This window comes from Mytilus trossulus, chromosome 1 (genome assembly GCF_036588685.1).
Source record: "Mytilus trossulus isolate FHL-02 chromosome 1, PNRI_Mtr1.1.1.hap1, whole genome shotgun sequence".
In the NCBI taxonomy this organism is placed as follows: Eukaryota; Metazoa; Mollusca; class Bivalvia; order Mytilida; family Mytilidae; genus Mytilus; species Mytilus trossulus.
Window position 1 is genome coordinate 79,164,322 of NC_086373.1, and position 60,948 is coordinate 79,225,269.

The 60,948-nt window shown below is 31.7% G+C and overlaps 4 protein-coding genes across 5 annotated transcripts; 3 read left to right on the forward strand and 1 right to left on the reverse strand.

Annotated features, from left to right (window-relative positions):
• Window positions 1-21,768: 21,768 nt before the first annotated feature.
• On the reverse strand, window positions 21,769-26,768 carry LOC134710249 (perlucin-like). Its single transcript, XM_063570528.1, has 3 exons — window positions 26,596-26,768; window positions 23,970-24,057; window positions 21,769-22,307 (listed from the first exon to the last, which is right to left on the reverse strand). Exons 2-3 carry the CDS (start codon window positions 24,019-24,021, stop codon window positions 22,060-22,062), a joined length of 300 nt encoding a protein of 99 aa, XP_063426598.1. The 5' UTR covers window positions 24,022-24,057; window positions 26,596-26,768; the 3' UTR covers window positions 21,769-22,059.
• Window positions 26,769-36,255: 9,487 nt separating this feature from the next.
• Window positions 36,256-41,018, forward strand: LOC134710259 (uncharacterized). The gene is made up of 4 exons (XM_063570541.1): window positions 36,256-36,393; window positions 37,135-37,243; window positions 39,487-39,641; window positions 40,527-41,018. Exons 1-4 carry the CDS (start codon window positions 36,354-36,356, stop codon window positions 40,985-40,987), a joined length of 765 nt encoding a protein of 254 aa, XP_063426611.1. The 5' UTR covers window positions 36,256-36,353; the 3' UTR covers window positions 40,988-41,018.
• Window positions 41,019-49,538: 8,520 nt separating this feature from the next.
• On the forward strand, window positions 49,539-53,885 carry LOC134710267 (uncharacterized). Of its 2 annotated transcripts, none has more exons than XM_063570554.1 (4): window positions 49,539-49,648; window positions 50,584-50,692; window positions 51,730-51,863; window positions 52,940-53,885. In XM_063570554.1, the coding sequence occupies exons 1-4, from the start codon at window positions 49,609-49,611 to the stop codon at window positions 53,428-53,430; spliced, it is 774 nt and encodes a 257-aa protein (XP_063426624.1). In that variant the 5' UTR covers window positions 49,539-49,608; the 3' UTR covers window positions 53,431-53,885. The 2 variants fall into 2 exon arrangements, with proteins under 2 accessions (XP_063426624.1, XP_063426632.1); XM_063570562.1 differs by having other exon boundaries at window positions 50,584-50,629.
• Window positions 53,886-54,019: 134 nt separating this feature from the next.
• Window positions 54,020-57,704, forward strand: LOC134710277 (uncharacterized). The gene is made up of 4 exons (XM_063570573.1): window positions 54,020-54,248; window positions 54,683-54,791; window positions 56,646-56,788; window positions 57,151-57,704. The coding sequence occupies exons 1-4, from the start codon at window positions 54,209-54,211 to the stop codon at window positions 57,669-57,671; spliced, it is 813 nt and encodes a 270-aa protein (XP_063426643.1). The 5' UTR covers window positions 54,020-54,208; the 3' UTR covers window positions 57,672-57,704.
• The last annotated feature ends 3,244 nt before the right edge of the window (window positions 57,705-60,948 follow it).

Sequence of the window (60,948 nt, forward strand, 5' to 3'; positions counted from 1 at the left end):
AGACTTCTATTTTCATAGGTTTAAAAAGGAAACAGAATGAAGAGTCATGCTATTCTGATACTGATATGAAATAATATGTGAGATACTGCAATTTGTTTTTAAAATACTGTTATTGAAATTATTGAATAAGCAGGGTGGCTAATATGATCATTGCTGCTTAAATACATACTGGTTTAATAATAAAAAAAATTAAAAAAACGATTTTTATATTTTGAGTTTTTCAAAAGGATATCATTATTCTACATGACCATTTGCCACCAATCAACATTTATTCATACATCATATCATACTTCAAAAAATGATGTACAAATTGCACAAAGTCTTTTAGTTTTTACATTAGTTAGCAACAAGGGTATTACATATTTCACGGAAGCCAGAAACTTATTCACAGCTTTTATGTGAGATATCTGAAAAACCAAATGATTCTGTAAACAAAAGTTGTCTTTATTCAAGAGTAAAAAGAACATATAACACAGCAAAGCGTCTGAAACATGCCCGAAACATGGCTAAATATATGCAATTTTTGTATACAGATTTCTTGTTTTAAAAAAAGGCCGTCAAATATATTACACATATGAGTGAAATAGAAAAAAAAATTGAAGAAAGCAGAAATGAATGCAACTTATCTTTCTGAAAGAAATAACGCACTGAAAAATCAGAATATTGATTTACAAAAAAGAGTAACATATTTGATTAAAAAATCAAAGAGACAGGAAATTGGAAATTTGAAAATTAAACTGAAGTTGAAAAATAAGAATAAAAGTAAAATGGAGGAAAAGAGCACACAATGCAACACCATCAAGAATGAATTAAACAATTTAAGGTCTGAGCTAGATTTGCCTATTGATGACAATAATTATTGTATGAATTCTGTTAAACATGTTTTGGAATGTCGTAGCAATAAAAAATGAAAGACCCTATACAGACAAACTAAGAGAGGTGTACTATTTCCTTTGTAGCAAAGGTGTTGGTATAAACAATATAAATTCAGTCATAAGATCAGTTCTGTCACTTGTTGATATTGAGATATCTGACCTGCCAAGTAAGTCAACTGTAGGTAATATGTCTTCTGAAGTTGGCCTGGTTGCACAGCAACATTTGAATGAAGCATTGACATTTTCTGACGATTTTACTATGCAGCGTGACGCCACTACAAAAAGAGGACACCATTATTACACAAGCCAATTAACAACAGCTGAAAATACATTTACAGTAGGTGTTGCTGAGGTCATAGATGGGAAAGCCACCACATATGTATCATGTGTCAATGAGACGTTGTCTAGCATATATGATCCAGGATCAGTTCTCAATAAAATTTCAAGTTTTATGACAGATAGGAGTGCTACCGAACAAAAAGTTAACAACTGGTACTAATATTCAATCTTCCACTGAAAATCTAATTAGACCAATATCTAAACTCATATGTAAAGATGGCACAGGCGACCCCTTATATGTTCCGACCTAACTCAGAGAAAAGGGCATAATAAACATACCAATTGTTAGTTTCCGTGGTAACCGGTTTAACACACTTTTCTTTAATGCTGCTTTTTTTGCAGAGCCATTTGATGGATTATTTTAAAACCTCTAAATGTACATTGAATTTTACCGAAAATTTTATATTTAATATATAACAAGATGAAAATATTTTGGCCATCTGTAGAGCATTTGGAATTATTTGTAAAGTTATTACTCAACAATATTGGAAAGAAGCAGTGAATGAAAACAGAAATGCTCTACAGATGGAACCAATTTACCTACTTTTAATATAACTTTTAGAAACAGCTTCCGAAAATCCGACATTTCTTCGTCAAAATTCTTTACAACTTCTTTCTGGACCAACATTATCTCTGGAACCTGTAACTGCAATTTTATTTAAATCTTCATCCTCTCTTGATGCAGCCACTGAGTCTTTTTTGAAACGTTTTTGTATAAAATTAATGGAAAAATCTTAAACTTTATTTAAAGATTTCCGTCCATCTGGCAAATTATTTTTAACCTTCAGATAATTTAATGGAATCAACCAAGTCATGTCCGTCGAACAATATTTCAGTAGAGAGAGTGTTTGGTCAACTTGATGCGGAACTGAAACGTGCTCCACACTGTAGCTTACGAACTGTTGAATCAAAATTGTTGTATAAAATCAATAAAACAGCTGAATAGTTAAACGACAAAAATGAGTCGGAAAAAGGTGAAATCATAAATGAAGCAGTACGAAACATTTCAAAATTTATAATCTTTTCGTAATTGAAACAGAAAAAACTACATAAAAATAAACTAAAAATTTAGAAGAAAGACAAAAGACTGAAGCAAAGAGAGAGGAAAAAAGAAGGCTAACAAAATGTAAAATGCTTAAAGATTTGAAAACTATTGGAATTTGGAAAAATAAAAAGTTAATTGAAGAAAATATTTGCAAAATTAGAACTAAAGAGGATAAATTTTGCAGCTTTGAAGTCACAAATAAATATGGTAAAAGAATACGTCAATCTTGATCACAAAAACAAACATTTAATACTATTCAGTAGGAAAGGAAAACAGCACATGAAAAAGTTAATTGACAATCTACTAAGCCTGATCAATTTAATAAATGGTATGAATGAAAATGGAACAAATAATGAAACAGAACATCTTATAAATACCATTCGAAATAATCTATCTGGAATCATTGTGAAATATGTTTCGCATACTTGGAGTGACCAAACATGGAAGGATAATGTTATATCATTCAACGATAGCGAATTTGAGGTAATCAACCATCTATTTTTAAATTTTGACACTGTGATCTTAATTTCACCGTTTTTGTTAGTTCAGTACACATGGGGTAAAATAAGTGTTTCTCTTAATCTCACAATGTTTCTGAAATGGTATTTACTATACTATTTCCATATATACCAACTTGGTGTTTATTTGTTTTCCACTATGCTAATCATCTTCCCTTTTAATTTTGCATGTAAAACAAGCATGAAATCTTAAATAGAATAACCACCTACTTTTTTGGCCAAATACCCCTCAGTTACAGCAGAATAATAATTTTTGATTTTGTTTATACAGGGATTGTAAACAAAATGAATGCATATTAATTACGTGCGAGTCTCCCTAAGAATTAAGCAGTTGTGAAAACATGAAAAACATGATACCACCCAAGTTTACAAGTTTTACCATTTATAAATTTCAAAATAAATAATGATGCAGGAATATAACTTGCATTTCTTTTTTCCTGTTCTGGTATATGTAATTAAAATTATAAATTGGTTGAAAAGCACTAGAAATTATTATTTACGGGGAACCAACTCTGTAATTTGCTATTATTCTAAAAAAAAAAGATATATAAGGGATTTCAAGAATTATCAGACACACACTCAAATTAAAGACCTACCAGTTCTAACTGGGAATGAGGATGATATTGACAAAAGTATGGGGAGGTCATTTTTTTCTTTCAAATTATTTTGAATTGGTTGATTCCTACCCGAGACTGATTCTTACCAAGACTGGTACTAATATTCAAATTAGTTACTTTGTATATGTTTAGGTATATCTGTATTGATAATGTGTGACCTCTTTTAATTATCACATTGTAACATGTTTGTTTTTAGAAGAAAATAAATGCATTTAAAATAATTTTTATAATATTAGAATATAGAGAAGAGTTAAACATAAAAAATACAACTTTTATTTTCTTCTGAAAATACCAATATTTTACAGTTTTTATGATTTGGTGCTTCAAATGTATTGACGAAAATTAGACATACATATGCTTTTATAATCTGCTTTAATTGCTAGTCACATTCATCCTGTGATAACATTTTTATGTAAGCCGTGCAAGAATAAAAGTTGTTTACAATTTTACTATCATTTATCTGCTTAGCTTTTACTTCCTTGCAATATATTAACAGACAAGACACACTTCAGCTAGTTGCACATACTTTTTTAAATTCATTTAGCAAAATTCAGATGAAATCACTTATTTCTATTCAAATGAAAAGCATAATTACATGCATTATACCATTGTTTTATTTCAAATAACCTACTAGGACAGTATTCTGCCAGAAAACACTGGAAAAGTCTACTATTTGAAACTTGAGGAAATATTAGAAGATGTAGATGACGATACATTCAGTTTTATTGGTAAGGTTTCTTGTTATCACTTCTGTAAGTCAATGTTGATTTTAAGAGAAAATTTCATATATTTGATCTGGAACTTTCTATTCTATTAGTGTAGAAAGTCCCTGGTTTGATTAAAAGTTATTCTAAATCAAAAGCAGTATTTACATCCCTCAGATTTTGATCTCTTCTTTTTTTAATAGATTTGTAACATGAAAATGAACTAAATGTGATTTTATTTATTTCAGATAATAATCAGTCCTAAAATTTCTATTTTTTATTATTTTGAAACAGACTATAACGGTGTTTGGTAAGTAATACCGTTTGAGTTACCTCCCTTTATTTACAAAATTTATATAAAGATAAGATAAGATTTATTTTATTAAAGTGTCACCATCCATTACAATATCAATATATATATATACATAAAATCATAAGAACCCAACATTTATGTAAAAGGATGCCATCCGAAAACGACTTATGAGACACTTTCATTAAAACAAACATCTAATACATACATAAAAGGACAGCTTTGATACATTTAAAATGTGTTTCGTAAATTAAAAAAAATAAATAACAAAACATGTATAGTTTCTAGATGACATGTTTTCGTCGATAAAACATATGATAAAAGGGAACTAGCTAAAAGAGGAACCAAGTTTTTCAACATCACATAAATTCTCAAAATAAACATTTAAAAGACAGGCTTTGGCATATAATTCATGTCTGATATCAGAGTAAAAACAACAATTAAAACGAAAGTGTTTTTCATCTTCAATTTGGCTACTATCACAAAAAATACATAAACGGTCTTGTAGAGGTTCTGGTGGTCTAGCATATCGACCGGTTTTAACTTTAAGCTCTGAATAGTGACAAAATACGTCGGTGGCATCTATTATTAACTACCTTTACATAAGGCTCCGTACCAATACAAGTTTTAAACAATCTATAAAATCTTAATTTATTACCATTGACATTATTTTTATCATTCCATACTTCATGGTGCCAATATTCTTTTTCAAAAGTTTGTATATAGTCCCATACATTACTAATATTAATTTCATCTTCTACATTTATAATCAAACTATATTTACGAGCTAACTGTAAAACTCTATAATCCCATGACGATTTTCTTCTAATCGCCCAGGTATGAACCTTTTTACATATATTACTAGTATTGTCAAATCAACGGTTTTACTTTAAGAGTCACTTTTAATCACCAAATAGTATACACCAATGAAAACCAGTGTTATATTTGAGAAATATAAGCACTTAGCCAATTAAAAACCTAGTTTTAATAATCATTTGGGTAACTTAAAATTTCAACTTGAACACATATAGTATACCGCTGTTCGAAATTCATAAATCGATACAGAAAAAAACACACATCCGGGTAACAAACTAAATCTGAGGGAAACGTATCAAATATACGAGAACTACCACACAACAGAAACACACAACATTAAAATGTAACACTCATGTGATTACAACTGATGGTATGTTGAACTGAAATACTAAATGCAGATTAACGACATTGAAGGAAAAAACAACACATGTGCTTTATTAATTTTCATTAAAGATCGTGTTTTGTGGTGTCATGTATTCATCTCCCTCAGAAATGGAATGGAAGTCTAATATGTCTTCAAAAAGTCTTTTACAACTTTACATTTACATCCAGTATACAAGAATTAAATCAGCCTGTAGATAAACTAGTATCTGTTTGACAAATATTCAGACATAAACAATGACTAGAACACACCCGCGAAATCGCGGGCATTCAGAGCGTAGTTTAAAGTATGTAAAGTGTTGCTGGAAGAATTTTGTTAAATATTGAATGACTGGAGAATTTAGGCAAAAGTATCATAAGTCATAGGTTATTGGGGACAGGAAAATGCTTTTGGTTTTATCCCTCCTCCTTTATTTCCAATATTCCCATTTTTTGGTTTTCTATCAATTTCAATATGAACATACATTTAGTATGTTATGAACATTCAAGTAAGGAGCCTGTAATTCAGTTGTTGTTTGTTTATGTGTTACATATTTGTTTTTCGTTCATTTTTTGTACATAAATAAGGCCGTTAGTTTTCTGGTTTGAATTGTTTTACATTGTCAGTTCGGGGTCTTTTTAAGCTGAATATGTGGTATGGGCTTTGCTCGTCGTTGAAGGTCGTACGGTAACCTATAGTTGTTTATATCTGTGTCATATTGGTCTCTTGTGGAGAGCTGTCTCAACATGGCAATCATACCACATCTTCTTTTTTTGTTTTTTTTTTTAATGAATTTTGTAAAAGATTCAATGACTGGAGAATTTTAAAAAAGGTATCAAAAGTTCACATGAATATTTTAAGCGCTTATCTGTATATTATGAACATTCATTACTATATAAATATAGTGTATTTACTTTCAATTCGAAGTTTACTAATCGATCCATAATGGTCATTGATATAGAATACAGACCCTCTCTATTTAATAAACTCTGTGACTACCGTGGATAATAAACTTGAAAATGATAGCAGATAGAATTCTGAAAATACACTTTATTCTTTGTATATATATGTTCAAAGTATACAGAAAACGCAAACCGGAAGTCTAATCTGACTTAAAATTTCGTCCAATGACGGAACAATATCCGGATGCCTTTTTTCTCGTTTTTTTCAAAAATAACTCAATCTGAATAATCATATGAATGGATGACAAATGGCACTATGCACTGTACCTATAGTACACAGAGGCGTGTTGATTAATTTATTGTGGAAAGAAGAGAAGCGACACCTAAAATGAGGTCTTCTCGTTTAATAGTATAGATATACATCAAATTAAAATGGTCAAACTGGAGAAGAAGAAAAAAACTGCATTTTTATAATATTTTCTATAATTTCGTTCAAGTCTAGCATTGAAAAATGTTGAATGTTCCTTGAGAATGTTTTAGTTTTTAAAATTTATTGTATGTGCTACTTTTTAAATGTTTTTTTTTTTGGTTATTAATTACAGGTCATGTTCTTCAAGGAAAGATCTTTGTGAAACTGCAGCTAAATTGCCAATCACCCATTGAATTTTCATACTACTCTTCTGGTATTAACGGCAAACTTGATCTCTGCTGCTATTGTAGGCTGAAGGTGTACAGCAGGATAAAGAGTTAAAAAAAAAACAATTCAGAGTTGTCCTACCAGAGTGTCAAACTTGTCTTGATAATCACAAACCCATACTGAAGAGAAATCAAATCAAGAAATGAACTGTTTCTGACAGTATATGGACAAAATCTTGATTTTTGTTCTAGTCTCTGACAGTGTTTATATATGTTCATGTGCATAAGTCTACACATTATAAATAAAGTTCAGTTTATTGTTGAATGATTTAATTCAGTATAGTAGACTAATACATGTATATACAGGTCTTAAATTCCTGGCTTTTGATTGTCTCTATAAAGGTATGATGGTGAAAAAAGATATACTCAGTGTTTCAATATCTTCATGCAAATTCTGAAGAAGAAAAAAAATGCCTACCTACTTGCCCACACCCAGTCATCATGGGTCGGGTTTGGGCAAACTGAATTTTTTTTAAATGTGGCCCCATTGATATCATCAAGAATCTCATTTGCTATGTCTATATCACCTATTTGGATCACTTGTCAGCTTCAGATACGGGAAAATAATAAAAAAATGAATAACAGATCAATTTGCGTAATTATTCACCAAAGAGAATGTAGTTTTCTAGTTTGCTTTTGCGGTGACTAAATGTTTTGCTGCACAGTTTATGCACCTCTTTGTCCTTATTCACGCTCTATGCTAGTTGGCACTGTAACACGTAAGCATGGTGAACGGTTATTACACATGTTCGTGTGGACCATTAATCAGGCAATTCAAGTTTTATGTAACATGGGGGTTCTAGCTAGAACTGTGGCATTATTTGTTATAGGTGTTTATGAAACAACATTGCTGTATTATAAATTAATTAACAAATGCAATTTCAACTTTATAGACTTGTCAAATCAATAATGACAAATAATGACAATATATGCAAATGCATAAAAATCATTATTTTTTTACAGATTATAGTGGGTGTTTAAATTGAGCCGAGATAAATTATTTTGAAGCTCTAAAGTACAGCTATTTGATAGACGTAAGTTTTAAACCAAATATTTAAAATTTCATATACAACTGATTTTTTTTTAATATATTGATTTTAAAGATAATAACTTGAGGTTTGTTGTGAAAGAAGAAAAATATCCCAAATATAGACCTAGATAGTTTGTGAAAATATTAGAACAAAACTGTTTTATTGCACATTACAGAAATGGCAACTGGTGATAGTTTGACCCTGGGTTTGCAGACATTTTACAGTTTTGATAATTGTCGTTATGCCATTATGTAAAGATACATTACTTGAAATTATTGTGAAATAATGTCAGACAGCACTATTTCCGATACTCTAGCAGATAATGTTCCCTATTTAGGTGAAGCATGCACCTGCCGTGTATGACGAAACGAAAAATAGTTATTCGAAAAGCAGATAAAAATAACACGACAGTGATCTGGGATAAAACGGAACATATATGCTACTCACTACATGGACATTGTTACAGCAAGTTCATGTGCAAATGATTTGACGGATTCTGTTATTATGAATAAAGGTAACAGTAGTATACCGCTGTTCAAAACTCGTAAATCAATGGAGAAAAAACAAAGCTGGGGTAATAAACTAAAACTGAGGGAAAATCATTAAATATAAGAGAACATCGACACAACATTAAAATGTAACACACAGAAACGGACTAAGCATAAGACAAATCCGATGAGAATAACAAATATAATTTCAAAACCAAACATGAGTTGTCGCATTGGCACTCACACCACATCTTCCTATATCTATATATGAATTTTGGATAGAAAAGTACCGTGACACGTCTAATAGTAATGTGAATTCACACTCAAATATAAGAGAAAACAAACGACTCAACGGAAACATAACGTTAAAATGTTACACACGAAACTAACTGATTTAACAATGGCCATTTTTCTGACTTGGTACAAGATATTTTTAAACATAAAAATGGTGCGTTGAACCTGGTTTTATGGCATGCCAAACCCCGCATATTAGTGGCAATGTTAAGCATCTATACTATTAAACGAGAAGACCTCATTTTGGGTGTCGCTTCTCTTCTTTCCACAATTAATTGATCAACACGCCTCTGTGTCTTATAGGTACAGTGCTCAGTGCCATTTTTCATCCATTCAGATGTTTATTCAGATTGAGTTATTTTTGGAGAAAAACGAGAAAAAAGGCATCCGGATATTGTTCCGTCATTGGACGAAATTTTAAGTCGGATTAGATTTCCGGTTTGCGTTTTCTGTATACTATACATATACAAAGAATACAGTGTATTTTCAGAATTCTTTCTGCTATCATTTTCAAGTTTACTATCCAAGGCAGTACCAGAGTTTATTAAATAGAGAGGGTCTGTATACTATATCAATGACCACTACGGATCGATTAATACTTAGAATTGAGAACCAATTGAAAGTAAATACACTCTATTTATATAGTAATAAATGTTCATAATATACAGATAAGCGCTAAAAATATTCATGTGAACTTTTGATACATTTTGTGAAATTCTCCAGTCATCAAATCTTTTACAAAATTCATTGATTACAAAAAAAAGAAGATGTGGTATGATTGCCATGTTGAGACAACTCTCCACAAGAGACCAATATGACACAGATATTAACAATTTTATAGGTTATCGTACGACCTTCAACAACGAGCAAAGCCAATACTGAATAGTCAGCTTTAAAAGGCCCCGAACTGACAATGTAAAACAATTCAAACCAGAAAACTAGCGGCCTTATTAATGTTATTTATGTACAAAAAAATGAACAAAAAACAAATATGTAACACATAAACAAAAAACAACCACTGAATTACATACAGGCTCCTTACTTGAATGTTCATAACATACTAAATGTACGTTCATATTGAAATTGATAGAAAACCCAAAAATGGGAATATTGGAAATAAAGGAGGAGGGATAAAAAAAAAAGCATTTTTCTGTCCCCAATAACCTATGACTTATGATACTTTTGCTGAAATCCTCCAGTCATTCAATATTTTACAAAATTCTTCCAACAACACTTTACATACTTTAAAGTATGCGTTGAATGCCCGCGATTTAGCGGGTGTGTTATAGTAACATTGAAATGACAACTTAATATTACAGGACTACAATACAAATTAATAGGAGAACGTATTAGACAAAGAAACACATGATTAATAGATAACAAAAGGAATCAGGTTTAATATTCAATACGCCAAAAACGCGCCTCGTCCACACAAGACCCACCAGTGACTCCCAGATATAAAAGGTCGAAACTGAAAAAAGTATTAAGTTGTACAGCACTGAAGATCAAATTTGAAAAAGGTTGTGTCAAATACGGCTGTTTTTCTGCTTGAGACAAGAACATCCTCATTATTTAGAACAATTTATGCTATTGCAAACAGTAAATTTTATTAAATGAATATAAAAGATATAGAAAGTGTGAATGACGTCACAACATCTTAACAAACATCTAACGTGCCTTTTGAAAATAAACCTGAAAATCTTGTTTGTTCTCGTTCAGATGAAATTGTATTACCCATGGAAAGTGAGATTTCTGTTGTTTCACATTCATTAAGTGATGATGAAACACAGATGCCCTCTTTCTCTAGGACAGATATGTACCTGCCGGAGAAGTCATTTCAATCTGTTGAGTTTAATGACTTTGACAGTCAGTTGCTATTTGAGCCTGAAGGAGCAGATGGTATTAGTTTTAGTGGTGCTGAAACAAAGTGTCCAAATAATTTAAGGTAGCACAATACAAAGATTTTTTACTTCCAATCATTAACCTTTGAAATGCTGTAACTTTCTTATGAATGCATAGAAAATAATAAAAAAAGTAGATATAGATAGATAAAAGATGAATCTTTTGAATGAATGCAATATTTTTACTGTGCAATGATTATGTAATCAATTATGTAATTAGCAGCAAAATCTGGGTAAGTTCACTCGAATGAATTTAGCTCTATCATATCTTTAACTATGCAGAAAATTTCAACGAAATCTTAATCAACACATCATGGGCTTCAAAAGGGTGTCCCAGATTGTCTCTATGGTGTTCCATTCTCTCATAAATCTCTAATTAGTGTAAACATCCTAACCACATAAAAGAAGATAATGTTTAATTAGGTTTAACATTTGTTCTATACATTCTATCTGAAATCTGAGACACCCTTTTGTAGATAATGGCCATAGGAACAACATATAATAAAATCAATCCTCTAGGGATACCTATGCAGAAGCTAATTTCATTTGAAAGTGAAAATTTGGTGAAAAATATTTTAGACACAGTTAACATTATAATTGGTTACATAATTGTTGCATAATTTGAAAGAGTAATCTGTTAGCTATCCAAAACTACCACTTTTATAAATTTGCAAGCATTATTTAGAAAGTTGCAGCATTTTAAAACTTGGGAGTTGGAGTTATAAAATCTTTGTTTTGTGCTACCTTAAGCCATGCACATGCATCAGCTTAATTAATTAACCACAGCAAAACTGAAATTAAAATACCATCTAAAGTGCAGGAGACATCTATTTTCATAGGTTTAAAAAGGAAAAAGAATGAAGAGTTAAGCGATTCTGATACTGACTCTACCCATTCTGAAAGACTTCTTAAATGTATGAAATATTATGCGAGATACTGCAATTGGTTTTTAAAATACGTTATTGAAGTTATTGAATAAGCAGGGTGGATAATATGATCATTGCTGCTTAAAAACATACTGGTTTAATTATTAAAAAAAATTAAATTGATTTTTATATTTTGAGTTTATCAAAAGGATATCATTATTCTTCATGACCATTTGCCACTCATCATCATTTATTCATATATCATTTCATATTGTTGCACTGAAATTAAAGAAGCTATTAGCAGTTGTATCTCACAGCATGTGAAAACTGCACAATTTATTCAAAATAAACATTGTAGAACCCCACATCTTCCTATATCTATTGTAGAAAGCTTTTTATAAAATGTTTTGCTTGTCACAATTATACTATTATATTTTCTACATACATGACATCATTTGGGGTGAACTTTGGACCGTGTTTATATATTTATTAAGTTTTTTTAGTAATACTACATAGACCATGTATTTAATTTGTATTTTTGCAATCTCGTAACTATATAATATATTGCATAACAAAACATTTAAAAAAAAGAAGAAAAACAATACTGCTCAGGGTTAAAGTAAAATAACTATTACATTTGTATTTAAGGTGAGAATACCTGAATTTTCAAGCTTATTAACTTTAAATACACTTGCAATTAGAAATGCACATTCACAACTTCAAAATGATGTTCAAATTGCACACATTTTATAGAGTAAGTCTTAGTTTTACATTATTTAGCAAAAAGGGTAATACATATTTGAAAAACCTTCAACTGTCAAAATGTCAAATTCTGAACAGACCAATATGAAACTATAACAGAAAATTGTAATTGAAGCGTTAAAAAATTTCATGGAAGCCAGAAACTTATTCGCAGTGAGATATCTGAAAAAAACAAATGATTATGTCAACAAAAGTTGTCTTTATTCAAGAGTTAAAAGAACATATAACACAGCAAAGTGTCTCTAACATGCCCGAAACTTTGCTAGATAGATCTATATGCAATTTTTGAACACAGATTTCTTGTTTTCAAAAATGGCCGTCAAATGTATTACACATATGAGTGAGAAATAGAAAAAAACTTGAAGTAAGCAGAAATGAATAAACTAATCTTTCAAAAAGAAATAATTCATTGAAAAATCAGAATATTGATTTACAAAAAAGAGTAACATATTTAATTAAAAACTCAAGGAAATTTGAAAATTAAACTGAAGTTGAAAAATAAGAATTAACGTAAAATGGAGGAAAAGAGCACACAATGCAACACCATCAAGAAAGAACTAGACAATTTATGGTCTGAGTTAGATTTGGCTATTGATGAGAATAATAATTGTATGAATTTTGGTAAAGATGTTTTGGAATGTCGTAGCAATAAAAAAGGAAGACCCTATACCGACAAACTAAGATAAGTGTACTATTTCCTTTGTAGCAAAGGTGTTGGTATAAACAATATAAATTCAGTCATAAGATCAGTTCTGTCACTTGTTTATATTGAGATATCTGACCTGCCAAGTAAGTTAACTGTAGGTAATAAGTCATCTAAAGTTGGCCTGGTTGCTGTGATTTGAATGGAACATTGACATCTTCTGACAATTTTACTATGCAGCGTGACGCCACTACAAAACGAGGGCACCATTATTACACAAGCCAATTAACAACAGCTGAAAATACATTTACAGTAGGTGTTGCTGTGGTCATAGATGGGAAAGCCACCACATATATATCATGTGTAAATGAGACGTTAGCTAGCATATATGATCCAGGATCAGTTCTCAATAACGTTTCAAGTTTTATTACAGATAGGAGTGCTACCGAACAAAAAGTTAAAATATTTTAAATGAATCAACTGATTATACAGCCGAATCTTTTAAATGTTCTTTACATCCTTTGTTACAGTTTTCTAATGTCTGTAAGAAAGAAATAATTGATATTGAAAAAGAGCTGAAAATAAAAGGGTTTGGCAATGAAAGACCAATTTTTTTCTTCCACTGAAAATCTAATTAGACCAATACCTAAACACATTTATAAAGATGACACAGGCGACCCCTTATATGTTCCGACCTATCTCAGAGAAAAGGACATAATAATCATTCCAATTGTTAGTTTCCGTGGTAACCGATTTAACACACTTTTCGTTAATGGTGCTGGAACTTTTTTTGGCAGAGACATTTGATGGATTATTTTAAAACCTCTAAATATACATTGAATTTTACCGAAAATTATATATTTAATACATTACAAGATGACAGTATTTTGGCCTTCTGTAGAGCATTTGGAATTTTTTGTAAAGTTATTACTCAACAATATTGGAAAGAAGCAGTGAATGAAAACAGAAATGCTCTACAGATGGAACAAATTTACCTACTTTTAATACAACTTTTAGAAACAGCTTCTGAAAATCCGACATTTCTTCGTAAAAATTCTTTACAACTTCTTCCTGGACCAACATTACCTCTGGATCCTGTAACTGAAATTTATTTAAACCTTCATTCTCTCTTGATGCAGCCACTGAGTCTTTTTTGAAACGTTTTTATATAACATAAATGGAAAAATCTAAAACTTTATTTAAAGATTTCCATCCATCTGGCAAATTATTTTTAACCTTCAGATAAATTAATGGAATAAACCAAGTCATGTCCGTCGAACAATTTTTCAGTAGAGAGAGTGTTTGGTTAACTAGATGCGGAACTGAAACGTGCTCCACACTGTAGCTTACGAACTGTTGAATCAAAAGTGTTGTAATAAATCAATAAAACAGCTGAATGGTTGAAGAAATGAGTCGGAAAAAGGTGAAATCATAAATGAAGCAGTACGAAACATTTCAAAATGTATCAACTTTTCGAAATTGAAACAGAAAAAAACTACAGAAAAATAAACTAAAACTTTAAAGAAGAAAGACAAAAGACTAAATCAAAATGAGAGGAAAAAAGATGGCAAACAAAATGTAAAATGCTTAAAGATTTGGAAACTATTGGAATTTGGAAAAATAAAAAGTTAATTGATGAAAATACTTGCAAGATTAGAACTAAAGAGGATAAACTTTCAGCTTTGAAGTCACAACTGAATATTGTAAAAGAACACGCCAATCTTGATCACAACAACAAACATTTAATACTATTCAGTAGGAAAGGAAAACAGCACATGAAAGAGTTAGTTGACAATCTATTAAGCCTGATCAATTTAATGAATAGTATAGATGAAAATGGAAAAAATAATGAAACAGAACATCTTATAAATACCATTCGAAATAATCTATCTGGAATCATTGTGAAATATGTTTCGCATACTTGGAGTGACCAAACATGGATGGATAAAGTTATATCATTCAAAGATAGCGAATTTGAGGTTATCAATCATCTATTCTAAAATTTTGACAGTTCACTGTAATCTTGATTTCACTATTTTTGTTGGTCCAGTACACATGGGGTGTAATAAGTGTTTCCCTTAATCTCACAATGTTTCTGAAATGGTATTCACCGTACTATTTCCATATATACCAACTTGGTGATCATTTTATTTTCCATCATGCTAATCATTTTCCCTTTTAATTTTTCATGTAAAAGAGAGGGATGAAAGATACCAAAGGGACAGTCATCTCATAACTCATAACTCATAAATCTAAAACAAACTGACAACGCCATGGCTAAAAATGAAAAAGACAAATAGAAAAACAATAGTACACATGAAACAACATAGAAAACTAAAGAATAAACAACACGAACCCCACCAAAAACTAGGGGTGATCTCAGATGCTCCGGAAGGGTAAGCAGATCCTGCTCCACATGTGGCACCCGTTGTAAAACCTGCATGAAATCTTAAATAGAACAACTACCCACTTTTTTTGGCCAAAATTTGGTGCTTGAAATGTATTGATGAGAATAAGACATACATATGCTTTTATAATCTGCTTTAATTGCTTGTCACATTCATGCTTTGATAGTATTTTTGAGTAAGCCGTGCAAGAATAAAAGTTTTTTACAATTTTACTATCATTTATCTGCTAAGCTTTAACTTCCTCGCAAAAGATAAACAGACAAGACACGCTTCAGCTATTTGCACATGCTTTTTTTAAATTCATTTTAGCAAAATGTAGATGAAATCACTTGTTTCTATTCAAATGAAAAGCATAATTACATGCATTATACCATTGTTTTATTTCAGATAACCTACTGGGACAGTATTCTGCCAGAAAATACTGGAAAAGTCTACTGTTTGAAACCTGCGGAAATATTAGAAGATGTAGATGACGGTACATTCAGTTTTATTGGTAAGGTTTCTTGTTATCACTTCTGTAAGTCAATGTTGATTTTAAGAGAAAATTTCCTATGTTTGATCAGGAAATGTCTATACTATCAGTATATAAAGTCTATGGTTTGATTAAAAGTCATTCTAAATCAAAATCCCTCCGATTTTGATCTCTTCTTTTTTTAATAGATTTGTAACATGAAAATGAACTAAATGTGATTTTATCTATTTGAGATGATAAACAGTCCTAAAATTTCAAGATTTTATTAATTTGAAACAGACTATAACAGTGTTTGGTAAGAAATACCGTTTGAGTTACCTCCCTTTATTTACAAAATTCATATAAATTAGCTAGCTGTAGTACTTTTCATTGCATAACAAAGTTGACCAACGGTTTTACTTTTTGAGTATTTTGTCTTTTTGTAAATCTTTTACATGTATAATGATTAGACATCTGTAAAAGTCTTATTAAATTTTTATTACTCTTTAACAGTTTATGACAATTTCAACTTGTTAATGATAAGTCTATGAAAAGTCAAAAGAGAATATTTTCCAGCCAAAATTTCATTGGCTAATATCTCGAAATCAAGCACGGTGACCTTTACATTTTTTTTGCTCTTTAAATTTCATTATTAATCCTCTATTAATATCAACTAGTGTTTTGAAAAGTTAATTACTTTGAAACTGAGAAGCCAACTCCTTAATCATTTGGGTACCTTAAAATTTGAACTGGAATACCTATAGTATACCGCTGTTCAAAATTCATAAATCGATAGAGAAAAAAAATAAATCTGGGTTACAAACTTAATCTAAAGGAAACGTATCAAATATACTAGAACTACCACACAACAGAAACACACAACACACAGAAACGAACTATAATATAACAATGGCAATTTTTCTGATTTGGTACAGGACATTTTAAGAAAAAATGATGGGTTGAACCTGGCTTCATGGCATGCCTAACCTCCCGCTGTAATGGCAATGTTAATTATAACATTAGAATTACAACATTACATGACAGGACTACAGTACAAATAAATGGGAGAAAATATAGGACAGACAAACAAACGAATAATAGCCAACAAAAGGTACCATGTTAAAAATTTAATACACCAGAAAACATGATAGTCATACAAGATTATTTTCATCTTTATATTGATTCAAACATACAAGATAGTTCTCAAACATAACATGATTAAATCAAAGCAGTGGAAGGAAGTGATTTTCTTCTGATGAAAACTATCAAATGTTATTTCTATAACATGAATTACATAACACCACTGAAAACAAAACTAGCTGGATGTGATAAAAAACACTCATTAATATCATGATTTTTAATTTTTCATTAAATTAATTTTCCCGACCAAAAATAAGTAGAAATAGTATCAGTGCGATCATAGAAATTTTTCAAATCTCCCGAGGTCAAGCTTACTTGTTGTGACGTATTGATTTTTATCCGTCTTTAATTCTTTGCGAAGTATTTAAACTCGAGCAACCTACATGCACTTATACAGATCTTAATCAATGTAGCATACATGATTATAAAAATGCAACATCTATAGTAGAATAATAAAAAATAGAAAAAATGTACCTATGATTTATGTAATATAGATAGTCGGGTAGATATTTATTTTATAAGAATTAAAGGAACAGTAATTAACCTAAAACCGTTCCTTTGTGGTACAACCAGTTTGCGGGTTATGAGATTGAAGTTATGCCATTTATTACAACTGTTTGTTTTTGTCAGATAGAAATGCTTGGATTTAATGTTGTGTTTGCCATTATGTAAACATTAGAAGACTAGTTTATCACCTGTTTAGTACGAAGGTCTGGAAAAATGAGTGCCACGAAATTGCGGAATATTTTTTTGGGGCTAATATTGATAAGTCTTTAGCGTTTTGTGCTGTGTTTTGCATAATGGTGTTTGTCAGTTTGTTTTCTTCTTGCAAGTTTGAATGTCCTTTTTGATATCTTTCGCCCCTCTTAATTTGGGGATACAATGATAAACTTTGCTGAACGCTTGAGCAAAGTGCCTAATGATTGAGGCTGTCTGTGTGTCACTATATGTTGATCCATGAAAATGGGTTTCAGAAGACCTGATTTCTGAAACCATGCTGAACCTTTATTACAAATCATGTTGTTCTAAGTGAGACATTATTTAAATGATAACGACATGTTCTATATACCAATTAAGGATATTGGCTTGTAATTAATTGGGTAAATTTTCCCGTCTTGAAATCAAGAGTAGTCTATTTGCAGTATCCCAATCGGACATGGTTATTGATTATACCAGGGCCTTCTACCATATGTTAAATTGAGATTTACACAAATACCCGCTTTATAGATGATTACATGTGGTTTTTGAAAGTGTGGCTAATAATTTTATCTTGAATATTATCGTATGTTTCGTTTGTAAAATCAGATTGAAAAAAGTAAAATCCAAAAAAAAATTGAACTCAAAAGAAACATCAAAACGAAAAGTCTAATCAAATGACAAAATAAAAAGCTCAAACACATCAAATGAATGGATAATTAACAACTGCCATATTCCTGACTTGGTACAGTTATTTTCTAATGTAGAAAATTGTGTGATACACGTGGCTTTCAAGCTAAACCTCTCGCTTGTATGACAGTCACACCAAATTCTATTATATTGACAACGATGTGTAAACTAAACAAACAGATATAATAGGTAAAAATGTCACAAATAGAGGCACAGCAGTCATAATTGTGTTATAATTTGAATCACTGTTAAAACAAACGAATATGTAACCAAAGAAGCCCCGAAATGCATATAGACTGAACTATTGGTTAAACATATTTGACCTTTTCTCTGTAATCTGTAAAAAGCTTATCTTTTTTTTTCAGAGAATTATTTGATTTAGTACTTTTGAAATACGCGAGAGATAAAAATATCTTTACTTAAAGTTGTCCTTATATGGATTAGGCCTCTTTTGTTCATATTGCCTTCCAAAAGTTTCTGGGAGTCGTTTTTTTCATCTTTGGTTTACAAATATTCGGTTTTGAGTTTTTCCGATGAAGGTTAATCTAGAAATGCGTTTCGAACACATGAAATTTATAAAGTGTTGCTTTTATTGTTTTCCTTCATAATTTTCAATGTTTCTTATTGACCTTTTTAATACCGGAAATTTGTTTTGCCCATACGCTTTCATGATTTGATTGAATTTAATCTTTAAGAGGCTTAAGCCTCGGTCACACCTTACCGTATAGCACAAACGGACGACTAACGGATGAAAATAAAAGTTGTCCGTTGACAAAAATGGTATCCGTTGGGAGTCCGTTGATGTATTGACCGAATAAAACGGAGGTGTAACGGATGCACAACGGACACACACCGGATATGCAACGTACGAGAAACGTACATGTACCGGACAGAACGGATGTCGAACGTACATCCAACGGACGAGTACCGCATACAACGGACACCTAACGGAAGCATACCGGATAAACCGGATGAACAAGATATACGGAAAAATCTAAGGCGACAATAATACGTGTAAATCGCATAAATATTTAAAATGTTTCTGTGTAACTGGTTTTAGTTTGTTCTTCAAAATCCGCCAAAGGGCAGTGTTTGGCCTGAATAAGAACTGCTTGATTGTGAAGAAGTGCCTATTCTCTAAGATTGATTATGAATAATAAGAATTCGTGAACATTAAGAAATCTGACATTAATAATTGGCATTTCTGACGCGAAAATTTCAATTGGCATTTTTTCCGTTTCAGATCAGTTCATCATCCGTTTTATCCGTTATAAGTCCGGTTGAAGTCCGTTGGTGAATTTATCTTCCATACCTCCAACGGATGTATAACGGACACGTAACGGATACAAAACGGAAACGAAACGGACGAGTACTGTACAAAACGGACGCCTAACATTTTATCCGTTGGACGTCCGTTCAAAGTTTTGAACATGCTTAAAATTTTCCACCGGACAGAACGGACAATTTTGTAAAATAACAGAGCCCGCACCACAATCAATAAAATGGTTAAATTATAACGACACCTGTATTTGTAGTCCTTGTAGCATAATTTTGTAAAATAACAGAGCCCGCGCCACAATCAATAAAATGGTTAAATTATAACGACACCTGTATTTGTTGTCCTTGTAGCATTTATCATAAAATAGTTCAAATTGTGTGGAATAACTATTTTTTATTATAGTTATATATAGCTGATGATTATTTAAATATATATGTATATATAAATATGTTTTATGCTATTAAACTAGTTCATATTTTCTAACTACATTAAAGTAGGAATTACACGTACTTCTTCATAAATATATTATTTATTCAACTCCGTATTTATTTTAACACATGCATATTTCACGGATTTTTCTTAGGCTTCCGATCATCAGCCGCCCAGCCAAAATTTTAAACATTATGATACTCTTGTTAGATGCTTAGTTTCAAGGACGGTATATACAGGTGCATTTATCTTTAGAAGATTTCAATATCTTTCCCATCTCAGAGAAAACAAAAGAGCATATTACATGTATTAAGATGTAATTACTTAAATATATTCATAGTTGAATTAGTTAGTTTTATGTAATGATAGGTGTTTATTCGCCTATAGTATGCATTTAGAACATAATTAGGTTTTAACTACATACAAAAGTTAGCTTCCATTAGGGATGGTGATAATAATTAATCCTGGTATTTTATATTATTATTTTTAAAGTTTTATTTATATGTGATGTTCTATCTATAGCAGACTATAATATGTTATATCAATTAAGGAATACTTGCATTGATTAAACTTCAATAAGTAGAAGTTAAGTTAATTGATTGACCTTGACCACCGCAGAGGTTATTATATCTGACATATTTTTGTTACGTTTGTAGGCAATGATAGGTGGCCGACTGAATAGTTTACATGCAGTAGGGTCATTAAGTATAATTGACCAATGTTTTCGTAATACTGCTGATAGCTTCCGAATCGAGGGATGGTACTTAGTGACCATAGTTAAAGGTGTCATACCACCAATTACTCCCTCAAATTTAGAACGTATGTGAAAGTAGGCCTACTCGGACAAAAAATAGTGCATTTGATGTCATTGTTCACCTAAACTAACCAATAAATTTTCAGAAATGAAACTTTTGTTGAAAGAGAAATATATCAAGACCATTTTGAGCCAAATTTTATCTGTCTAGGAGTTTGCATTTAAAATTGAGGATTAATACACTCCATGGTATACTAATTTAAGATTTTCAGAAAACCAGGGGTTATTTTTAGTGGTACCTCCTTTCGGAAGCTCTCTTCTTTCTTATATGATTTAGAATGTATACTGAAAATTGGCATGCAGAAAGGTGACACCTGTACAATTCAGGATATACCTAGTTTCTATGAAGTTAAACTTAAGGTAAAATATTTAGAAAGCTGTGAAAATTGCAAAATTTGGTTGAACAGATAGGGACTTTTAATTGGTGGTATGACACCTAAAGGGGTGCCCTTGTTATTATATTTCTTTTTATATTTCATTGCCTTTTCTCTTTTAGTATTTAAGGCTGAATTTATGGAATTGTGAATTTCGTTGGATGAGTAACCTCTCTCTAATAACTTAGATTCAAAATGTTTGATAACATTTTCAAGATTAGATTGATTGCTGTTTAAACGTAAATGTCTTAGGGTTTCCCCTTTTACAAAAACGTACGCTTAACGGACATGATACGGATATGGATGGACGTCTAACGGACATGAACGGATTGAAAAAAAGTTATCCGTTAGGCGTCAGTTCGAGCTATCCGGTAATGTGTGACCGAGGCTTTAAAAATCTTTTTTGTAATAGCAACAAGTAAGCATTCCGCCAAGACATTTTCCCTATTTGTTCCCCAAACCTATATTATATGAACAGACGTATGCTTTTTCAAGATTTGCTTATTAAAAATTTCAGGAAAAGTTGAATCACTGAAATAATACCTTCATTTAGCTTGTTACGTTAAAATCATGATATGATATAATATTTCTATATTTCTATATGACATCATCATGGGTCTTTTTCACAAATGAATTCCCTGGCATATGTACACGAAACATCATTCCACATATGACTTGCTTGTCCATAAAGAACCATACAATGGAGATCATCGGTATTATCTGGCTGATATATTGACATCCAGTCATGAAAGAAACCGCTGCCATGTAAATTGATAAGGTCACCGCTATGCTCCCATATAAAGGTGCCATCAGTTTGTAGATCAGAACCTCCGATAAAATAATCTTTAGAAGTTGCACCTAAAATTAAACATCATATTTATAATCTTACTGACTATATCGGTATTCGAACCAGATATTTTCATTATTATAATAATTAAGTGTAAAAAGGGACGGAAGATACCAAAGAGACAGTCAAACTCATAAATCTAAAACAAACTGACAACGCCATGGCTAACAAATGAAAAAGACAAACCGTTGGATTACAAATCCGGTTAATAGTCTAATTTTGTAGGTCACATTCATGAAAGGGAAGGGGATTATTCTGGATCACATTCGCAATTTATATTCACTGTATAGTCTATTGAATTGGATTTTTAGACATCCGTATTTTCCGGAATTAATCTGGACTTCTCCGTATTTTCACTAGTGCTTACTTTCTCTTCCTCACCGGTCTATTGCAAGTGGATGACAAATCACCGTCAAGTACGTTTCAAATCAATTATAAACTGTAAAATATATATACCGTTAATTCCGTTAACTTGGATTCCACGTTTATTCAACAAATACGAACTGTAATTGTTTATTTCTATGAATTGAACTGAGAATTCTACTTTCGTTTTTGACTTGATATTATTATTGCATTGAACATTCATATATTTCTTTCGTACATATTGTAAAATATTGTATTTTTATTTCTTTCAGTTTACCAAACATTACACACTCTGTAAAACTCCTGTATCATTTCTGGTGGAATTACAATCTACAATCTTCACACACAAGTTGTTATTCTTTGTAATTTGCCGAGATTGCGATACAATCACATGGTTATACTAGCTGAGTCAGGCTCAGCATAGGGATTGTAGTTACGACGCAAGGAACATATCCGATATCATTTGTCAAACGGTTATTCCATAACGGTCAACCAACTCGTGATGGCGTCCGTAAAATTTACGAAGGAATGTAAGTTTCAAAGATCAGGTTAAGAACACCATAACTATGGATTGCTTTTCACTACCATTACATAGTCAGTTATATCTGTTGCTCTTCAGTGTTTATGTTGTTTCGTTGTTTACCTCTTATTGTTGATGTGTTTCCCTCGGTTTTAGTTTGTAACCCGGATTTGTGTTCTCTCAATCGAGTTATGGCGGTATACTACTGTTCCCTTAATCTTATACGTGTGATAAAGGATAGACATATGCAATGCTTACTAACGGTCTAACTTCTAAATGATCGTCATGTTGTAGAATCAGTGTCATTCCTATGGTTGATTTGTATATGTTCTGGACCATGTGAGTATTTCAACTATTTGGAACATGGACCATAGGCATATATACTTATGTCGTTCGGGTAATACATTTTTCGATGAGCTTTAAAGTTACATCTACTGTTAATCGCATGCATAAAGATTTGTCGACTAAACTGACTTATTTAAATCATATGTTATCAATCAAATAAAAACAATATAACTCACAAGATTAAAATATAGTAAAAGTGTGTTTAGATGATCAATATATTTTTCTCTTTCGGAACACAATGTGTCAACTTAGAAAAATAACTTCAAGAACGGTTAAAGGAATAGCTCTTACTCACTGACACTTTGGATATTGAAACTTCTTTTTTATTATTATTTTATAGGATTGGCTTCCGATCATAATTACTTCAAGTTTGGTCTGGTATCTATGATGAGTTTATTGATTACTCTTTGTATGTCATCTAAATGTAATATATATTATCAATTACCTAAGGATCCTACGTATTCTTTTAACAGTTGATTTTCTTCTGCAGTTTCCATGGCCGCAAGGTAACCACCAATAGTTTTACAAATTTCCTATCAAGAAATTAATTATAAAATGTGTACAAATAAGTCATTACTTTTTAAACATAAAATAAAATGAGTAATTTTTATTAAAGGAAACTAATTTAATTTATCTGTTAAACCAGTTATAAATATGAAAGCAGATTTTTTTAGAACCTGACATTGTTTGATGCGACCGTTCAGCGTTCATAGTTTTTTTGTTGATTGTTAAGATTCAACTGAAATGCCGGAATTGACTGTGATGAATTATATTATTCGTCAGGAATTACCATTTTTGACAATTATGTGTTTCCTGACTCATGATATATCACATAATTTTACTTGTAATTGGTTACAAGACGTGTGCTTGCAGATCATGACTTACCTGCTTATCCTTCAAATGCCTGATTTCATTCCTAAGTTTTTAAATAAAATCTTGTGTTTTTTTAATCGTTTGCGATGTCTACAATTTACTTCCGATTTTTTTTTCATTTTAAGTTGTTTTAATCGATCATAGTCTTTTTAACTATTTATTCCAATAAAAAACAACATCTCGTTTTCCGAAAAATCTGATACTATATCATTGGCATAACGTACAGGACTGCGATAGTCGAATGCATAGACAGCGGTGCTTTTAGTAAACTTAGTACACTTGAAGAAGTCCACAAAGAAAGACAAAAATGGATTGCGTTGATAAAAAATCCTTAGTTTTTCGAAAAATTCAAAGTTTTGTAAACAGACATTTATACGAATGACCAAATAATTGATATTAGTGCTGACTACTGGGCTGGTGATACCCTCGGGGACGAAACGTCCACCAGTAGTGTCATCGACCCAGTGGTGTAAAAACGCTTACAAACTTCGATTGTTCTTTCTTGTCCTTTGAACGAAATTAAAACGAAATCTAAAAGATCAGACAAACGACAAGACGACTTACACATGAATTGACCTTTTGTCTCAATAACACTTTCCCTCAATTGATGTCAGACTTTGTCGTTTGTCTCATGAGTTTTTTTTTCTGCACGAATATGAGAGAGCATTATCTCTTTGAAATATTAGTATTCCTAAGCAAAAATACGAGAAAGCAGTAACGTCAATTAGAATACTTGGAGGCATCCATCACTTAGGTGAATAGAAGTATTTTATAAAGACGTTGCAAAATCTTTGGATAAAAAGAATGAAATGAATAGAATTACAGCGACAATCCATTTCTATTTGATGAAGATAACTAATACCTTTATAAACAGCAAATTAAAAGAGCTAAGGTTAATTCATCAAGATTAAATCGGCACTGACAGTTTCCGAAAACAAACAAGTAATGTATTTTACAAGCAATACTCGGAAAAGTCTCGCGCTAAAGGTTTTCCTCAGTTCATTAATTTCTTCTTCATCGTACACATGGAACAGTTAAATGACATGTTTTAAAAATAATATATTTTGCTAAATATTGAAAATATATACATTAAAATACTCTACATACATTGAATAAGATGAACACTTTTGAGTTAAAAATTATTATAAAACAAAAACAAAAAAACGGACATGTTTTGACTGTAAAACATGCTCAGATCCAAACTGTAGCATATTAATGGGTTCAATAACAGAAATATGCACAATGGTCTTTTAACACATATAATCAGAGGTAATCGAGGAAACAATAAAGGACAGCCATTGCGTCATTTGCCGATTTTACAATGTAAATCGAAGCACTTCCAACTGTTTAGTTATTTAATTACTCTTACATTACATCGTTTTAAAAGCTGTTGCCCATGGAGTGTTTGGTTGTTTTTAAATACAAATTTGGTTCATTTTATTCTATTTTAATCATGCAACTGTACTTTAAAGTTACATGTTATTGTATAGATTCTGTTTTATTCAACCAAATTTAATACTTTCACAATAAATGAAGAATTTTCTTATCGGACATATGAAATGATGCTTAATATCCGTTCCTTCTGTTGACTGAATTTGCTTTATTTACAAAACTGCCACGTTCTAATACTAGATGCCGGATTGTTTATTGTGCTGTAATTGCTTTTACATGATAAAAGGATTGCTTAGATGCCTGGTAAATATTTAAAAAGTTTATACAATTTTGTTTTCCTAAACCAATTAGGACATTTCATATCTTTTATGATATGTATTCATTGAACTCAAACACAAATATGAGACACACCAATAAGTTTTTTAAAAGAGGGGACAGAAGATACCAAAAGGAATATGCAAACTAATAAGTCAAAGATATTAAATTATAAAGGCCATGGCAGGAAAACTTGAAATAAGACCAAAATCATAACAAGAGTACACTACACAGAAAACTGAGCAATACGAACCAACTAAAACCCGGGTGTTTCAGAAAGTTTATCAACAAGTGCATTTGATTCAAATCGTAGAAAAAAATCGGAAATACAGTAATTTGGCCATAGTGTTCGCTTACTTGAAAATTAAATTATAGAAACTTTTGTTTAAAACACTGTTATTTTATTTAACTATATTTGTTAAAGCAAAAGATCCGAAGGTTGTGTATTCATCTATGGTCTTGATGGTTGTTTGCAACTGAATGCCTCTTACCGTCGCATTTTGCCATGTCTGTCTTGTAGCATCTGGAGGTGTTATCAGATAACAACCTGTACCTATTGACAACCAGCCGTGGTCACATGATAGTTGTCTGCTTGATGTCTGTACTGTTAAGGTCGTTGTTTCGATGGATGATAAGGAGGGTGCTGTTGGTATCGTTGTTGTGGTTTCAGGTACTAAATATAAATTGAAACATTTACAACTGTGGTTATAATTATCCAAAGATGACTACAACCGTCAAAAACTCGTGTCTTTTAAGATATTTTAATATTTTGAATTATTAAACTTTTAAATTATATTGTTAAAATTTTGAAACAGATTGAAATTATAAAAAAAAAGAAGATGTGGTATGATTGCCAATGAGACAACTATCCACAAAGGATCAAAATGACAGACATTAACAACTATAGGTCACCGTACGGCCTTCAACAATAAGCAAAGCCCATATCGCATAGTCAGCTATTAAAGGCTCCGATAAGACAATGTAAAACAATTTAAAAGAGAAAACTAACGGCCTTATTTATATAAAAAAAATGAACGAAAAATAAATATGTAACACATAAACATATGAAAGTTCATATGTTTCACAAGACACTTGGATATACAAATATCTACCAAATTTCAAATGGAGTAGATGTAAACAATTAATGGCATCCGTACGGCTTTCAACAAAAAAAAAATACATATCGCAGAGTCGGACTAGAAAAATATGAAACAATTCAATTGAAATAAACTGACGGCTTTTTGATGCATAACCAATCAATTCACGGAAAACACATATGACAAACATGGACAAATGACAACCTCTTAACTGTATGCTTCTTACTTATGACAGTCGCAGATAGGATGTGATGGAGTTTAATTACTAGTAGTGTGTTGGTGCCAAACCCTTCCCCTAACCTAAGAAAGTGGTGTAACTGTTCAACAAGAGAACAAACCGGCATGCCGGTAACTGATAGTTGTCCTTTATGTTTTATTGTCAACTTGCTTAGTTTCTTTTGTAACCAACATCGGTCTCTGACTTCTTTTCAACTGAGTTTTACTGTGCGTCTTGATATGCGTTTCTTTATTCTACAATGACTAGAGGTATAAGGGTTGGGGTTGAGATCTCACAACACATGTTTAACCCCACCGCATTGTTTTGCTTGTCCCAAGTCAGGAGCCTCTGGCCTTTGTTAGTCTTGTATATTTTTTTTTATTTCATTTATGTGTTTTGGAGTTTAATGTGACGTACATTTACATTGAACTCGAACACAATTATATTTAGGGGCCAGCTGAGGACATCCTACGGGTACCGGAGTTTCTAGCTGCTTTGGAGGGTGGCCTTCACCTGTTTTCTGCGCTTTGTTCGGATTGTTGACACATTCTCTATATTCATTCTCATTGTTGTAAGAAACAGATGAACAATCCGATTGATTCAGAATAAAAAAGATACAAAAAACGACTAGACGTGGCAGCGTATCTATACATCCTATTATAAAACATATACTTAAGTAAATATCTGAGAGTATTCGTAGTCAGTAGGGACAAAAGTTCAAAAGGCAAGAACAACTGATCAAAAAATCATGCATCTTAGACTGAAGTCTTAATTAGTCGAATTCTAACATCCAATAGATTTAGTGTAAAAACGTCTTTAACAGCAGGAGAAAAACAAAGAGTATCACCAGCCCAGTAGTCAGCACTCCGGTGTTGACCTGAATACATGTATCAATTTTATGGTAATTTTGATAAATTTACAATTTGGCAAAACTTTAAAACTTTCGTAAATCTAAGGATTTTCTTATTCCAGGAACAGATTACCTTAGCTGTATTTGGCACAACTATGAATTTTGGGTCCCTAATTTCCCTTAACTTTGTAATTGTTTGGCTTTATGACTATTTTGATCTGAGCGTCAGTGGTGAATCGTATTAAATTATAATCCTGATACCTTTGATAAACAGTCGGAAATCCGTTTGAAATAGAACAAAATAATCGGAGCTCTTTGTTAGAGAAGGCGATAAATGTGTACTGTAATGTTTGCTATAGTGACACAAAATTTAAAAGTTAATAGAAACAAACAAAATTACAATTTTCTTCACAATAACGAAGTGTTTTATTTAAAAAACACCATTTGCATAAGTTTTCAATTTATCTAGGGCATAGTTAAGCAGAACAATAAGATATCAGGTCGACAACATGGGTATCTTTCAAGTTGGATGTAGAAAATGCATATCCTCCGATTTCTTTAAAAAAATTACCACGGACGGAAAATCAATATCAATCTATGAGTTCAGTAATTTTTGTGTCTGCCCATCTTTTATGTGACTCAAGAAAAAAATACAAAAAATGGGAAACAATAGTATCGAAAAGAGAAAATCGAGTGCACTTTTTTTTTTATGTTAGGGCGTGTTTGAGTTGAATATTTTGTCTTAATATTGTACAAAACAAGAATATTTCGTACATCGACTCGCTTCAGATTCTTTCATTTTATTTATCAAAGCTATAGGTTGACTTTATAACTTAAAAAAATCACAGTACGAAAAGATGAAATATATATGGGTAAAGTGAAATACCTATCTACTTAATCACAAAAAAAACAAATTAGGTGTGTTCGAATAGCTATTCTTTTACTTAAAGTACTTGACGACAGTCTTTCAAGTTGGATGATGAAAATGCATATCTTCGAAAGATTTTAATTTTTTGTGTGTGATAACAAGGGTTTATAGTCTTCAACCACTTAAAAAATCTAGTCTGCCCTTCCACGAAATATTTAATTCGATTTTTTTTTAAATGTTTATGAATTTTCGAATATTCCACCTGACAATCGATCAGACAAAAGTTTTAAGTTAAATCAATTCAGACAAGATCATTAACTGATGCTCATTAGCGAATTAATACAATTGTCTTTTAAAATGCAACTGACATATAAGGATCGTACTGGTGCAATGTGGATAAATTTATCGGTTTCCAAGAGCAAAATTGGTAGCGTGTCATCCCTACAATGGCTTCCATTTCTACGATTGTGAAAATGAACTGGCGTAACGGGGAGACAATTTTGACGAAGTAGGATCCTGACTGTAAATATTTAACAAGAAGAGAAAAACATGAACTTGTGCAATGCCTAAATATAGGTATTGACACATTGTATTAGAGTGAATCTGCACATGCATGTATTATCGGGTCGTTTATAATAAAATTAACGGTACCAATTTTTTGCACCAGATGCGCATTTCGACAATACATGTCTCTTTAGTGATGCTCGTGGCCAAAATATTTGAAATCCAAAGCTAATATAAAAGATGAAGAGCTATTGTCCAAAAAGTATAGCCAAATCCGTGAAAGGAATCAGAGCTTTGCAAGAGGGAGATACATTCCTTAATTTATAATAATTTCTATCATTTTGTAACAGCAAATTTTAATAACTCAAAAAAATCCGTTTTTCATGCCAGTACCGAAGTACTGCTTACTGAGCTGTTGATACCCTCGGGGACTCATAGTCCACCAGCAGAGGCATCGACCCAGTAGAAGTAATAAAACTAACGGTATCAATTTTCTTGAACCAGATGCGCATTTCTATAAAAGTTCCAAATTGATTGGACCTTCAACTTCACCAAATATTCCATTGACCAAAAACTTTAACCTGAAGCGGGAGCCGCATTTTTCTTGTTCTGCGGACCGTCAAATAAAGGCAGAAAACTCTAAATTGGCATTAAAATTAGAAAGATCATATCATAGGAAACTTGTTTACTAGGTTTTAAGTTGACAAGAGTGAAGCATTCGTGTTCTATGGGCACATTCTTGTACAAAGTATTGGTAAATTGAACTTTAGATTTCTTAGGTCTTTCGAAAGAGGTATATATGTTTATTGTTTACGTTTGAAAAATCACGTCCAGTTTATCCTACATAGATCTAATGAATAGTACATTTCAGAAAAGTGCATACAATATATGTCAATGATTGTTGTTTGCCTGTAATATCTAAATGCTTGTTTTAATATTTTTATTAATCTATTTGACAAGAGATATTTAATGTCCTTGTTACCTTTGATTGGTTTTTTTTATTTGATCATAATCCTTTCATTTGTCAATCAATATGTGTTGTGTTTGAAAATATAACATGGTCAGAGATTTTTTATTGGTTTATGTCGAACTTTCCAATGTCATAGATGGTTCGTAACTTGGAAAATATTATCATCAATCGTTGCTATAAACAAAGGCAACAGTAGTTAACCGGTGTTCCAATGTCATAAATCGATTGAGAGAAAACAAATCAGGGTAACAAACCAAAACCGAAGGAATCCCATCAACTTTATAGTAACACCGTAGTGCAACTAAAACAAACGCCAAAACACATACGAACTATTTCATAACAACTGCCTGACTTAGTACAGAACATTTTAAGAATAAAATTGTGGGTTGAGTCTGGTTTAAAGCCGGGCTAACATCTTGCTTGATGACAATATAAAAAATTATCGTTAAAACACTAACCGACAGAAATACAGCACACACACACATGCAAAAACATTCATAACAGTGAAACAAACAAACAAATAATATAATAGTCGACACAAAATGCCAATCGCAGAAAACAATGAACATATTCAATCAACGACACACATCACATGATATCAAAAACAGTGACACTTACGAAACATGCAATCTCTCTCTTTATACAATTAATTTCACAACAATTTTCATGACAATGATGGTATGGAAAGACAATTTTACAATTATTTGGACTGCAAACGATAAGACATAACAGACTATTCAGACGAAATCATAACAGAAACATCAAAAATAAATACACTGAAGTTGAATGTACAAGACAATAACAATCAAAACCAAGGAGTAAACAAAGACTAGAAAAACAAAGGACATTTACATCAACAGTTATAAATAATAACTAAGAAACAACAGGAACTCCACTGAAAACCGGAAGATGACAATGACTGTACTGACATTTTTTTTTTTATATATTTTTTTAATACTTGGACAACATACGATGCACCATAATATATTGATCTACCTGGGAAATGCAATTTAAAAGTTTAAAACTCGTTCTTTAAAATATAAATTAAATCTACAAACTTACTTCAATTTCCATGTCTAACTTCTGTAAAGGCTCACTTAATAGTTATCAAATGTACCAGGATTATAATTTATTACGCCAGACGCGCGTTTCCTCTTCATAAGACTCTTCAGTGACGCTCGTATCAAAATATTTATAAAGCCAAACAAGTACGAAGTTGAAGAGCATTGAGGGTCCAAAATTCCAAAAAAGTTATGCCAAATAACCTTAAGCTTTACATTAGGAAATAAGCAAATTGCCAAAAATCTCATAAAAGCAACAGGATATTGTCATAAAAGCAATGAACAAAACTGACAGAGAATAAACCTTTTTAAGACTGTAATTTAGAATTCAATACACGTATTTGACTTGTAATATGTTAAAAGAATCCTTGTAGACTGAATTTAATATCAGGCATTTTTTTGTTGAGAAAACCTGAACAAACAGAAACAGTAAGTTATAACTGATGGTCTTCACAAGTACTTACCTTTTCGTACGTAGTAAAATGTATCCAAATGTGCAATACATAATGAAGTGTTATATAAGCTTATATTATGTAGTTGACAAGGTCCATTCTGGTTGTAGAAAAATGAAACACAGCTTGAGGATAACGCACAATCTTTAGCACATCTGAATACTGCTCTAGTATTACTTTTACTTGAAACCTTGCCTTCAGTACACAACAAATCACTGAATCTGCTCTGTTTTACATATAAATTTATCAAAATTAAGTTCCCGTTTGTTATCCAGAAGGCAAAGGAACATAGTGTAAACAGGATATACTTGTAATAGCTCATCTTGATGTTGGTTTAATCATTTGAACTTCCAGAAATCAACTGAAAATTAAAGCAACTTGGACGGAAAACAAAGTTATCAGACTGATCTTCTTTACAAAAAGAATCACTTATACGTAATGTTATTAGATCAATGTCAATATTATTGGCCTTTCAAAATGATTAAATGTAATTAGTAGGTAGTCGTATTTGCTAAGCAGTGAACTGATATATGCAATGAAGTTTTTATTATTGCGTTTGTCACTAATCGTAAAATCGACTATATGTTGTGTGGGGTATTGTTGTTAGCGATATTACGTATGAATCTCAACAATCAGTTTCTAAATTGAATAAGATTATATTTTAGTTAATTTCAGATATAATTATTACAATGATTTTATATCAATTATAAAATTTCTTAAAATATTAGGGTATATTTATCAGGTGATCCATGACAAATTTGAAAATTATAAACTTTGGTTTTGACAAATATATGATAAGTTTTGAAGGGATTCATCATCGATATTAAACATTATCAAAACATATTCTCAAATTGTTCAAAATAAAAAAAATTACGTACCAGAATCATGTTGATGATCAAAGAAAAGTTGATATAACACGTGGAATCTGAAAAAATCATAATTGTTCAAGAAAATGCATCATGTGTACTTTTTTGCGATGGATATTTAAGCAAAATGAAAAAGATACAAAAGTCGACCAAAAATGGAGAACACTAATTTTTAGATAGTCACCGCTTGTTTTACGTGATTATCCAATATTCTTTTCTTACGGCATTGTTTTGCTTGCAATAAATATCGATGATGGTATGGCGAAAGGGACAGCGGGATACTAGCTTAACAAACCATTGTTTTTGATACGGTGATAGAGCTAGAAAAACCTTTTGATCTAGATACTGTAAAAAATTACATAATGAAACAATTTGAAACAAGCAGTCATTTATTTGATTAACGAAGGGAATCTAATAAATAAGTCAACAGTAGTATATAGGTGTTCCAAGGTCATACATTGATTGAGAGAAAACAAATCCGATTTACAAAGTAAAACCGAGGGATATATATAAACCGGTTGTCATGTTCGTTTTCCACAAGACAAGTGTCTGCATTCTTTGTATTTTAGGTTCATTTATTAGCGGAAACGCTACTCCCGCAGATAAAAAAAAAATGGAATTTCTTAAACAGCTTATAATATTATATCTAGAAAATTTATTTAAGCGGAAATGTCAAATAAAATACTCATTCCTCCCAATAACAGACAGTAATTAGGTCCAATTGTTCAAAACCATTAGTAATCTCTTGTAAGAATTACAAGAAAACTCAATTTACTTGAATTCGATTATGTGAAAAGTACTTTTCTTGTGTTACATTTACAATGAACCGAACTGAAAAACTGATAGAAAACAAAGAAGCGAATCAAAAGAAGAGTAAATGTGTTTTTAATTTGCTTTAGGCCAGAGATTTCAGTCGGATGTTGAAATGATGAATCATTAGTAGTTCATGAAAGTAGGCTAATCTCGTCTAAAATAACATGATGTTGAGAACTCAAAATCTAATTGTATATATTTATTTTTAGATCTGACGTTATTATAAGGCTTAATGATACAGCAAAAACCTTTTTAAAGCTAACTTTGCAAAGACGCAAACTTTAGTTAGTTGCGGAACAATTATATAATTTATCACTGGAAACTAACTGACAAAACGTTACATTTAATTTGCCAATACCGAAGTATACTGGTTATCGGGAATATAGTACCATTGAGTGCAACAGGGTCTAGAAGCCATTATTAAACATACATAATATTTTGTAATAACATGAACCAATTCTATAGGATTAGTTTTAATACCATACAAATGGATTGAGATTTGAGTAACCTATAATTCATTCGAAGGGGACATGTAAAAAAATCCAGCAATTCATTTTTTTTTGTACAACCTATACATAAATATAATACATACAAAGGATATGAGATTTATTTGTAAATGATCGGCTCTATAAAGATTTCTCCTGTATGTAATCTGTGCAAAAACAAATATCATTTTTAACCTCTTATGAATGTCGTTTTCAGGTAAATTTAGTGAAACTAGACTAGTTTGTAAGCCATATTTAAGCATACTTTTAACCTCCCACCTTTCAAGGTATTTATGTTATGTTTTTGTGAGAGAACTTCTTCTAGAATTGTCAAATGCACTCTTTTTTCTAGATATGACGTCAATATAACTGTTAATATAGTTTGCTCCTTGTATTTTTCCTCTGATAGATACAATGAATTTAAGTAAATTTGTTTAATAACATGTTCACTCGACTTGCTTTCAACATGCTATGGAAATATTTCATCTGTAGTACAATTGTATGTAAATACATAAAAAAGAAGATATGATATAATTGCCAAAGAAACAACTCTCCACAAAAGACAAAATGACAGAAATTAAAACTAGAGTTCACCGTAAGGCATTCAAAGACCAAACCGTAAAGTCAGCTATAAAGGGCCCCGAAATGACAGATGTAAAAGAGTTCAACCGAGAAAACTGATGGCCTAATTCATGTACAAAATAATGAATGAAACAAATACAATAACAAACGACATCCACTGAATTACAAAATGTACAAGCTCCTGATTTCGGACAGGCATAAACAGAATGTGGCGGGGAAAAATAACAAGAAGTCGCCAGTCCGCTTCCTTACCTGGGACTGTGGTGCAACAAAGGCATAACTCGTTATCTGATGGCCACAAATAGTAACACATCTAACAAAAAAACAAAGTTGATGCGGAATAACAACAAAAGGACACTAAGTAAAGATCTAAGAGTAATCGCTGTTACTGACAGCTGGTTCAAATCCAATGACAACTATTAAAAAGAATGCACATAACACTAAATGACCAGTGAGAACACATCCAACAAACATTGAATTTAGTTTATTAAAAGACGGTATATAATAAGCAGTCCGAGAAAAAGAACACGACATTCTACAATGTCAAAATACAGATATCAACAGATTGAAGACTCATTAATTTGCCTATATATATATAATATATTATTAAGTTTGATTTAAATATCAAAATCCCTAACAATACCAATAAGAACAAGATTCAAAGAGTTATTTACAGTGCTGACCTAGTAATCTTTTAGAATTAGGAAAAATGAGGATGTGTTATCCCGTTAGAAGTAAAGTTTTCTACAGGAAAAACCAAACTTCAAAACCAAATCTATTTGTCTACGAAAGAGTCCTGCAAAGAAAAAGTAATGTGTGGTAACGTAGTCCTTGACTATAATATACCAGTAATACATAGCTCATGTTCCTTAAAATACAAAACATCACAACATGCACGGTCATAGTGAACGAGTGTACCTTATATCAAACAAAGTGTCTTTATGTTTGGTGATATTTTAAAGTGTATACAATTGTATGTGTGTATTTTATATTGTGTACTTTATAAGTATGTATCCTTGATCAGTTTTTTTTATAATGAGTGTATGGTGGTTAATGTTATGATTATATTATTTCTTGTTTCAGATATAAAAGGTTATAAGGAGCAAATACAGTGGTGTGTGCAGTTTGATGTTTAAAAAAATACCAACCACATTATCATTCATAGATGTATATATAAGTGTCCTCTTTGCGAAGTTCACACGAATATTCACACGGGAAATTATGAATAGATACATGTACATGTATATTTGTACTGAAATACTGATAATAATGTTTTGTTTACTTTTTATTTTTCCTTTTCCACTTATGTATTGTCTGTTGTATCCTCGTCTAGCAGAAAGAAAGTAGTGAGTCAAATTAAAGTTAATCGTGATATACGTAATGTTTTTGTTTTACATACTTAAATATAAAAAGGATGTAGGAAAATAATCTTATTATAAAAATTAAATACACGGGTATAACTCAATTGCTTTGTAAACAAAATAATGTTGGAAATATGTAAATGCATTATATTTCTTTCATCAGGTATGTCTTAAATAGATATTTATGACCAACACGTACATATATATATATGAAGAAAGAGAATTGCACATTTTTTTGTATTCATATGTATAGATAAAACTAACGTGCAAGGAAATGGGAGAGTTACACTTTTCCGCGATAACTGAAGGACAAGTTCGTTTAAAACATATTTAAAATATATTAAAATTGAAAATTATAGTCTATGCTCATGATATTTAGATAGTTTGAAAGAGTAATGCAATGAATTGCCTTTTTTTTTAGTTTTATAACGAAGTAAGACCTTGACAGGGCCGGACAGACATGTTGAGCTTTACATGTAGGTCGTCCGTGTTTGACTGCACAGACCTTTGTCGATATTTTTTATTTGTATACTTCATTTTGTTTGTTAATACAGGCAACAGTAGTACACCGCTGTTGTTCATAAATCGATTGAGAGGAAACAAATCCAGGTTACAAACTGAAACCGATGGAAACACATCAACTATAAAAGGAAAACAACGAAATAACAGAACACCGAAGTACAACAAAAAGCAAACAACAATGTAACATACAAATAAATGAAATATTAGATAACAACTACCATATTTGTAAACTTTATCATCTAAAATTATCTTATTCATGTAACCATAAATCTCGAAACTAATTGAATTTAAATGGAAATGTTTATTCTAAAATAATGTGTACCTTTAGAAACAATATGTTTTATGTACTCTTTTATATTGCAATTTAACTGAAATATTACAGTTGGTGTTATTGTTGGTGATATTTGTTACTATGACGACGGATCACATTACGGACAAATCATCGGGTGTCCAGCATCTTGTTGTGGAACAGGCAAAAATCCATGTTGTGTGTAAGTCTATGTCTAATGATGCAGTTATTATAGATTAAATGTTTTGCCTGAATTTGATTGGATATGAATGGTGAATATTAAGTAAAAATTACAATACAGTTTTCGTTATTGATCTCACCTTCTTGACGCGAATTCCCTTTCAATGATTCCCAAGTTATGGAATGAGCCTGCTTTATAAAAAAAAAACGGTTGTGCCAAAGTATCAGTCTAAACAAAAGTAATATAAAGTAACAGATGCGATAATTAATCAAAAGGCTTCTATTTCCTTTAATCATGATATTCTTGAAAGAGGGTTGCTGCACACAGTCGACGTGTCTTGGTTATTATACAATCCGTCATTGCCTTATTATGCTTTTTTGTATCTTTGTCTTACGTATTGCTAATGTGTTTTGTCTATATGACTTTTTATTTTTCTTTGTTGACATACTTGTATGTTTTATAGTTATTAAGATTATAACACACTGTTAACTGCTATACCAGTTGTTGACATGATTACCTCTTATGTTTGTTAGTATTGTTCTCACATTATTGTCAATATAATGGAATGTTATGCCACTGTCATACAAGTTAGCGGTTCAATTAGCTGTAAAACTAGTTGTAATCTACCGTTTCTACATTAGAAAATATCCGTACAAAGTAAGGAATATGACAGTCGTTATTCATTAGTTTGATGTGTTTGATTTTGTCATTTTCGAAGTGAGTTTCCGAGAAGAATTTTCATAGGAGTTTTTAATTTTTGTTATTCTACTTTTCACAAGGAAGCTATCAAACCAAGAGTTTCGAGTGAGGAAATTGAACTTATCCCTTCTTATAGTTTACGGAAGACATCACGAGTTGAGTGACCGTTATGGAATATCCGTTTCACAGATTTAGCGGAAATGTTTCAAATATCGTAACAACAATTGTCCCCTCATTCCCGAATATGACTTACCGAATTAGACACATTAACGGGGTATTACTTACATAAGCAACAAGACATGTGGAGCAGATTTGCTTACCCTTCAGGAGCACATGAGATCTTCCTCAGTTTCAGTGGTATTCGTTTCAGTTTTCTATGTTATGTACAGTTCGTTTTCTTTTTTAGCAATGGCGTTGTCAGTTTAATTTCGACTTATAAGTTTGAACGACTCTTTTAAATTATTCTCCTTATTTTGACAGACATAGTAATTAATCATTATTCAGAATAATATGCCAAATTATATTGTCATTATCAGTCATTTGCGTCATTAGTTATACATTGAAATCTAGAAAAAAAACCTGATCAATTTAAGTTACAAATATCTAAACATCTCTGTAATCTTTCATGCTCACCCTTACTTACATATTACGTTTATGCATTTCGTTTCAAAAATGAAAATTACCAAAACCACTGTTGTTCTCGGAAACCTATTTCTTATTGTCCGAAGATATTTCGCTAAACTTTAACTCTTAAGGTAGAAAACGTAATGCATCACACAAAACTTAAATATGAAGGTATACATGTGATAATGTGTATCTTCTCTCTCGAACAGGGAAGCAAACACACAAAACTAGAAAAAGGTAAATTTACAAAATAACAATAAAAAGTTCATTCATTGTATAAATAGTTCTCAAAAGTACCAGGATTATAATTTTATACGCCAGACGCGCGTTTCGTCTACATAATACTCATCAGTGACGCTCAGATCAAAATAGTTAAAAAGCCAAATAAATACAAAGTTGAAGAGCATTGAGGATCCAAAATTCCAAAAAGTTGTGCCAAATATGGCTAAGGTAATCTACTGCTGGGGTAAGAAAATCCTTAGTTTTTTTCGAAAAATTCAAAGTTTTGTAAACAGAAAATTTATAAAAATGACCATATAATTGATATTCATGTCAACACCGAAGTGCTGACTACTGGGCTGGTGATACCCTCGGGGAAGAAACTTCCACCAGCAGTGGCATCGACCCAGTGGTGTAAGTAGTTATCAAAAGTACCAGGATTATAATTTTATACGCCAGACGCGCGTTTCATGAGACTCATCAGTGACGCTCAGATCAAAATAGTTAAAAAGCCAAATAAATACAAAGTTGAAGAGCATTGAGGATCCAAAATTCCAGAAAGTTGTGCCAAATACTGCTATGGTAATAAAAATATCTCAAAATCGAATAAAACAGGATAAGTTAAAAAAAATATCTTCCATATCATTTTATTTTTGTCAATTCATTGCACGATAACAAACAAAATATGTATAGTTCTAATCAAACGATATTTGTGTTTTCAGTGAATCTTACTCCAGACTGCCATACGTCGTAGGAGCTATAGTGTCTGTAGCATTGTTGTTGGTATGTTTGATCGTTTGTTGTGTTTACAGAGCACATACAACAGCATACTCAAGACCTCTACTCTTGCCTCAGGAAAACCAGGAACAACAATTATGTGAGTATACATGGTTAAAAAAAATAGTGTAATCCATCAGAGGAGTATATATGCAAAACTATTAGGTTAAGTTAATAAATAGAATATATTTTCCCTATTGTTATGTATCCCACAATGTCGAAAAACTTAAACAAATAAGATCCCAGTTCTTAACATAAACATGCTGTCTGTCCTATGTTGTTTTACGTGTTATTTTTTAGTCTGTGGTTAGCATGTCGAAACGAACTATTGTAAGGTTTATTTGTGTATTTCTCTGGCATGCATGTTTTTGTATTTTTTTGTATTCTTAGTCTGTATTCATGCCAAGTAATGTTGTCATTTTAGTGTTATATATAACATTGTCATAAAAGTGCGAGGTTTTTCTAGCCACATTACCAGGTTCAACCCCCTATTGTTTCGTAAAAAATCCTGTACCAAGTTAAGAAAATGGCAGTTGTTATCTGATAGTTCGTTTCTGTGTATGTTGCATTGGCGTTTGTTTTCGTTGCACTTCAGTGTTTCTGTTGTTCGTTGTTTCCCTCGGTTTTGGTTTGTAGTCTAGATTTTTTTTCTCAACCGATTTATGACTTTCGAACAGCGGTTTACTACTGTTGCCTTTATCTACAGCATATGCTAGAATAAAAAGTTCACTCATTTATCTATGAATATAACATTAAAAATAGACGAAATAAATCAAAAAAAGAACAACTTTGGTATGTGTTAAATTTACTATAGTAAGAACTACATGACAAGCATCAAACGATAATGGATGTGGCTTCATCTGCGCTAAAAGGGTAAGTAAATCTTGCTTCACGAGTGGCTCCCGTCGTGTTGCTCTTGTTAGTACAACTTCGTTGAACAAATTCATATTTATTTTAATTTTGTTTTATCTTTTTGAATTGACAGTGGAACTGCGACAAGCAAGTAAAGAGTACCATATTGTTGTATTCAGTGGGAAACAGAACACAAAGCTTGAATTGCTACCTCGTTACAGCGACATATATCCTCAGTCGGAGTTGTCAACAAGCACAACAGCCGACAAAGCTAGTCTTAGAAGAAACGACTCAACGAGAAGTTCGTCCCTTTATGGGTCATTATTTCGGAACAGTAATTTGAGAAATGCTTTTAAACGTGGACAAGTCAGAGAACCTTCCTCATTCGAAAGAAACCTGTCTGCTAAATCAACTCAGAAATTTATCGAATCTAATGCTAAAGTATCAGACAATAAACCTTTGGCATCTGATAACACTTTCAATCAGACGAGGAGACATAGCACGACACATACAAACAATCATTCAGATCGATCTAGTTTAATGTCTTCAATTGCTGCATCACTTCCTTCTTTGTTTAGTCCTACAGAAATGTAATTTAATTACAATATGGAAATATTTATGTTTATCATTTCGTTAACTTGTCTCTCTTTTATGTCAAAACGAGCTGTTGACATGACTCTGTATCCATCGTCATACTAAACGAAATCAAAATATCATTAAAATGTATAAAATATAATGATAATGATATCAAACGATCTTCTATTACGACGATTTCATAAATATACAATTTAAAGAACATACACAGCTTATGATAATACATATAGAATCCGTATGAAGAGGACAAAAGAGTAAAATCTAAGTTAAGATTTTTTAAGTCTTCGAAACTTATATGGTATGTACAAATGTGAATCGTACCAAACTTTATAATCGTTCTCTTTTATAGATGCTTATGTTAAAATAAGTCATCATGTCAAAATGTGTGAAAAAAAAGTAAAATCTCGAAAATACTGAACTCCGAGGAAAATTCAAAACGGAAAGTCCCTAACGGATCTTTTCATCATTATTGTTGTTAATAGTATGCAAGAGGTTGCTGTCAAAAACTACTTTCTGTCATATTGAATCTTACATAATTAGAAAATAAAACGTCACACATTCATACATTTGCACAATAAGCAATCCAAACTGGACGGGAACGGGATTATCATTCAATCATGATTGTAGGTAGAGGAGACAGGAACCACCTCTCCTCCAAATGCGGAATTAAAAGACATTCCAAATTCCTCCTCTCCGCACTTGTTCCTTAATTGCAGTAAACGACGTCAACTCGTTCAAAAGTGTTTTTTTTTTACTTTTTGGTATGAAAATATCAATAGTAAGACCGCATCTCTGCATACTCTTTGAAAATGAAAAATGGAAAAACGTAGAGCTTTGATTTGTGCATCTTCAATTATGTTTATAGGCTAGCGGTGTAATAGTATATAGTTAGACATCTCTTGCTAAGGATTCTAATTAAAATATGAAAGAATTATTTTAACTGAATTTAGATTTTAATTTTTTTTAAATGCATTTTTGCGCCTGTCCCAAGTCAGGAGCCTCTGGCCTTTGTTAGTCTTGTATTATTTTTATATTAGTTTCTTGTGTACAATTTGGAAATTAGTATGGCGTTCATTATCACTGAACTATAGTCGCCGTCACGTAAAATTGGCACCATGATTTTTGTCAAAATTTTCTAAAATATCGACCGCGTTTACTCGAGATCATGTTTTTCAATTAGCGGGATAAAAATCCAATCCAAATATATACTACTGTCCTACCTTTTATTGTGTTTGCACAGTATAATCCTGACCTTCACAAAATCCAGGATTATTTTGTATGGTGGAATCCGACATTGTTATTTCCGGAAGTGTTGCTGTGGAGTCCACGTGCTCTCAATTTTCTTGTGTCTCTCGGAGCTGTGCGTCATCTCTATGTAAAAAGCGCGGGAAATCGTATCATCAATGACAATGATATTACCTGGAGAGTAACGAATGTTATGTAGTAAGGGATCCTCATAGAAACCAAGATGGCGGTTTTACAATGAAAACAATCTTGAAAAATGTGAAGGTCAGGATTATACAGTGCAAACACAATAAAAGGTAGGACAGTAGTATATATTTGGATTGGATATTTATCCCGCTAATTGAAAAACATGATCTCGAGTAAACGCGGTCGATATTGTAGAAAATTTTGACAAAAATCATGGTGCCAATTTTACGTGACGGCGACTATAGTATATATTTGTTTAGGGGCCAGCTGAAGGACGCCTCCGGGTGCGGGAATTTCTCGCTACATTGAAGACCTGTTGGTGACCTTCTGCTGTTGTTTTTTATTTGGTCGGGTTGTTGTCTCTTTGACACATTCTCCATTTCCATTCTCAATTTTATTAATTAAATAGTAACTTGTTGGCAAAAGAGAGTTCATAAAAGTCGCATAGCAAAAAATGAATAAATGTTGATTACAATTGTGATAAACAATGTAAATAGGTCTATAGCGTGACTGCATAGTCAATCGTATAGCCCGCAGTTGAGCTGTACACAAATAATGCAAGGCAAAATACCTGCGACTTCACTATAAAATTAATTTTGCTCCTTTTAAAATTGCTACTAAATATTACAACAGTTAAAAGCCTGTAAGAACAAAAAGAAATGTAAAACAATTCATACGGGAAAACTAACGGCCTCTTTTATTTAAAAAAAAAAGAACGAAAATCAAATATGTATCACATAAACAAACGACAACCACTGAATTACTGGCCTCTAAAAAGCCTGTTTCAATTCTATTTGAAGTCATTTGATCCATTAAAAAGATGAATATTTTTATATGAAGGTATCACGAATTTTCGCTATAAATACATATGAAACAAAGAGAATATTTCAAAAGAAAATCCTTTTTTTTTAGCAAAGTCTTCAGATGAAAAAGTAAACTAACAAAAATACATAACTGCAAGAAAAATTCAAAACGGAAAGTCCCTTTTTTTTAAAAAGGTATTACTTTTGAATATTGTCTTCCTGTCCTTCTATTTGCCGACAGCTATTCCGTATGGATGATACTTCTCGTTAAAAATTCGGCAATCGCTCTAAGCTTGTACGAAGCGAAAAAACTGTGATGGAAGAAAAGTTAAAAAAAGTTTACTTACTAGATGAAAATAATATTTGCCGATTCTAAAAGATTTTTTTTATATCCACCAACCATGAGTTTATTAACCGCATAGTCAGCTATATAAGGCCCCCTAATAACAAATTTAAAACAATACGAACAAGAAATTTATATTTATACGGGCTAATTTATGCACAAAAAAGAAACAAAAGTAAATATGTAACATATTAACATACGACAACCACTGAAAGTCAGGGTCCTGACATGGGACAGGCACAAACATATACATTTTGGTGGGGTTCAAAATGTTAGGGGAATCCAAACCCTTCCTTCTAATCTAGGACAGTGAACAGTACAACATAAGAACGAACTATAAAAATCAGTTACGTGGCCGGGTATTTGTATATCCCAACAACAAAATGACACTAATTACTGATCTGAGAATACTCGCAGTTACTGAAAGCTTGTTCAAAGTCACTAACAAATAATAAAAAAAAATGGATTTAGTATGAAGACGTCATTAACAGTCAAAGAAAAATATGATCCTGTTCAATGCCAAGTACCCCAAAAAACAACGAACGGATAAAGGTAACTACAGATACAGCACAAAAGTCATCTAGAAAATAAAAATAATGGTCGGTGCAAACAAATCTAAACGACAAAAGGAATGGTTTCATCATTTCAATTGTGAATTTTCAATTTGTATGTAGCAACACTCCAGCTTCATATCGACTATACATTACCAAGTTCATAGGATATTCTAAAGGTTTAGTTTAAAATCATGATGTTCTGAATAAAAGGTTGCTGCTTACAAGAAAGCTATTTCATAAATACTTTCAAATGGTAGAGTTTAAGTCATCCCTTCGAACGTTTTACGAATACCAGCATGAGTGGTGATCAATGTTGACAGTACGGCAACACGTGGTTGCTGACGTCTATGCAATTTTGTCTCTGATGAATAGTTGTCTTTTTGGCAATCATGCAACATTTTTTATAAAGCAAAACAAAAAACAAATTAACAAAAATAAAAGTAAAAAAAAAGATTGGTATTAAGGTTTATGTACCCTTCTGTTTTCTATAAAAATCTTGATTTATTTGCCACACAGTCCTCTTTTTCTATCAAATGCAATGAAACAGTAAAAAATAATGCTTTGCATCAAGTTTCCCCTTGGAATATGTACTAAATGGCCTATCTCTATTATTCATTATATCTTTAGTTTTGATACAATTGAGGTTGAAAAATTCATACAAAAAATTAATGGCGACAGAAGGGTACATAAACCTTAAAACTTGCCTATTCAGATTCTTTCTATCGGGGAAAATATTATTGTGAGTGGAAGTCTTATATGGCGTCTTGATTGTTTTTTTTAAAGAACTATGAGTTGTCGGCAGATAATTTGTCATTGGAATTTGTTAAAATACGAAATATTACTTAGAAACTTTTACATATCGAGCTTGAAATATGGTTTAGTCACGTGTCGATTAATATATCAGCATTTGATGTGTATTTTAGTGTGCATTTTAGTCTAGACGCCATCTACTTAACCATATTAATCTACTACATTGTAGTATTTGACATATGACGACAGTCTAGTCACATAAAATATAAACATAAATATAAATAACTAGAGACCACGTGCAATTGGATTTTTCTAGATCTGTTTGATTTCATGTTACAGATTAAAAAGTAAGTTAATCAGTGTAATATAATATAAAAAAGAAGATGTGGTATGATTGCCAATGAGACAACTATCCACAAAAGACCAAAATGACACAAACATAACAACTATAGGTCACCATACGGCCTTTAACAATGAACAAAGCCCATACCGCATAGTCAGCTATAAAAGGTATAAGAATGCTTATTTGTGAATCGAATCCTTCAACGAAATGGTTCACTTCTGTTTCGCTTTCAATGTTGACTTTCTTTTCCTTTTAATGATTTGCCACACCTAGCACTTGCGTAACCATTGTTTGTTAACAAAGGGTTAATTTGAAGGTCACATGAATACGGATTCAATGAGGTCGATTTTTCTTCGCTTTTTTTGACAAAATTTTAACTAAACTGGCTGCTAAAAGCAAATTAACATTTCACTATTTCACTTTCATTAATGTTTAAACAAAAAAACTATTTAATTTTTTATACATCTCGTTCCTTTAACAGGACCACTACCTTATATGGAAATGCATAAATTAGCATACTTATGTTCTCGCACATGTTTTTGTTTATTTACATGTGACGCAATTTATTTTTACCTAGGTTTTTGACCAATCCACTTGATGAGTCACAATGCATGATGGACTACTACGTGTTTACAATCAACCAAGAACACGTGTTATTTACTGAAATACAACACAATTTTTCGTGCAATGCGGGATTCACAATTTCGCTTAGTTTTTCATTTTGGCTATCCTCTTTTATAGTTCGTGATATAAAGTATTACTTCCATGCTCAGATTAACGAAGAGTTGTTTCTATACGAAGAAAAAAGGGTTTTAACTACCCGATATATAGCCATTAACACGTTTGATGAGGGCACAGAGGTTTCATGTATTTGTCCACCAGACAGCAACGAAACAACAGCGAAGAAACACAGTTACCTATGAGACAAACTTGCTAACTAGTGTAAAATAAGCCTTCGATAACAGCCGGTGCTGATATTCACGAGTACAGCAATGTTCGTATAGATAATTAAAGGCAAATGTGGGATCCTTGAATTTTGTATTCGTAAAAAAGGCCAAGAAGTATTTACGTAACATGGCAGTGTTAACAAAATCTATCAGTATTTTTTTTGGTCACATTTCAGTATATGGGACTTCCAAACTGTTCCCTTTGTTTTGAAGATAGTGAATTCGGCAACTGTAGTTTCAGTTTGTTCGTTTTTTAACGGACTCGGACATTTGCCAAACTGAATAAAATCATTACAGCTGATTTCTTATACCTGTAAAGTAAAACTTTGGTTGGCTAGCTTGCTTTGTTTGTATAGTTGTTTATAAAAGCTTTGAAAATATGATTGACATCTTTAAACAGTATATATATATAGGCATAGTTTAACTTGTATATTTTATATTTTGTACAATATACAAACAAAGCAAGCAAGCTAACCAAAGTTTTGCTCCACAACCATTAGGAAATAAGCTGTAATGATTTAATCCATATGTATGTGCGACATGGTGGAAAATTTTATATGTTTGTGAAAATTGCAGCGTTGGATCTATAATAAAAAAAGATGTGGTATGATTTCCAATGAGACATCTGTCCACAAGGGACCAAAAATGACACAGCAATTAACATTTATAGACCACCGTGTGGCCTTCAACAATGAGCAAAGCCAATACCGCATAGTCAGCTAAAAATGGCCACGATATGACAATGTAAAACAATTCAAACGAGAAAACAAACGGCCTTAATTATATAAAAAAAAATGAACGAAAAATAAATATGTAACATATAAACAAACGACAACCACTGAAATACAGGCTCCTATACAATACAATTTTTTTTGGTGGGATAGATTTCTTGTTCTTTTATAAATTTAATTTGGCCGGGTTTTTTGTTGTTTTTTTGTTTGTTTGGATTGTTTAGCACAAGTAATATTTTGGGTCATTAATAGCTTACTTTTCAGCATTGAACCTATGACTGCTTACTTTCCTAAATTATGTCTTTGTTGGAAAAATGTCTCATTTGGCACTTATACCTCATCTTCTTATTTCTATATGTAAAGCACGTTTTAGAAGGAAAAAAAAGGAATATGGCACCCACTATGATCCAGAAACTTTTAATATTGGAGATATTTTACATATGTCAACAGGACAGCAGACGAACGATAAAAAACCTCTGATGTATATTTTGTGATAAAATTAGCAACAAACGGATATTATCGATGGATTAAACAAACAAAAAAATGTATTGAGCTATATACCGTACCCGCTCAGTGGCGGATCCAGGGGGCGGGGGTTCGGGGGAATGGACCCCCATTTTTTTGACGATCGGTGCATTTCGATGGGGACATGTAGTTGTAACCCCCTCTCCTTTTGTCCAGGGTAAGGATCCCCCTTTTTAAAATGGCAAGATCCGCCCCTGCCGCTTTCATAACACTTATTTTTGGCATACTGAATATTATGATGTTCTTATTATTAGTTCAGGTCCCGATAAAGAAAAATACACATCCAGTACAGAAAGAAGTGTTTCAATGAAAGTTTTCGTGTTTTTCTAGGCAGAAATGATTTTGGAATGACATTATACAGGTTTAAAAGAGCTCAAATGATTTTCTTTCTGGACAGTGGTCACTTCATTGAATATTTCACTGCGCCATGTCGTGAAATTAATGCAGGTTCAATTCATAACAATGCACAAAACCGGTTCAACTACTTTTGCAAGGCGAAAAAGAAAGTCGAATCGTGAAGCCAATAAACAATATTTTTTTAATCTGAGCATGCAAATTGAAGATTACGTTATATATTTTACATTAAACATATTTGCAGAATAAAAACTTTGGTAATAAGAGTCCCAGACAATAAATTAGTTGACTGTTTTCCCACTTATTCCACGTGTTTTAAGTAGTAGTTTAGTCGTAGTAGCCCACAATGCATTGTAGTTCATTGAGTCGATTGGTCAGTTTTCAAGGCCATATTGGCCTTGTGTTTTGGAAATTACTATGCAAATATATTCTGACGTCAGAAAATCTAGAGTTCTCGACCTGTTTAATTGTTGAATACAATCTATGTATTGTCTTGTTTTGTGTTGTCTTTAAGAAAAATTCTAAACACTCCATTTATTTATTTATATATCAATTAACAGAGATTTGTGATGTTTGTTTATGAGACAGCAATCAAACGCAAAATAAGTTAAACCAATCTATAGATGTCTATATGATAACAATACATCTTCAACATTAAATACGTGTCAATGCATATACATCCAACAATAAAATTGAGAAAGGAAATAGTGAATATGTCAAAGCGACAACCACCCGACCATAGAGCAGACAACAACCGAAGGCAACCAATGGGTCTTCAATGTAGCGAGAATTCCCGCACCCGTAGGTGTCCTTCAGCTGGCCCCTAAAAATATGCATAATAGTATAGTGATAATGGACGTCATACTAAACTCCGAATTATACACAAGAAACTAAATCATACAAGACTAACAAAGGCCAGAGCCTCCTGACTTGGGACAGGCGCAAAATTGCGGCGGGGTTAAACATGTTTATGAGATCTCAACCCTCCCCCTATACTACTAGCCAATGTAGAAAAGTAAAAGAATAACAATACGCACATTAAAATTCAGTTCAAGAGAAGTCCGAGTCCGATGTCAAAAGATGTAACAAAAGAAAATAAATAAAATGACAATAATACATAAATAACAACAGAATACTAGCAGTTAACTGACATGCCAGCTCCAGACCTCAATTAAACTGATTGAAAGATTATGTCTTCATCATATGAATATCAGGTACAATCCCTCCCGTTATGGGTTTAGTATCATACTATCATAAAATATATGAGAAGAACATAACCCGTGTCATGCAAACAACTGGTTTTTTTTTTTAGAAATAAATGTGTTTAGTTCCGATGCAAAGACACTATCTTGATGTTAATGTTTCTTACACATTAATTTGCTCTCATATATTAAACACAGTTTTGTTGGCTGGTTTAAGGAACTTTGACTCATTTCTTTTCTATAATATTCAAATATCTTTCGACTAATGAACAACTTCTGTTTTCCAACAGATTTGTTTTCATTCTGCCTTTTTGCAGTTTTTAGATTTAAAATTAGATTTAATATTCCTTTTATGGTTGTTTTTACTTGATTACTAGTAGCTATCTGAATTTGAATTTTCCCTTTTAAAATTTTGCCAACAAATATGTTTACATACTTTGCAGCTTCGTAGCATAACATTATAAATTATGTGAGTATTTTTACCAACCAACAGATAAAATAAATAAAATAAATGCATATAAGGATAAAAGCTTCCTACATCTACATGTACATGTTCATGACATCATGAATTATATATTGTTTTGAAGGATGTATATTTCTAATCCTATTAAAACTGTAGAAAAGGTCAAATTATTAAAATGGTGGACTTGATGAAGTTTATTTTTTTACTTTTTGGAGGTAAGAATTTAGTGAAAATAAAGGTTCTTTTTCATATAAAAATTATCGAAATTGCACTTTCGTTGTAGCGTTACAAAGTAACAATTGCATTTATAGCAATACTTATTATCGTCCAATATCTCGACTGGTCGATTATGTGTGGTGTTAAGGATCCACTAATTGTGGTATCTGTCTTTCCGTCACAAAATGTACATTTAATCATTTTACCTTGGACGTGAGACGAAAAAGGATGCCTGAATTCTTATATATGTTTGTAGTTAAGCCCCATATATTTTATGACGAGAGAAACCCATAACGAAACCTTGTACGATGCCGATATGTCCACCCAAATCTTCGACAGTTTATAAACTAAAGATAACTATTTGTGAATTTCCTAATTTATGATTAGATAGATTGTTTTTTTATGACCATATACATGTATGCGGAAAGTTCCTTTGGGACCAAATCTCCTTCAGATTTCAAAACTTTCACATTTCGATTTTAGGTATGGGAGGTTGGCCAATACAAAAATTATTTAAAAAAATATTACAAGACGACTGATGAAAAACATATAAAATGGGTTCAGCTGTATAAAGCTCATATTCACTAAGTTTCCCCTAAATATATACTTTTGCCATACATTTTGACTTTGGCGTAAACATCGATGCACATCAAGTATAAATGATTGTGACTGATTGGAACTTATTTTTTCTCAATAAATGATGACAATTTAGCTGACTTTTTCACTCAACGTTTTATAAATTTAGAGAAACCCTTCGCATATTCTGATAGATGTAGAAAATTATATGCTAGCGAAAAGAAGTTCAATTTCATTTTCTTTTGTGTTCGTTCCTTGAAAAACTTAATTTTTGAACAAACGAGCCAAAATTTAGTGTACATCAACTATCAACACGAAAATACAATGTATGTTTATATTTTATTTACGTCTATTTCAGTGAGTACCGCTGTTGGTGAAAGGTGTTTCTATGAAGACGGTTCACGGTATGGGGATTTCATGCTATGTCCTGGTTCATGCTGTGGGACAAGCATAGATCCATGTTGTGTGTAAGTTATAGATAATGATTAAATATTTTGCTACGAACAAAGTAACTTGTAGTGATTTGAAAAATATAGACTGTAATCTTCAGATGTCTTGTCTTTAAATCGCATTATTTATGATATATTTTTCGAATATCGGATTGCTTCGATCATAAGAAAAATTTAGTTATACATATCAACAAAACATCAAATAACAATTTTGTGAAGTTAAGAGAGTAAGCAGGTACATGTATGTACATGTGGGAAAGCGTCGCACTTCTTCTACGAAGCTCTCTTCAGAAACTTAAAAAAAATAAAAAAAATATGAAGATATCAAATTTTAAGAATCAATAGAAAAAGTCCAATCAAAGAAGACTACACCAGGGACAAAAAAAAACTTGCTGATAAAAATACTCACAGCAAAACTTTTGTGGAAATATTTATCTAGTATGTAATTACCCTTATCTACCATTAGTTAGTCAGAAAAAAACAAGTTCAAAAGCTAACATAGGTTTAAACAAAAACATGGTATGCAGTTCATACGTGTACATGTATCTCGTTTTTATATAGATTAGACCGTTGGTTTCCCCGTTTGAATGGTTTTACACTTTAGTCTAGTAATTTTTGGGGCCCTTTATAGCTTGTTCGGTGTGAGCCAAGGCTTCGTGTTGAAGGCCATACATTGACCTATAATGGTTTACTTTTTATAAATTGTTACTTGGATGGAGAGTGGTCTCATTGGCACTCATACCACATCTTCCTATATCTATACTAGCTAAAAATGTCCGAATAATTTAACTTTTCACAGGAGACGTACTTTGACTTTTTTACAAATATCATTTGAAAAGCTGAAATAATGCTACTGTTACAAATACGATAGAACGATGATTCCAAAATTACACATGTCTGACTCTGTAACTTACTTAACATTTATTTCACGATTGGACTATTATGTTAGGGATTCTGGATCCGTGATTGCTGTTTCAACAGGCGCTATCACATGTCTGACTCTGTAACTTTCTTAAAGTAATGACATTTATTTCACGATTTGACTATAATTTTAGGGATTCTGGGTCTGTGATTGCTTTTACAACAGGCGTTATCGTATGTGCAGTATTGGTATTTGTATGCATTGCAGTATGTTGTATACAAAAATATCAGAAAAAAAGACGGAACCTACCAACGCAGAGAGGAATACGTATGTTTTATTTTCTTCCGTTTGAAATGTACCAATGAGTATTAGAAACAAGTAAAATCACAAAAATACTAAACTCAGAGGAAAATCAATACGGAAAGTCCATAATCACATGGCAAAATCAAATAACAAAACGCATCAAAAACGAATAGACAAAAACTGTCATATTCCTGACTTGGTACAGGCATTTTCAAATGTAGAAAATGGTGGATTAAACCTGGTTCTATAGCGCTAACCCTCTCTCTTTAATCAAATTCCGTTATATTAATTTTCATGATGCGTTAAATAAACAGTCACAACAACACATAAAGAACAGCATTAACCCTCGCATTGTCATAGTAAAACTTGTATAATATAGATAGTTAGGGATATCAAAGTTGCATATGTGAAAACATTTAACTAGATGGCAACACGCATTTCCTCTAACCTGGGACAGTAATTTAAATGGTACAATAACAAAAATACCGAGCTCCGAGGAAAAATTCAAAACGGTAAGTCCCAAACCAAATGTACAAAACAAGAACACACTTTACAAAACAAGAACACACTATATAAAACAATATACGAAATATATATATATATATAATTAATTAAGAATAACAAGCAACAACCACTGAATTGCAGGCACGTAATTAACATGGCGGTGTTTGAAGGCACAAACCCTATCCCTAACCATGGGCAGTGGTGTAAAAGTACAAGATAAGAACAAACTATCAAAATCACTTGAGAAGTTTTTAACTCATCGGATATATACAAAGCAGAGTATCGATTTCTGGTTATTCAATTTAATTATGACTTTTGTGTTAAATGCGTTGAGTCTCTCTAAGTTATATTGAATCTCTATTAGTATTTGTATATATAATTTTGTTGTATAACAATCAAACGTGATATATGACTACATGTATTGCTTTATTTATCCTCTGATTCAGATCATATACATAAATTTGAACCAGCTTGTCTGTCATTATGACAGAGGTTCAACTCTTTTCTTAGAAATAAACTGCATGTTTGGTTTAAAGAGTATGCAAAATATTTCAGATTGCAACTAGATAATAATCAATTATACCTTTCTTTGACAGCGCAAATTCAGACAGTCAGCAATCAATTCCATGAATTTAATACAACTGAGAATGGACAACTTGATGTGCCACCTCGTTATAGTGAACTGTATCCCGTTCCTAGTTTATCCGATCAGAATTCTATAGATAGATCCAGACAAAATTCGGTAGGAAACCGAAGCTTAAGTTCAATCAATAGAAATAGTGATCTACGAAGGCCTTTAAGACGTAGTAGGAATTCTGGATCGGCTGCTCAAACTGAAAATTCTTCTACAGAAACAAATCAAAACAATGTACCATCTCCAACGTTACAGGAGAGTGATAATAAAACAAACGAAGACCACGGACAGATCTCAACCATTAATGTTTCTGAAAACCCTAGCAAATTGAAAAATAATGACACACATAGTGATGATAATTTAGCTGTAGGAAATTCAGATGACACTGGACGTTCAAGTTTTATGACATCCATTGTGGAAACTTTGCCTAGCGTGTTCGAAAGTGATAAATAATAACTTTGGACTTTATATTTGTTATACATGTTTGTGATTTTAATATTCTTCCAGTAAAGTGTTCAAAAGAAAATATTCAATACTGAGTCAAAATATGAGATGTACCGTTCACTGCCGCAAGATTGTTACGCGACTTTGTCTCATGAATATGACGTCTCGACAAAAAAGCTTGTGCATTTTCGAAACAAATCCAAGAACTACATATTACTTAAGTTATGTCATGTTCGGGAAATTGTGCATTCTTGTGGTTATTATGTATTATTTGATTTTAATTTATTTCACATATATACTCTCTAAAACTAAAGACACGAATTTACAACTATTTCACATAATTGAGTTCATGTAAAATTATTGTATAGTCAATTGTTTAAAGTATAAAAAATATTACCGTTCTGTCGGAGAGAAAGATACGTGATACATGTATGTCATATGATATGTCATAGACAAATATTGCGTTTGGGCTAATAAATATTAATTTTGTCTATTTAATATGTACAAATCTTTTCATTTCGTTTACTTTCGTTTTCATTGAGAGATATTTTTATTGTATATTTATTACATTTCAATTATGAAATAAATTAAGACATGCATTTATAATACGTATTCTAAATTATAATAATACAAATAATAATATTTATAGAATATTAAAAATAATGATGAGTAAACTAATGTGTGTTTCGTGACAACAGGAAATGAACATCCTTCATATAAATGGCATTTTCTTAATATATGAAAAGGATATAATAATCGTATTAAATAATAAATATTTACATTGAAAATGGTGGAAATTTATACATATCTGACATTTCTAACTTTTGGTAGGTTTCCGAGCAAATGTTTTGTTCTTCAATTTGTCCTCTTGTGTGGATTTTAATACTGAATTTAGATCTCTAAATATCTGGTATTTTCTTTAATCTGTTACATTTATAAATAATATTAAGATATTTTTTTGGCATTTTTTTGTACATATTATAAATAAAAAGAAAATAATAACGTTATGAATATTTTTTTAATTAAAAATAAAATAAAATTCGGTAACAAAATGTAAAATGTATTTATGTGTTACAGTAATTTTCTGTGTTTGATTTCTATCGTTTTATATTAATGTATTACGTCTTTAAGCGCTGACAATAAATTTGAATATTTAATGAAAAAATAACTATTTAACAGTCATATTTGTTGTACATCATGATAGTTTTTTAACGAGTTGTAGATTAAATATTTCCAATCCTAAGGTTCTCTCGTATTTTAGTTTCAAGTGCACTTTGTGGCGTGTGTTATTACACGGACGTGACAGGTTTTGAAGAGAGTTCATTGTGTCCTGGTACATGTTGTGGAACAGGAATAGACCTTTGCTGTGTGTAAGTTTGAAAATACGAAATTGCACATTATGTTAAGGAATATATAATGTTCAAAATTGAGAATGGAAATTGGGAATATGCCAAAGCAACAACAACCCGACCAAAGAGCAGACAACAGCAGAAGGACACCCCGCACCCGGAGGTGTTCCTCAGCTGAATCCGTAAATAAAAGTGTGTACTAGTTCAGTGAAAATGGCCGTCACACTAAACTCCAACATAAAAATGAACTAAAACTTAAAAAGATGCAAGATAACAAAGTCCAGAGGCTCCTGACTTGGCACAGACGCCAAAATGCGACGGGGTCAAACATGTTTTGTGAGATCTCAATCCTCCCCCGGCAATACATGTACCTCTAGCCAATGTAGAATAAAAAAAACACATTACAAAACGCACAGTAAAACTCAGTTAAAAAATTCCGAGTCCGACGTCTGAATAGTTACCAGAAAAGAAACTAAACAAAATGACAACGATGCATAAATTAAAAAAGGACTACTAGCAGCTTATTGACATGCCAGCTCCAGACCCCAATTAAACTTATTGAAAGATTATGTCTTCTTCATATGAAAGTCAAATACAATTCCTCCCGTTAGAGGTTCAGTATCATACCATAATAAAATATATGAGAAAAACAACCCGTATCATGCCAACAACTGGTTTTAGAATACATACGTTTATTTCTATACACACATCTTAATGGACGATGAATAAGAAGTATCTTTAAAAGAAACGATTGTGTCTTGTGGTGGGAATTAATTAGATTTTTTTTTTCTTTTTACTGTATGCACTGTATAACAGATTATTACCTTTTGCATTTTGTCTTTCTTTTTGTATACCTTAAATATGCTAGTATCATTTATTTTAGTGTAATTTAATATCCTGTATTCAACCATTCAACATGTTGCTCCATAGCATAAGTTCAAATTACTCAAAGCCCTCTTTCCACCTTAGATAGTTGAAACATACCACTTTGTATTTACCATTATTATCGTGGAATATATTAGATACACACAATCGACTACGGTTGTAACAATAAAGAAACATTGGAAACCCGTCCAGTGGCAAATATAATCTTTACATATTCAGTAATGATACAAAACAATAACCACATATTGTCTTAACAGTTAAATTATCATGCAATATGTAAACTAGATTTGAGGATAAACCTTCTTATGGGCAAGTTGGCCTTATAGACTATTTTGTTGTTAATTGTAAATACTTTAATTAAGCGTATTTGGAAGAATAGCATCGGTTTTGAATGTGCTTGGTAAAAAATTTCCTACTAGTAGAAACCCATGATGATACTTCTATGTTTTTGTCTTAGGTTCAATTTTGAATAAACTTTATAATAGTGATAAAAGTATGTGTAAGTTTTGATCAATGTTTTATGTCCAGTAGTCAGCACTTCGGTTTGACATGAATATCAATTATGTGATCATTTTCATAAATTCTCTGTTACAAAACTTTGAATTTTTTGAAAAACTAAGGATTATCTTTTCCCATGAATAGATTACCTTAGCCGAATTTGGCACAACTTTTTGGAATTTCGGGTCCTCAATGCTCTTCAACTTTGTACTTGTTTGGCTTTACAACTATTGATCTGAGCGTCACTGATGAGTCTTATGTAGACGAAACGCGCGTCTGGCGTAATAAATTATAATCCTGATACCTTTGATAACTATTATATACGTTTCTATGATCAAATACCATTTCAAACTTTCAATCTATCAGTAGAACGCACACTTGATTAATTTTTTTAAACTTTCGAGCCAAAGTTAAGATGAATCCAAACGAAAATGTCTATTGTTTCCATTTATACGTGATGTATAATGTATACGCATGCATTATATGTTTTAGAGACTCCGGTTCGATTATTGCCATAGTGATTGGAGTGTTTGTATCATTATTACTACTGCTTATCCTAACCATTATATGCTGTGCTGAAAGACGACGTTCTAGAAGAAACACAACTGGACATGCTAGGTTACAGAGAAGATTATGTAAGTGCCAAATAATTGTGTTAAGGTTTGAGTATTTACTTTGTTTTATTCTTATCTAAAAGGAAGACTAGTGTCAATTACGTACCTTATGCGGCTATTGAGTTCAAAGGGTGAAAACTACTGAAACTGAAACTTTGTCACACTATTCTGTATTTAATATTTTTATTGTCCAACCAAATGTATAGGGTCTTTAACATTATGTTCCTCGTTTTCGCGGGCATCTTGACTCCTGATACGTATTTAATTTATGTCGTTTTGTATGAGTTAGCTATATTATTTTTAAAGGAGGGATATCTTTCGTATTGTTTTACCATATTTTTTTTCTTACTTGTATTATTATTATATAAATTATCTATTTACAGCTGGGTGGATGGAAGAGACTAGCAACACACAAAACAATAGTTTAGCGATAACAAATGGAGCTTCTGGTGACCAGGCTCAAATGCCACCAAGATACAGTGATTTATATCCACATCCTCGTTCTTCCACGGGTAACACACGAACTAGTGGAACAGGATCAGAAGATAGACGAAGCTTAATAAGCTCATTTGGATCTTTCTTTAGGAACAGTAGTTTGCGGTGGTCAGCAAGACATGGTAATAATTCGGGTGAATCTTCTCGACAACAAACATCAGAAACTGAAATTACACCCAGCAATGAAACAAACCTTCATGAACAAAATACTGATTCAGTTCATAATCAACTAGATAATGCAAATGTTCCGACTGTTATCGTATCAGAAGATTCAGAACCTTCGATACCCAGTGTCCAGAGTTCAAGTCTTGACAAAGCCAGTTGTAAAATAATATCTGACAGCCGTTCAAGTTTGATGAAGTCAATAGTAGAGGCAGTACCTTCAGTCTTTCAAACAACAAACATGTAATAGATTCCATTGGGCTAAACATTATTTTTATAATAAAACGAAATTGATGTTTTTAAACAACTTCAATTATTTTCACATTATCTATGTGCATCAAGATTGCAGTCATGACTTTAACATGAATAAGTTGATATTTTACAAAATAAACATTTGAACCTTAAAACTGTAAGATAAATTCCATTTTTTTCCCCGGCAGAATCAACCATGCAAACTTTCAAGATGTCGACGGGGTTGCATTAAAAAAAAATTACGAACGCATACAACACATTGTATTATTAAAGAGGAGTTATGATCGTTATTTCCTTTCCAATACTTTTTTTAAAACAAGACAACAACCTTTTCATTTTATAAATCTAAATGACAGCTGATACATGCTATATTAAAGAATAAGTGATCATACATATAATTCATGCGGATATCTTATACACTATTAATGACGCTGTTATTTTTTATCTTGTACAATATGATTGACGCGGATATCTATGATTGACGCTGGTGTTTTTTTTAATCTTGTACAGTATGATTGACGTTATACAAATATAGCCTTTTATGATGTCGATACAAGGATATATTGACTGAGGACGAAGTCCGAGGTCGATATACTTCTTTGGGTCGATATATCCTGTATTGACCTCATACAAAGGCTATATTTGTTATATTATTAATTTCCGACCATATTTGTATCAAAATCGTCATATATAGGTTTGTTGGAATTTTATAGTTATTATCATGTCTCCTTGACAATAACAACATATAAGTTGTTATTTCATTTACTTTTTTTTTTTTTTTTTACATCTTATGTATTCGAAGATTTTTTTCATCAAATAATCGATCACAGATATCATGTGTTTCAAAACGTTAAACAATATCCTGAAATTCATTACATGACGTCACAAAGTATATCGGTTTTTAGATATTCTAAAAAAAAATAACCGTGCGATATGCTTTTTGCCGTCAATATGCTTTTTGCTATACGCCGTTTTCTCTCTACCTTCGAACATATATATACGAATCAAATTTGTTAAAATATACGAATTAATAATATTAGTGTATATATCTGGTACACCATGACTGACGCGGGTATCTTTATATTATATACTATGAAAGACGCTAGTGTTTTATCTTGTTAACTATGAATACTGCTGGTGTTTTAACTTCTTCACTATGATTGACGCAGGAGTCCTTAGTATGTACATTACGACTGACGCTTGTGCTATTTTGGTAAATATATCTAGTACATTATGATATACGTCGTGAATGCCTTTACGGCTTGTATATTTTGATTGACGCTGACGTTTTATCTTGAAGACTATGATTGGTGCAGATGTTGTTTTATTGTACACTGTGATTGACGTCTATATCGAGTACACTATAGGTGACGAGGATGTCTTTATCTTGTACACTATGATTGATAACGGTGTTTTTATCTTTACACTATGATTGACGCTGGTGATTTTTTTTTATCTTGTACACTATGTTTGACGCAGGTGTTTTTATCTTGTACACTATGATTGACGCTGATGTTTTAGTCTTGTACACTATGATTGACGCTGGTGTCTGTATTTAGTACATTATGATTGACTCTTGTAATTTTATTAAGTACACTATGATTGACGCTGGTGTCTTCAAATTTTACACTACTATGATTGACGCTGAGTCTTTATCTAGTACACTATGGTTGACGCCCTGTCTATATCTAGTTCACTATTGTTGACGCCGCTGTTGTACACTTTAATTGATGACGCTGTTGTTTGAACATGAATGTACACTAGGATTGACCCTTGAAGAGGGTGTCTATATCTAATACATTGTGATTGAACCTGGTTGGTATATCTAATACACTATGATTGATGCGGGTGTCCATATCAAGTACACTATAATCGACACAAACCCCGACAAATTGTAATCATGAGTTTTATCATGAATTCATGTCATTAGGCAAGATATAAGACCGAAAATACATATAGATATATGACAAATATGTAATTCATAATTGAAAAAAAAAATAAGAAAAGGAAGGATCGACCAGAGAATTAATACACAGTAAATTGGTTCGAATAAAACCTGAATTATCCCCAAAACAAGTCTGCAAAATCGACTTTAAGAGTTATAAATAATGGTATTTAACATCATTTGGTTAATACTAAATTTATACAATCATACTATATTAGTTAAAAATTGTATGGCTCGAATTACGTAAAAGAACATACAAGTATTCGGTTGCAAAGGAGTTGATGATTGATAAATCGTTATGGGACGAACGTGAAACGAAATTTATAAGAACGGACAGAAAAAAAACAATTTAAAATGCATCCCCTGATTTGGAGCGGCAACATTATTTTAAAAATTATTTACTTTAAAAACAAATAACAAACATGACAAAATATTAATGGAAAGAAAAACGGACCACACCTACATGTACCACAAATAATTAACTATTCTATTGAAAACAAAATGCACATCTAGTCTGAATATGACATTGTACAAAAATGTAGAATAGATAGTTTGGTGAGAATGCTGTCTTAAATTAATATTATATGGGAAACAATTTATTTAAAAATACCATACTGAAAACGATTGCAAAATATTTTGGACGTGTCCATGCTCTGTACACGTGATACACCATTCAAGATGGGAAATTTACACCACATGAAATGCGGGTAGACAAACATTTCTAACTACAACATATGGGAATTGTGTGGCAACGTTGCAAACATTAAACTGTTACTTTAATTGTATATTCGAGTGAATTTTGTTTGTAAGTACCAATTATCTTATGTCTAACACCTGATTATATTAATCAACAATCTGTAATCGTAATATAAGTATATTGTTTATGTTTTATATTTACTAATTGCTGTTTTGATTTAGTTAAAGTCTTCTTAGCTTTGTACTTCAGAGGTAATTGATCAACTCATTTTCTTCTGACTGTTTTTATATGTCGCTGCTTCAGTGGACTCGACAAAATATCAGTACATACAATGAACGGGTGTAAAACAATGATTGATTGAAAAGGTACATGTACCATGGCGAGCGAGCGTAAAACGCCTTATCGCGACAAGAGGAACAAACAGGGAAGGACAATTGGGTACTAATAATGTTTAGACGAAGCATGTTTTACCTTTAAACTGCAACTTCTATATATCTGACCAAAAAAGTTTGTGTTTTGTAAATTTTTTCATTATCAAATATTATTTGTTTTTATTATAGATGTACTTAACAAAGTGAGCAACAGTTTAACAAAGACAACCAGGACAAAGATTACAGTTAACGTTAACAA

What these genes read in the sequence shown, in the direction of transcription:
- LOC134710249 (XM_063570528.1), bottom strand. Translation starts at nt 24,021, where the DNA reads ATGGAAACTGCAGAAGAAAATCAACTGTTAAAAGAATACGTAGGATCC. An exon ending in AGAATACGTAGGATCCTTAG is followed by an intron (nt 22,308 to 23,969) that starts GTAATTGATAAT and finishes GTTTAATTTTAG; the next exon opens with GTGCAACTTCTAAAGATTAT.
- LOC134710259 (XM_063570541.1), top strand. Translation starts at nt 36,354, where the DNA reads ATGTTGGAAATATGTAAATGCATTATATTTCTTTCATCAG. An exon ending in CATTATATTTCTTTCATCAG is followed by an intron (nt 36,394 to 37,134) that starts GTATGTCTTAAA and finishes GAAATATTACAG; the next exon opens with TTGGTGTTATTGTTGGTGAT. An exon ending in AAACCAGGAACAACAATTAT is followed by an intron (nt 39,642 to 40,526) that starts GTGAGTATACAT and finishes TTGAATTGACAG; the next exon opens with TGGAACTGCGACAAGCAAGT.
- LOC134710267 (XM_063570554.1), top strand. Translation starts at nt 49,609, where the DNA reads ATGGTGGACTTGATGAAGTTTATTTTTTTACTTTTTGGAG. An exon ending in TATTTTTTTACTTTTTGGAG is followed by an intron (nt 49,649 to 50,583) that starts GTAAGAATTTAG and finishes CGTCTATTTCAG; the next exon opens with TGAGTACCGCTGTTGGTGAA. An exon ending in AGCATAGATCCATGTTGTGT is followed by an intron (nt 50,693 to 51,729) that starts GTAAGTTATAGA and finishes CTATAATTTTAG; the next exon opens with GGATTCTGGGTCTGTGATTG.
- LOC134710277 (XM_063570573.1), top strand. Translation starts at nt 54,209, where the DNA reads ATGGTGGAAATTTATACATATCTGACATTTCTAACTTTTG. An exon ending in TCTGACATTTCTAACTTTTG is followed by an intron (nt 54,249 to 54,682) that starts GTAGGTTTCCGA and finishes CTCGTATTTTAG; the next exon opens with TTTCAAGTGCACTTTGTGGC. An exon ending in TAGGTTACAGAGAAGATTAT is followed by an intron (nt 56,789 to 57,150) that starts GTAAGTGCCAAA and finishes ATCTATTTACAG; the next exon opens with CTGGGTGGATGGAAGAGACT.